At 36.0% G+C, this 69906-nt stretch overlaps 4 protein-coding genes and 1 long non-coding RNA gene across 6 annotated transcripts; all 5 read right to left on the reverse strand.

Annotated features, from left to right (window-relative positions):
* Nucleotides 1-5090: 5090 nt before the first annotated feature.
* Nucleotides 5091-8140, reverse strand: LOC126366382 (uncharacterized). Its single transcript, XR_007566351.1, has 3 exons — nt 8106-8140; nt 7487-7558; nt 5091-5188 (listed from the first exon to the last, which is right to left on the reverse strand). It is a non-coding gene; the product is annotated as an uncharacterized LOC126366382 (long non-coding RNA).
* Nucleotides 8141-19805: 11665 nt separating this feature from the next.
* Nucleotides 19806-30609, reverse strand: LOC126366354 (lipopolysaccharide-induced tumor necrosis factor-alpha factor homolog). The gene is made up of 3 exons (XM_050009476.1): nt 30475-30609; nt 27218-27363; nt 19806-22214 (listed from the first exon to the last, which is right to left on the reverse strand). Exons 2-3 carry the CDS (start codon nt 27355-27357, stop codon nt 22112-22114), a joined length of 243 nt encoding a protein of 80 aa, XP_049865433.1. The 5' UTR covers nt 27358-27363; nt 30475-30609; the 3' UTR covers nt 19806-22111.
* A 4605-nt stretch (nt 30610-35214) lies between these two features.
* LOC126366360 (lipopolysaccharide-induced tumor necrosis factor-alpha factor homolog) lies at nt 35215-39460 on the reverse strand. The gene is made up of 4 exons (XM_050009484.1): nt 39367-39460; nt 38886-39053; nt 38276-38278; nt 35215-35749 (listed from the first exon to the last, which is right to left on the reverse strand). The coding sequence occupies exons 2-4, from the start codon at nt 39044-39046 to the stop codon at nt 35647-35649; spliced, it is 267 nt and encodes an 88-aa protein (XP_049865441.1). The 5' UTR covers nt 39047-39053; nt 39367-39460; the 3' UTR covers nt 35215-35646.
* A 2557-nt stretch (nt 39461-42017) lies between these two features.
* On the reverse strand, nt 42018-51278 carry LOC126366340 (lipopolysaccharide-induced tumor necrosis factor-alpha factor homolog). 2 transcript variants are annotated; one of them, XM_050009460.1, is made up of 4 exons: nt 50975-51246; nt 46424-46647; nt 45211-45431; nt 42018-42969 (listed from the first exon to the last, which is right to left on the reverse strand). In XM_050009460.1, exons 1-4 carry the CDS (start codon nt 50979-50981, stop codon nt 42870-42872), a joined length of 552 nt encoding a protein of 183 aa, XP_049865417.1. In that variant the 5' UTR covers nt 50982-51246; the 3' UTR covers nt 42018-42869. The 2 variants fall into 2 exon arrangements, with proteins under 2 accessions (XP_049865417.1, XP_049865418.1); XM_050009461.1 differs by lacking the exon at nt 42018-42969 and adding an exon at nt 44964-45154 and having other exon boundaries at nt 50975-51278.
* A 2831-nt stretch (nt 51279-54109) lies between these two features.
* Nucleotides 54110-60516, reverse strand: LOC126366350 (lipopolysaccharide-induced tumor necrosis factor-alpha factor homolog). The gene is made up of 3 exons (XM_050009472.1): nt 60359-60516; nt 55613-55868; nt 54110-55030 (listed from the first exon to the last, which is right to left on the reverse strand). The coding sequence occupies exons 1-3, from the start codon at nt 60363-60365 to the stop codon at nt 54928-54930; spliced, it is 366 nt and encodes a 121-aa protein (XP_049865429.1). The 5' UTR covers nt 60366-60516; the 3' UTR covers nt 54110-54927.
* Nucleotides 60517-69906: the final 9390 nt, after the last annotated feature.

Consider the following 69906-nt stretch of genomic DNA (forward strand, 5'->3'; position numbering starts at 1 on the left):
GCAAGTAGGTACAAAGTAAGGATGTTGTGATTATTGTTTGTAATGTCCGGAGTATATACCATACTCTAGTCACACCCCGGACACTTTATACAAAACACACATTTACACATTGACATTATCGTACGCGCGTATCTGTGTGTGTGACGTCTGACTCCCATACGATTGAAGACTAAAGTAAAACCGAGGGGGGTGAGGTAAACCTAGCTCACCCGCTGGTGGGGAGCGGAGAGTTGCCGTTCTATACGTAGTATTCCTTATTCTATGGTAGAGATTTAAGCATATTTGTTTGTATCCAGTAACTGAACGTCTACTGGCTAAACTAACGTCACTCTATGATATTTTGACGTTCAATTAAATAATATAAACCACACAATAATTTTACCATATAATTATTTATAATCACTATTCCTTTTTTACATTTTGTCTTTATTTAAAATTACATTTGTTTTTTTGTAAATTGTTCGTTTTTCTTTCTTAGAAAGTTAATTATTGATGACTGCATGTCTGTTGCAAATAATGAATATTGCTAACGCCATTTCAATCTTATATATTAATTAATACGAAAAAAACCTTAATAAGCAAAAAGTTTCCAGTTTCGTCCGCTTGGTTTATTTTATAATGTGAAATTGGCGCTAGTGTAGCCTGCTTCTTAGTATTAGTTGTAGATAAATATGACAATGACGATTCATAGCCAGATCCAACGATATCGAGGATTCAATATTTAAATCTGAAAAATACAATCAAATAATTTATCTACTATTGTATTATCTAAGTATACACTTTTTATCTTTCCACCCCTTTTTCATCCCCTTATTTACTCAGAAACTATATCCATACCAAATCTGATCTGCGTCAGCAGTTTAAGCGTTATAAGGTAACAGACAGACAAACAGAGTTACTTTCGCATTTTTAATATTAGAATTTATGAATACATAATAAAAATCAATTGTTGTTTAGAGTGCTAGGTACTTAAACATAAACATAAATAGCCTATATACGTCCCAATGCTGGGCACAGGCCTCCCCTCAATCAACCGGAGGGGGTATGGAGCATACTCCACCACGCTGCTCTACTGCGGATTGGTGGAGGTATTTTTACAGCTAATAGCCGGGACCCACGGATTCACGTGCCCTCCGAAGCACGGAATCAACTTATTTTTTCAGACACTCAGGTGAGAGATTCAAGCCTGTAAAGTCCTTACCAAACAAAAGACAGTCTCACAAAGTGATTTCAACAATGTCCCCATCGGGAATCGAACCCGGACCTCCAGATCGTAAGCCAAAAAAAGCAATCCACTAGACCACGAAGGCTGCTAGGTACTTACATTTTATTAACTCCGTGACAGCGCTAGCAACAAATCGTGGTTTCATTCATCCGGTTTCTTCAACCACACACCAGCCATACAAGCCAACAGAATTTCTACACATACATATATTTGCTTTAAAGAGAACTCTTCTAGCCCAGAAGAGAAATATTGTAAATGTTGCAAAATAATTTAAGCAATGCCTATCAGCCTTTTGCATTTGGGACAATAATGGTATATTGTCTTTAACGAATTCATTAAATATGGAATACATGAGCAGCAGCATGACCTTAAAAAAAGAAAATAATTTTAAAAAATCCGCATCTCACTTTCCTATATATCCATCCTTTTCTGTCACTCAGAACTGTCATTTGCTAGAGCGAGATAAAAAGAGTGTGGGCGCTTCGTCGATTCCGTCGCGAGCTCATTATCTTTCTAGTAAATTACGGTTCTGAGTGGCAGAAAAGGATAATATATTATAAGATAAAGATAAAAAATAACATAAAAGGATAAATCTAAGTGACAGAGCAGTATAGAACGTTGCATTCAACGACTTATTTTCGAATTTTATTTATGAATTAATTAACAATGAGTACGACGTTTAACTGCTTTTATTGCTAACGTCACAGGACAGTATCCAGAAAACTTTCATTTTGACGTTTCGTAAAAGTATCTCATTTGACTAGGTTGCATATTAAATATATACAAGTGCTTATAAATCATGAAACAAGGGGTTAAAACGGCCACATCGATGCAATTGATCCAGAAAAGCAACATTGCAATTTGACATCTGCGCATATAAAAAGTAAGTGCGCAATGCACACAAATGTCAAATAGCAATATTGCTTTTTTTAGATGAATTGCTTTGATGTGTTTAACCCCCCAGATGTATTTAAAACTCACCCAAATAAGCACATCGCACAGGCAACCGCCTTTTGGAACTCTGAGACTTTGGTGACGACGTGAGTCATAATAATCCTCTTACAATGAGGGCAAGTAGTTAAGTAAGTGGACCTTGGGAAAGTCGGCTGAGTTTCAGGTTCACCTGTAAAAAACATAATAGGCTTGTTTCCAACTAGTTATGTTAAAACACGAAATTCCTATCGGATTTGTATGAAAAAGCACACTGTGACGTCATAAAAAAACGAGATAAAATGTCAGACGTATTATTACCTACGTTTTTCTTGATTAAAATGCACAAAAAAAGTTAAATACAAAAAATAAAATGTTTTTCGTTAGTTTTAGATCTGTTTTCATTTAGTAATCAGAATTTCATAATTCATCTCTAACCTAGTAGACGACCCAATTACAAGTAATCAGAAGACCTATGATTGCCCGACACTTAACTTCTATCCGTATGGCTGCCTGGAAAAATTCGCTTTAAGTGATAAGGCCCTAATTGGCTTTAATTGAAAATCATGTTATAAGTTTTCTTCTCATCTATGATTTTGCAGTTAAACGCTGCTCAAAGGGTTACAGTGTAAAAATATAACCCATGCAATACGTTTGTTTACTCAAATAGTAAAGGGAACTGTCAAAATATAGAAACACTTGTTAGTAACTGTTATTTTATTTGATTGCAATAAAGTAAATTTGTATTTGTGTAGGTAGGGACATGTATAATATTATATTATACATTCTTTTAAGTTTACGTGGTTATTATCATAATTAAAACACATAATAACGGGTTCATATCGCGTTTAAAGCAGGGATATGGGAAAGAGGCAAAGAAAGAGGGTAGACAGATATGTCTGCCCGTAGAAAATTATGGATCTACCTACTCCACTCCAATCTCATCATTCATCCCGTGATCATGGCACTTGCAACAGTGTCGAAATATCGGGAGTCTCATATTCCTGCTTTAAACGCGGTAAGAACCCGTTATTACGTGTTTTAATTATAATATTATATTGTTACCATTTTTGAATAAATAAAGACAACCTGTTGCTGTTGTACGTCGGGATTTTTTTATAATGGCCATATCCAAACGCCATGATGATCAATGTTTGAGGCTCATCTTAGCCCGAACCTCGCAATTCAACCACAGGCCAGCCTTAAAACACACAAACCCTTTTAATTTTTCCAATGCAACGCAATTGTTGTTCATTTAAATACCCGCAATGTTTTCTGCAAAGATGGCCGACAATATAACATATTGTTATGTTCACGACTATGGGTGGTAATGGCCCCGATTCCTGCAGACACCGCCTAATTTTATTTTAAGTTATATCCGTCATTTTCATATCCGTCGAAAAGGAAAGGGACGGATGATTCACAGCTCTTAATTTTAGGAAGAATGAGTAAATGAATGTGTCGGGTTATTGACTGATGTAAAATTTTTAGACGGTTGGTTTAGATTTGTGCTTAAAATTGACGTGTGTTCCATAAATTTTATGCTTGTCGATTACCCGTCCCTTTCCTTTTCGGCGGATAAGAAAATGACAGATATAACTTAAAATAAAATTAAATGGTATTTACAGGAATTAGCACCATTATTAAACTAATCTCAGCTAAGACTGCCCTTAAGATCAAACTCAAGTTCCTATTTGTATATAAGGGTTGTATTAATAAACTAACCTCAGCTTCAAGACTGCTCTCAAGATCGTGTCAATGTGATAGTTCTCAAATAAAAACAGGGACTTGAGCATGGTCTTGAGGGCAGTCTCAGCTGAGATAAGTTTATTAATACCACCCTAAGAACTGTCATATTGACATGATCTTGAGGGCAGTCTCGAAGCTGAGATAAGTTTATTAATACCAGTCTTGGTTCTGTTAGGTAGTCAGAGGTACATCATCCCAAGATGCCCACACCTGGCCGAGCTTTCTCTTAGACCAACGTGATAGGTGGTGAGCCGTATCGCCGTCTATAATGGTCGAACCAACTATCAAAAAAGATGACGATGATTAGTGTGGGATGAGGCATGATGTAAATGATTATATTTCTTAAATCCTTGTTTATTAAAACATAACATAACATAAATAGCCTGTATACGTCCCACTGCTGGGCACAGGCCTCCTCTCAATCAACCGGACAACAACAACCGGAAACAGCCTCCGTGGTCTAGTGGTAAGAGCGTTAGGCTCACGATCTGGAGGTCCGAGTTCGATTCCCGATGGGGACATTGTCGAAATCACTTTGTGAGACTGTCCTTTGTTTGGTAAGGACTTTTCAGGCTTGAATCACCTGATTGTCCGAAAAAGTAAGTTGATTCCGTGCTTCGGAGGGCACGTTAAGCCGTTGGTCCGGGCTATTAGCCGTAAAAACACCTCCACCAACCCGCAGTGGAGCAGCGTGGTGGAGTATGCTCCATACCCTCTCCGGTTGATTGAGAGGCCTGTGCCCAGCAGTTTATTAAAAACGTTTTATTAATTCTGTACATTTTCTCTCTTAAAACAACCGACCGCCATTTGCCTGTCATTCCGCAATCCTCTCTTTTCTCTCGCTCACTCCTCGCTTTCTCTTTCACACACCTTTACGTTACGTTTCAGAGGCCTATACTTAGCAGTAGATTGATGTGGGCTGATTGATATTCAGGATGGTATCGTGCAAGTATGCTACCCGTTTGACGCGTGCGGTCAACTTAATTCTATCAGGTTATACGCCAACTTTCTTAGCGTCAAATTTTAAAAGGGATTTGAGATTTCTGCTTAAAATTGACGTATGTCCCATAAGTTTTTAGCGCGTCGATCACGCGTTCCTTCCAAACTACTAACTTCTACAAAAAAGCTAACTTACCGGACAAAATAAATTCAAATACCTGTTTTTTAATTAATGACAAGTCTGGTTATTCACATGAACCGATCAATGTGAAGCAATCTGGGCAATAATGATCAGCTCTTTGACAACTTTCTAAGCAGTAAGGGATCAATGTGCACGGTAAACACCTGAAACATATCAAAAAATCACAAATAGAAACTCATTATTTTTGTTCGAAAATAAAGGATATTTTCTTTCAATTTGGTCAAGGTCAAAGCAAAGCAAATCTGCAAAGGCAAGTGATTGAAAAAAAACCCATAATGTTATTTTTAACAACGTTGCAGTCTGATCATCAGACTGTCCGAAAGTAATATCCGAAAGTCCGAATTCCGAAAGTCAAAATCTCCGAAAGTAATCCGTACCTCGGAGGGCAGGTTCAGCAGTTACTACATGGGTCATGTCAGAGACCTTTAGCAGCTCAGTAGTAACCCTGACACCAGGGTTGATGAGGTCGATCATTGATCTCACAACCCACTCCAGAGATTCTTCTTTCAAGATCCTGTATAATAATATAAAAATGTGGGATATCATGCCCCTAGCATTATCCCGTTTCTCAAAGGGTCCGCTTACCTAACCTGAAGATTTGACAGGTCCGGTATTTTAAGGAAGCGACTGTCTGTCTGACCTTCTAACCCGTGAAGGAAAAACCAGCCCACAAGTTAGGACACATACCTTCGAAAATGAATTTCTCGGGAATGTGGGTTTCCTCACGATGTTATCCTGAGCACGTGATAATCATTTATGATCCAAACATGAATTCGGTTATCATTGGTTTAAGCCTGTGCTGGATTCGAACCTGCGACCTCAAAGTGAGAGGCAAGCGTAATATAAAAATGTGGGATAATCAACCTTATATAATCAACCTTACATAAGAAGGCATAATATTACTGCTATTATATGAGTTTTCGCTGTAGGTGTGTATATGACTCTGGTGTTAATAAATTTTGTGCATACAGGGCAAATCACTCTGACGCTTTTTGATCCAATGGCTACTCTTTCCATACTCATCTGAAACCAGAAAATTAATTATTTAAATGGAAGAAGAAGAACGGCCCTGGCCTGCCTATTACAAAATATTATTATTAATATCTGTTAACAATAATGTTGAGCTCGGTGACGCAGCGGTAAACGCGCTCGGTCTGCGATTGTTGAAGTTAAGCAACTTTCGCATTGGCCGATCATAGGAAGGGTGACCACAAAAAAAAAGTTTTCATCTCGAGCTCCTCCGTGCTTCGGAAGGCACGTTAAGCCGTTGGTCCCGGCTGCATTAGCAGTCGTTAAAAACCATCAATCCGCACTGGGCCCGCGTGATGGTTTAAGGCCCGATCTCCCTATCCATCCATAGGGAAGGCCCGTGCCCCAGCAGTGGGGACGTTAATGGGCTGATGATGATGAATAATAATGTTATGTAAGATGATCTTCTTTGTCTTTTCCCGTGAACATCGTGAGGAAACCCACATTCCCGAGAAATGCATTTTCAGAGATATGTGACTTAACCTGTATTGGGCTGGTTTTCCCTTCGCGGGTTGGAAGGTCAGACAAGCAGTCGCTTCTGTCAAAATCTGGGTATTACTAGGGAGATGATGACCTTCTTTTTCTTTTCCCGTGTTGTGAGGTGGATGACCGACGGCAATCCAGTGTCAGTGATATTACTGGGCCACCAAAAGCTGATACGGCTCATATACGGACAACGTACGGTCGCGAGTACTAATAGTATACACTTTGAAACCATGTCACATTAACTTTTTTGACAAATTAAACCGTAAGTCACATTAAATGTCAAATATGATAGTAAGTAAAAAAAAAGTAAAAATTAGTGCGACAGGGTTCTAAAGTAGGTACATGATATTGCTCATGACTGTACTTACATCACAAAATAGTAAATGGGACTTGCCCAGCTTGTGCCCGGTTAATGGCAATAGACTTGCCCTTTATTACAAGGGACTGCTGGCCTCCGTGGTCCAGTAGTTGAGCGTTAGGCACACTATCCGGAGGTCCGGGGTTCAAATTTCAGATCCCGGTGGGGGACACGTCACAAAAATCACTATGTGATCTCTAGTTTAACTAGAACATTGCAAGCTGAACACCTGATTGACCGAAAATAAGATGATCCGTGCTTCGGAAGGCACGTTAAGACGTTGGTTCCGGTTACTACTAACGTTACGTGAGTGAGTAATCGTAACATGAGCCATGTCAGAGGTCTTTGGCGACTCAATAATAACACTGACACCAGGGTTGATAAGGTTGGTAATTCACCTCACACTCACACGATAGAAAAAGAACATAGCTGTCAAGGAATACGATACATCTCTGCTCAAACCTTCAGGGGTACAGGCGTGTTGCTATGGCATGTTGTTATGCACCAACAGGTGAGGCTGTGATCCTTGTCTATATTAATAAAAATAAAAATAAAAACAGTTACTTACCTGCATAGTGCTTCATGCGAACGTGCACTGTGCCGTCGACATATTTAATAGCAGCCATTTTGATGTCATGTGCTGCAAATATAATAAAATCATACATTAAGAACTAAATTAGTCCGAAGCGTCTCCGATTTTTCGTCTTAAAGCACTCTATATTCGTCCCTGAAAAGTTCCCTGTCTGCAACTGGGTTTTGATCAATGTGCTAATTTTCATCCTGATCGGTCCAATGGTTTAGGCGGCAATTTAATTGATACATACATAAATAAACTCACGCCTATTTCCCGCCGGGGTAAGAAGAAACTATGGAATTCCATTTGCTTAGGTCCTGACACACTCTTACTTCATCCACATTCATCAAACGTTTCATACACGCACGCCGGTACAAGAACGGTATATTGTGGAAGAAATACATTTAACATTAGAAATAAGGTACAAGGTTATTTACTGGCATCTGAACAAGGCTGACCCTGTGTTTCAGACGATAGAATTACTAAGTAAAACACAAACAAAATTCTGACGAAATCAAAGAAAATCTCAGAAAAGCAAGAAAATAGTTATTAGTTTCTTTAAAACAAACAATTATAATAACGAAAATAACTGGAGTTTTAACAAAACACTTACATTTTACACCACAAACACTATTTATGTGAGGTTACGTGACACTTGACAATTTTGCAATGACATCTGCAACAATCACAAATCAGTTTGAAACCATAGAGCCACGACTTTTTTACTTTTTAAATTTATTTTGTCAATTTTGGCCTTACGGAATACGTTCCTCAAAATCAATATGTACATAGATTTTTATATATAGATCTTCGTTTAACCGTCTAATTTTATGGATAACAGACATATGCATCTTTGTTTTTGGGTATAAATGATGAGCCTTTTTACTCCAGGCACATTTACATCTTCCCTTCATTATTAATCTGATAAAAATAAAGAGAATCAATATAAGTAGCAACATAATTATATACATAATGTGATCCAAATATCAAGTAACAATTATTTTTATATAGGTATGCTTCTGCCATTACATTGTTTTTGGAATAATTGTGTAACCGAATAATGAATAATAAGTAATTATCACGTTTAAACTGAACAACGCCATCTACATTGTTTTTGATGTACGTAGCTTGGAAATTCCCTCATTGGTGAGAGCTGAGGGTATCACCCAATACGAAATTTAAGACAACAGGCCTGAGGGTGTTCTGTTCCCCTTCAATATCAATAAATATCAAAAGTACCTGAAACGTATCTTCTGATTACTTGTGGATCTACCCAACCCATTAGGTATTACGAGGCTGACTTTATGCATTAATAATAGTACGTCCCACTGTGAAATTGCAGGGTTTAGCATAACAGAGGTTATCTGAACTGGCTAAAACGATTTCCATAGCTATCGACCGCCTGTCTGTCCGTTATGCATCCGCCTTTGAACTGGCAATAATTTAATTGCAACGTCTCCAAAGCAAAGGTTGGCAGAGATGTAGTTCCAGGATTATGACTGAGGATTGATAAAGCATATTTACAAGAGGGTATTGATTGTAATACGTATGAGAAAATTCAGATTTTCGAAAGAAATTGCAGCGCATAAAATATGGTGGACAATAAAAATACTCAAATTATGTCGCCGGGTTTTCAAAAACTGTCTACAAAAAATATAATGCCATATCTTAAGTACTTACTTATAGTTTTAAAGGGGAAGTATCAAAAGTTAGAAAATAAAGAAACAATATGACAAATAATAATTTCAATAGGTTAGGTTAGGTCACAAACCTCCGAAATGCATTTCTCGGGAATGTCGGTTTCCTCCCGATCTTTTCCTTCGCCGCTGAGCACATGATAATCATTTATGATCCAAACATGAATTCGAAAACAAAGTCAAAAATCATTGGTTTATGCCTATGCTGGGTTTCGAACCTTCGAGCTGCGACCTGAACGTGAGAGCCAAGCGTTCTACCAACTGGGCTACCACGGCTTTTATTTTAAAATGAATAGGGTACCAGTGTTTTTATACCAGCTACTAAAACAGCTCCCACTGTAGTAGAGAATAAAGTCTACTGACGTGTCATAAAATGTTAAAACTATTAATTAGACAGGCAACGGCCATTCAACTTTGCACTCTAACAATGTTTTATGTGAATCGTGAAATTTACAAGTGAAATTCGTGCCTGGCATCGACGACACATATAATAGACACCGAAAGGTTGAACTACATTGGCTGCATCGCATCGCACTTTCTTATCCCTTTCTGTCATTAAGAACAGATATTCGCTAGAGAGAGGTGATGCGATCGCACGCAGCGGATTTTTTCTTTGACGTGACATATTGTAGATTTGCCGCAGATGGCATTAACTACTTGGCCGGACAAATGGGAGCGCTGAAGGCTCTCTCCCGGTACAACGTTTAAGACAACAGGCCTGACGGTGCCCAGTTGGGCGCGAATCTCGGCTCGGGGCGTCGTCTGTGATGAAAAATATTTGAAAGAATTAATCGACCCTAGTGGGTCGATAGCGATAAGCGCTGATTGAGGGAAATCGTCGACCTCGCCGGCGGGGTCGGTATCAGAGTCCTGAAGTGTACCAAGCACTCAGCGGAATCGGTTGCACTCCCGCTCTTTATCTGTAATATTATGTAGTTGTAGTATGGAATATATCTGTAAGTAGTTCAACCCTAATATTTAAGTTTTTTGACGAATGAATAACCCGGGCGAATAAAATAGGCATCTTGCTGGTATGCAATCCGTTTGACGTGCTGTCTACTTAACCCTGTCGGGTTATTGGCCGATGTAAAATTTTTAGACGGTTGTTTTAGATTACTGTTTAAAATTGACGTGTGTTCCATAAAATATGCCTGTCGATTACCTGTCCCTTTCTTTTTCAGCGGATGCGAAAATGACAGGTATAACTTAAAATAAAATTAGACGGCGTCTGCAGGAATTAGCACCATTGTTTACTGTTCGACTTCTGTCTTACTACGAAACTCCGGGCCTCCACATCCACTCGCCGTGCCGCAGGTCTGTCATTAGGAATTTATAGGTAGTAGAGTCTAGAAGATGTATCGTCGATGGTGCTTGGTGACGAAGTTTCGGGCTAGCCCGCCTTCGATGGACAAACTTTATCACTAACCGACTTAGATCTCCACGAGAGCCTGTGCAAATGTTATTCTAGAAGTTTCAATGACATTTTAGTTCGTATCGAAACTAGACTCGCTGGTGCTTTAATAAAAGCTAGTTCATGCCCGTTATTGTTGTGTCGCCCCACGTTCGTTATTTTATGGCCGATTCCTGGTAGTGGTTGATTGGAAGAAATTGCTTCAGAGCAATAAGTCAACCATTGCACTGTTGTACTGTTGTTATGTATTTGTTTTACAAATGTTCGTTTGTACACACACACACACATACACACACGCGCACACACTCAAGAGTTCCTACCTATAATTCTATATGATTGTCTTTTGAGTTTATTGTTTTTTACGTAAAGCTGCTATACAGGCTGTTACGAATATTGAGGGAGATGTTTCAGACCATGATTCTGGGTTAATATCAAGTGGAATTTTCCGTCGCAAAATTCAAGTTTTTTTTAGTTTTTATAAATTATTTTTAGATCCATACTTTTGCGACGGAAAATTCCACTTGATATCAACTCAGAATCATGGTCTGAAACATCCCTCAAAGTTTTCGTTACGATGTCACTAACAACCTGTATATTTCTATTTAATGTCATCTAGCCCTCATTGACAATTACTTCTGAAATAACTGAAAACCAGCGCTGGATGGCGCCATAGCATGGCTCCATCACAGCACAAGCTGAGCCATTTCCTTTTCCCCGTATTCGTAATATTCATAATTACCTAGTTTTTATAGGAAAATGTAAATTGTTTCTGACAATAAATTTATTTCATTCTTATTCTTATTTATTTGTGTCCTCTACTGATGTCCTGAGCATGAAGCTACGGAATAAAATCCATTATAATATATTTCTATTAGGTACTCTTTCTTTGTCTATATCGTGTGGGTTTTGAAGTGGATGCCCAACCTATGCTTCTGACATGTGATTACCTTACTAAGTAGTTAACGTGTCTTCTCGAACATTCTATCGTCTCAGTTCTTCACAATCTGGTGATTCAGCTGGCAGCGTCCTAACCGAACCAGAAATTGAATCCAGGACTTCCGCATTGCGAGCCAAATGCTTTAAGGTGATGTGTTTCAGTCAGCTAGGTAACGCTGCGTCAATAGATGGCGTTACTTCTGCAGTTTTCGTATTTTTTTCCATTTATTCGTTTAGTGTTGAGTTCTGACCCAGTGAAATGTTAGGTGGCGAAATCTTACACACATTATCTTTAAGTTAAGCTACAATTTTGAAGTATTTACTGAAGATATCATATTGAAACATTGCATCAAAAGTTGGTGTCATTTCAATTTGTGTACAAACACGAAGCTGTCACACACACATGCGAACTAGGTTAGCTATTAAAAGAGATGCATAATTTGAAGTCTACTTCTAACTTCTAAATGGCGCATTTGGTAAAGCAGTCGCCGCCATTCTTAAGGTTCACGGTTCAAACCCAACTGCATGTTTTAATTGTTTTTACTTTTTGTATTTTTTTTTTACAATTGAATTTGGCGAACCCGTCTATTTATTACGGAATTTTCAAAAAGTATCACTTTTACCAATAATATTATAATTAAGTATACAATAATTTACTTTGCACTAAAGTACCTTCCGTAATTTCCGTATTTTTTATTTTGTAAAATTCTAATAGGCATTAATCGCATCAGTGAACATGCGGCTAACTAAAAAACTACTGAACGGATTTTCATACGGTTTTCACCAATGAGTAGAGTGATTCATGGGCGTGCTTTAGGGTTTATAATTTATACAAGTATTTTTTTTGTATAAAATGGTTCAAACATAATTATCGTTACAAATATAGCCGACTTGGAGCTTTCGGCGAAAACGCTGCCTGAGCCCATTGAGATATAACAAAACAACGTATGGTTGAATTGTTCCTTTTTTGTAGGTATACCGAAAAGTCCACAATATGTCATAATAATTATATTGTGTATAAAGAATTGTGTATATGTATTGTATGATTTTACAAATAACGATCACAGTACAGTAATAATAAGGTAGATTTTTCCTAAATTGCGTAGGTTCAAACTTTGTCGCATCGCGTTTGAAAGATGTAATAGCGCTTCAGGACGTCCCGCAAGCACGGCGCTGATGTCGCAGTATCCGCATATAATTATTATGACTTGTCATTTAGTTCCAATAAAATCCGCGGGACTTCATACGTATGTCAGTGACAGCTGGTGATAGCATGCGGGACACTTAGCACCTAATCGAATTCTATGTTGTTTTCGCGCCCAGTCCAGACGACTCACAGCGCATTTCTGGACATATATTTACGCGTGGTGTTTATTGTTAGGTTAGTTAGTTCAGGTTAGGACGTCTTTTTATAACGAGGACGTTAAAAAAAGACGAGGCTGGGACGTATTGAAGTAGTATTTCCATATATACGCGGCCTGAAATGGGCTGTTTCGGGGACCTGAACTGGTTGCTGTCGAACTTATTATCACGTTTTCTTGATTAAAATTCATAAATAAGTCAAATAGAAAAAAGAAAAAATATTTTCGTTAGTTTTAGATCTGTCATTATGTCTGTGATGTTTGTTTATTATACATAAGAATTTCAAAGTTTATCTTTTTTTTTCCCAAAGGGCAAGGCAAAGGGAACTATGAACATACAGCCATGTCTTGTGTTTTTTTTTCTTGATGATGATTAATGAAATGATGAAACCTAAGCCCCCACCCTCGGAGCAGACTCCTACTCCGAACCCCAAACGAAGTAAGCGGCTTGTTGGCGCAAAGTGAAAATAGATAGGTACACTTTGTTTATTGAATATTCCGATTTAATAATACTATCGGGAATGTTTTCCGACTAATGTGATCATTAACCACAAAACACCACTTCGTATTGATTATTTAGATTATTCAATGAAGAAAGCAACCTTCCCGTTCCCGGTCCCACCAAAAAGTCCGCGGCAAAGAGAATATAAATAAATCTGTATGTTGGATGGAAAAACAATTAATTATAAATGACTACTATTTAGGCCGGCAAATGCAACAACTTCTTTTTTGATTTGGTTTTCCCTGAAGGGTAAGGCAAAGGGAACTATGCCCATACAGCCATTTCATTTTATGTATTGATTTTTTATTATAATATGTGTCCTCTTTTAAAACACGGTATTTACCCATTATTTAAAAATGTTTAAATAAGATACGTTATTACAAAAATATTTTTCCAATATTCCTTTTCTCAGATTGTAGTATTTTTAGTTTTTTATTTATATTTATTCTCTTCATACAAAATCTCTTTATAAATTGTCACTGACATTCTATTACACTTGTCAAGTAGTCAAAGCCTTTAGAAAAAAAAAAAACTATCACGCACACAAACTAACATTGACACCTCTACACGCTCAGCAAATACACTGTAATCTGCACCACTACAAATGTAGAATTGATCAAAATTGAGGGTCTGAAATATGGTACTTCACGTATTCGGACCCTAAATTTTTGTTAGTTTGCGAAAATAATACACCAAAATATTACTATTTATCGGTTTTATAACAATATTCCTCTATCCGTTTTCCTGTAGCACTGCATCAACTTTTGTATGGAAAACGAATCACCTTAACTACTCGTTCACGCAAGCCACTTTGAAATTGTGTTAGGGTAGCATTACCCAGTTGAGCCAAAGAAACTTATTATGCGCATCCAGAATATTAATCTCACTGGTTTCCATAGGAACATTCTGTGTGGAGGAGATTAATTAAGCCATTGAAAGGCATAGCATGCTTCAAAGACGAAATACAGACAAGTTCCGCTGAATTGATTCAACATTTCAAATCAGATTTATTTACTGCAACACAGGTAGGACGGGACCGACGATTTGATTTTATGTGGTGAAGTATGCTTCGTATACCAAAGGATACCATTGCGTGATAAGATGCCAGCGCCTAGTACAGGTACACAGGCGACAGCCCTCAGCGCTACCTATTTGTACGGCCAAGTAGTTAATACCATTTACGTCAAAAAGAAAAGATCTTTACAGTAACAGTAAAAATAATACTGTCTCATTCTTTCCTCATCATCATCATCCCTTTCTTTTGTTCTGATCAGTGTGTGTGGGTGTGTGTGTGTGTTCGTGCGTGCGTGCGTGCGTCTGCTATCATGATCATCATCTGCAAATCGTTATTCGGTTTCCACAGGGTCCGCTTACCTAACCTGAAGATTTGACAGGTCCGGTTTTTTTTATAGAAGCGAAAGCCTGTCTGGTTAGGACACAGTCCTCCCAAACGCATTTTTCAGAAATGAGGGTTTCCTCACGATATTTTCCTTCACCATTAAGCACGTGATAATCATTTATGGTCCAAACATGAATTCGAAAACAAATTCAAAAATCATTAGTTTCGGCCCGTGCGGAGATTCGAACCTGCGAACTCACAGTGAGAGTCAAGCGTTCTTCCATCTCGGCTACCATGGGTCGGAAGCAATCTGCTATATTATTTAAAACTCTGAGTGATAGCAATTATTATTATTATTACGTATGGCAGACAAATATCCTGCTTGGATCAAATATCCAGCTTAAGCTCCCTTAACCAAGTCTCTGCTGCATCCGTCACACATTGCAGCTCGGCTATACCACCTGGGAACCGGTGCAGAGGGCACTCGTTCACTATGTGAGATATGGTTTGGTCCGGGTGACCACATTTACAGTATGGTGACTCCTTTAAGCCCCATTTACATAGGTGATGGTTTGACTTTCCATAGTCGGTCCTTTATCTTCCCGACATAATCTTTCAAGGAATTTCCCCCACCAGAATTGGTTTATCACACTGATATTTCCCCTTGTCTTAATAAGTAAAAAATTACTATATAATTATTTCAATGTTTTAAATCTTTATCTGTCTATTCTAGTAAATAAAGTTAGTAAACATATAACTTCACGTATTGCCATTATCTCAAGGCAATAAAACAAACTGATAACTGCAATAAACATCAACTGTACTGATAAAATAAATTAATAGGGAAGTGATATTGAATCATAGTTAAAAATTACCTACCTACTACATTATAAAATTATCTGTGCATCCGAGGTGCATCTCAGATATTTAATGTACTATCAAAGAGAAAAATACAGTCAGTGAGCGCAGCGAATTATTTGTAAACAGTGGTGAAAATATGAACCATTAACTGTCATAATTATAAAATTTATGTTTTTGTAGGTGTTTTTGGTCGATTACAGAAACGACATGTAACTATGAGATCTTAAGTGCAACCTGTTAATTTATTACTTTGCTAGAAACTGACTGGACTTTTGGATTTTATCGTTCGATCAGCTTAATCACAACACAGGTTTTTGTACTTTGACAGATGTAACATTTGAAGCTTTTGCATCATCATCAAAATATTATCATTAATTGTACTGAAATAGTCGTTCTGTCTAACATTAATTAAGAAATCGCAGCCCCGACCAAGTATCTATGTAATCGTTACATGAGCCATGTTCGGGGTTTGGGAAGGGCATGATCAATTTTGTACGGAACCCTCGGTGCATGAAGCGTACTCACACTTGAGCGGCTTTGACCACCCATTTATTAATTTAAAAATTAATAGGTACTTACCTTGAGGTACTAATTATAATAACCAACTAAATTAATGTCCCTGTGCTGATTGGCAATGGGACAGATCATAGGTCAATGACACTAACATAATTAGGTACTATTATTTATCCACAGAACGGATAAGGGTCGATATGTTGTATTCTATGTCAACTTTTTGTTGACTTCCCTTTTGAATAATTATTAAGTAAGTATAATAAAATTAATCTACACTCATTTATAAATGTGAAAGTAACTCCGTCCGTCTGCTACCGCTAAGCTGATTTCAATGAAAGGTATGAAGATAGTTTGAGGCTTAAGGAAGAAATCAACGTTTGCGCCACCAAAAAAAGCATTTGTATAGACGCTAGCTCACCTGCGCTTGCGGCAAGTCCGTACTATGATGTACGTAGATATTACCTACGTAGGTAGCATAGCGTAACTATAATAACTAATATATCACTAAATATAAACTAATAATACTTAAATAAAATATTTATTTAAAATCATCAAAATATTTTTTGTAGTGAAATATCCATTTATTAAAAAAGTAAAAGTAAAAATAAAAATTCTTTATTTGCGTTGTAACACTATAGTAAAAGTACAATAATAAGATACAGCATGTTTACGGTAGTACTATAGGCATACAATTGGACGGCCGACCACGGCCCACATTCGCACTAGGATCTACCCTGTATTGCGGAAAAAGTAAGTAAAGTAAGTTTAAGTATAATTTTTTTCAAATCATTTACTAATTTGGCATTGACTGCGCATATTAGTCGAAACCTTCCCGTATAATTCGTTTGGCGCCCAGATCCTGCATGTGTCTTTATGGGTGCACTCTATTATACCAACATGTTACGTTACTATAGTAACGTTACTGTAGTAATTTCATTGGGCACCATAGTCATAGTTATATGGTGTCCATTGAAATGTGGCCCTTAGATATACATTAGATACGTTGTAAGTTTCTCTATACCTATCTCAGTTAAACAATATATCAGTTATGTAGCTGTGCTCGACGTTATTTACATAAGCCGTGTTTCGTGGTTCTATGTCATAAAGACAGGTGAAGACAGGGCCGAATTTAGGACAAGGTTAGTGATAATTTTTAATCCCGACGTTACGCGAAAAAGGGTGTTATAGTTTTATCCGCTTAGCTGTGTGTCTATCTGTTTGTCTTTTTTTATGTGGTAGGTTATCAGATCATCATCTATAATATAATGGACCATCATTTTAGAGTGAACTTGATGTATATAACATGGAAGAGACGCAGCAACTTTTCCTATCCTATACAGGTTGAGTAGCTGCAGAAGATTTTACATTCATTATAATTAAAAAGCACATAGCTTTTCAACACATAGCTGGCGAGGAGTGGGTGGATATACCACACACTTTTGCCTAATCCTACGAGGATACAAGCTTGATGCTTGTTATGTTATAAATTTTGAAAATTATAACGTAGACGCATTTATTCTAGGAGACAATATTATCAACACCAAAAGCTGCATACGTAGCTCAGTCATTATATTTCCCGGTTTCTCATGGTCCACATGAATAATCTGAAGATTTGACAAGTCCGATTTTTTTACGACAGCAACCTCGTACTTCCAAAAGAAAACTTTGGCCCAACATGCATTTTAAACGCAGAATCTTCTCTTTAAGAGTAAGAACGCAGAATATAATAAATTCTTCACAGCCCTAGATGCGGCCTTGGCGTCAGTATTTTTATGTGCGGAACCGCTCTTCAGAGTTTACGACGCGCCCCTAACGCGCCTGTGTTTCGCCATGACGTCATAAATGTTTTATATTTTATTCAAGGAAACCGTTTGAAGAATTTGATTTTATTGTCATACGATTTCTGGTGGAATATTTTTTGCGTTGTGATTGTGGTTTTGGTAAGAAAAATACAAATCAATAAGTAAATAATAATGGCAGTCCGGGGCTCGGGTACAATTACCCCTTTCTTGTTTATTCGAAATAAAGATTTATTATTGTAGTGTACGGTCACGAGTACTAATAATACACTTTGAAACCATGTCACATTAATGTTTTTGACAAATTAAACCGTAAGTCTCATTAAATGTCAAATGTGATAGTGCGACAGAGTTCTAAAGTGGGTAAGTACATGATATTGCTCACGACTGTACACTTCATGTATACTCCCATGATTTGGCGCCAACAGACCATGATTCTGTACAGGCAGACCATCCTGCATTGATCGACTTTTTGTCTTGCTCTGTATTCAGACGACGCGACGTATGCGCCCGAGACAAGGATAGCAAAATCAATACACTACAATTATAAATATAATAATTATTATAACTAATATATCATTAAATATTAACTAATAATAAATAAAATATTCTTCTTCTATCTTGTGAGTCAAATTCAAATTCAAATTCAAAAATATCTTTATTCAGTAGGTAACATAGTTACACTTTGAATCGTCAATTTTTACATAACGAACGTCTCATCCGCCTAAAACTACTGCAGCTTCTCACAACCTGTATAGCCGGGGAAAAGAAGCTGCAAGAAAAACCTCGGCACAGGGCCCTAGACGTTCTTTTAAAATAAAATAAAAATAAACATAAAATATTGATATACAATTGAGTAATTTAGCTGCCTAATATCAGTTCTCAGACAGTTAATCCCATGCATTCATATCTTCTAAATAATCACTAACTTTATAATAACCTTTTTTGTAAAGTTTTTGTTTAACTACTTTCTTAAAGCAGTTGAAAGGCAAATTCTGAATGTCAATGGGAATCTTATTGTAAAATGAGTTGTGAGATGGAGTGGAAAAAAAATATTAATCAAATCATCAAAAGAAATTTTGTAGCCAGTGAAATATCCATCTATTAAGTATTATTACTTCTAACCATTTACTTTGGTAGAGCTTCATGTAACGTCAGCTTAATGACGATAAATACATCGAAGAATTGACAGGAGGAGGACCCGGTGGTGTGATAGTTAACACGATCGTTCTGACTTCACAAGAGCTGCGGGTTCAAGTCTAGTACGAGTCAATTTTTTTCGATTTAATTCTTTGAAAGTTATAGTAGGTGTTGGCGCTCAATGAAACGGCCGTGCCGTTTGCGGCGAGCGCGCGGTGGCTGTCAATAGAGTTTGACAGATACTCCTTCTAATCATCTTGTGACGGCGATGCATATTTTTTTGTTCATAACTTTTTATCCAACTTCTTTTGTTATTTAAACATCTTCATTAGTAAAATGACATCTTTAAACTGAATTGAGGCATCTTCATGGAAATGTACCCGAAAAACCCTCTGGAGCAGATCGGCTACAACAGTAGGTTTGTATGAAACTCGTAATGACACAGTGATAGTGTATAGATAAGCAGTAGGTAAACAATAGCAACATCCTTTATCGCTGTAATTTTTTTTCTCAGTAGATTCTGTCAGTGGTATCGCTAACAACCGATAATATTCAAGCCGACAATAACCATCGAAAATAGGTCATATTATTACGTCTATACAATTATCATTTCCAAAATGATAAACTATCAATAATTTTGCCCTTCGCCCAACACTTAAATACTGGACCATAGATTTCGTTTCTGCTACAATCCTAGTAGTAAAAAAAGTAAATAAAATTGGTAGGTAACAAAACTAAAAAGGCAAACAAGAAATATTTTACTTACAAAACTATATTTTAAACTTTCATTAATATACATATATAAAATATTCGGAAAACTGTGACAAGACGTTTTATTAGTTGTAAAGAGGAAGGTATACGCACACTTGGTACTTAAACACACATCATAGGCAAAATAGTGAAACATAAATTAACTTTATGGTGCTACCACACCACCGCTTTAAATGTTTAAAAACATGTTTTTTATTAGTTACAATAGTTGTCATTATGATATTATGTAATGTAACATTTAATAAATTGTAATCTTTTGTTAACAACATCCCGCGACAGCAGGTTGTACGGGGTAGGTACATCATAGATCCCATCTATTAGCCGTAGCACGGCACTCGCATATAAGGCGATAAATGAGCCAGACAAAATATAATGAAACATTGCAGGAGCCATGCTAAGACTACAGATGGTTATAAAATAGTATACGGTTGAATTATTTTTGAAAACGTAAACAAATTGTAATCTACTGATAATTATATAGAGTTAAATAACGTTTAAGAAAATTTTTATAAATGTTATAACTCCAGTGTGACAGCACTATATCTTTTAATTTCATTGTTGGAAAACATTTTTATATACTTACTTAGGTAGAGAATAGCACAAAAAATACAAATACTTATAAGTTATATATAGGTATATAGTGACATCGTAACGAATACGGGGATGGTTCATACCATGGTTCTGAGATCAAGTGGCATTTCCTGTCGGAGAATTATGAAAATTTTCGTGTTTTTTAAAATAATTTTCAGTTCCAAACTTTTGTAATGGAATTTTCCACTTGATATCAACTGAGAATCATGGGTTGAATTATCCCTCAAAGTTTTCGTTACGTTGTCACTAACACCCTTTATTATAGAAAGTCAGAAAATATTATAGGATTATTATTTAAATAAAAGAATTATGATAAATGTTTGCTCATTTCCCCACGGCAATAAATGTTTACGTGTATTATAATATAAAACTTAAATAACTTTTACAGATAATAAAAACTGGAAGAGTAGGAAAAATAAATAAGTGAAAAAAAGATCTAAGGAAGAAGATAATGGCTTTATATTTGCATTTCTTGCTATATATAGTATAATAATTATAAAAGGTAGTATCGTCTTAAAACCGATTGTGCGTATAGGTATGTACCACTCAAATAATTTTCGTGCAACATTTTAAACATTTATAAATATTTATTACTAACATCTTTCACAATGAGAAAAATACCAAAAAATTATCAAAAATCTTGTAAAACTCACATTTTTATATAAAGTGAAACGCATAGAGTACTTACATTTAAAACACTTATTTACATTGTCTATTTTTCTTTTGTTGGAATAACAATGTACTTAAGTATAAAAGGCATTTATTTGTGAGTGTTGATAAAAAGGCACGAGAATAGTAAGTAGTAAATATACACGTTGGAATTAATACATAGATAATAAAACTTATAATTTACATTAACAATCATGAATAAACATCAACTTAAATATAGCTGATTAATTTGACAGAAGACAGGAAGAAATTATACGGCCTATGAGAAAAATGCATTGTTCTAACACCTGTCAATTTAATACAACTATATTTAAGTACTATTATAAGTAAACATAGTCTTTATTTAACATAATATTTCCACATGGGGTAGCCACACGTGGTATTTAAACTGATATTTAAAACGAACATGTTCAAATGCTTATTACATTAACAGCACATCAAATTACAAAACAAACAACAGTTTTTATTTTCTAAAAATTGACTGTTATTACAACTTCCGAGAAAGGCGTTTCTCAAAACGACGTATTTAGTGCTTCCATGCGTTCGGCGCATTTGGGCAATATGCGAAATTGTTTCACACAGATTGGCAAGTCAGCCTTCAAAGTATCAAATTACAAGCCATCAACACAAACATACATTATATTGTCTTTAGAAGTTTTTTTGGATCATAGTAGGATCTTCAAGAATCTTATTCAAGATCAGTATACACAGAAGTAGTCCCAGAAGCGTTGCGGTCTTGGGAGGGAAGGTTTATATGAAACTGGGCTTATCGAATTCGGTACACTTTAGTATCATATCACATTAACTATTTTGTCAAATTAAACTATAAGTCTCACTAAATATCAAATTAGTAAGTGCGACAGGGTCCTAAAGTGGGCATATCACAGTTACTTGTACACGCGTAACGTTCTCATGGGGCTGCTTCTGCATAGAGTGAAGTTTATGTGTTTCATTTGATGTGCTATCAATATGTAATCATTTCTTGCGGGACAACTTTCGCCAGACTTAAGTTATCTAACTAAAAAAAAACTAGCTTTGGTATGTGCCTATGTAGGAGTTGCAGTTAGGGCAATAGTGATCTGCATTCCGGCATGAGTCCATGCAGTACGGCACGCATACACATGGCCAGCAACTGAAAAAAAAAATATATGAAGTGGAGTTTCCTGTCGGTGAATTCATGACAATTTTAGTACTTTTTTAATTATTTTCAGTATTTGTTTGCGATGAAAAAATCCACTTGATATCAACTCAGAATTATGGTCTGTATCATCCCCCTCAGTATTCATTACAATAACACTAAACATCCTGTATATTAAATACCTGTCTTGGTGTAAAATTTTAGAATGCAATTAGTCACATTCATACCTAGCCCAGTAAAGTATCACTGAGCAACAAGTCATCATTATTCTTTCTGCTTTCTGTTTTAAAATACCTACCTACCGTATTGCTTCATAATTATATTATATTTACTTGGTAACTACGTATTACTTGGTATTTACTTGGTTTCTTGTTAAGTTACGTTATGTTTTCCTTAACCAGAGTATGTAGTGGTATTTATGCACATCTTTCAGATTTGTAAGTTTAAGAAATCATGATGAATTGTTATATTTTGACAAAAGTGTCTGTGTCCTCTGATTACTTGCGCTCTGCTCACCCCATTAGGCATCATGGTCATGGATAACTGTAACTGGCTCTTATTCCTTACTTTTTCACTATCGTAAACGAAGAAGGCCAGTAATTTTTAGGGTTATGAAACTGAAATAATATATAATATGAAGCGGCCACATAACCTTATACGCGGATGATACTTGTCTATTTTATTTTGGATCGTCAATACATGATATAATATCAAAAGCGCAGAGGGACCTCGATGTACTTCATAACTGGTTGCAATGCAATCTCTTGACTATAAACATAGCAAAGACGTCTCATATAATTTTCAAAGCAAAAAACAAAATTGTCCCTCCTTATACACCACTTAAAATAAACGAAATTCCAATTCAATTAAAGACAAATGAAAAATATTTGGGACTTAGAATAGATAATCAGTTATCTTGGAAAATACACATTAATCATCTAAAGACAAAATTGACTTCGTTGATGAGTTCTTTACGCGGTATTGTGCGCTGCATCCCAAAATCAATTCGTATGACCATCTTTAATTCACTCGTAAAATCACACTTAATTTACCTGATAGAAATTTGGGGCAGCGCAAGTAAAACCATATTAAATGAGTTACAAAGAGCACAAAATAAAATAATCAAATTGCTTTTTCACTTTCCTTACCTAACCTCTAGTAACCTAGTATACGAAAAAACGGGCCTCATGAACATACACAAGCTTTACGTCTACAATACTTGCATACTAATCCGCAAAATCATCAACAAATCCATTCATACATCCATATCATTTACACAACAAAGACACGCACACAGATATAGAACCCGTCGAGCCAGCTACCTCGTACTGCCCAAGACACGTACAAACATCGGTAAAACTATGCTTACCTACCAGGGAGTGCAACTTTACAATAACCTACCTGCTAATATTAAAAGTATTGAGTCTTTTGGGTCATTTAAGGCGAAATTAGCTAGTTATATTCTGGAAAAGTGAGTTTAATGTGTTTTTGTTTTTATTGATATTTACTGTGGTAACAGATGTTTCTAAAAATTGTACTTACCTATCAAACGCAAATGCATACCTACATACTCATAGTGTAAGCGAACTAAAAAATCTAATTTACCTACCGCTTGTTTCTTAAGTAAAAGACATTGTAACTGTCGTTATTAAGAAATAAATATCTTTAAACTGAAATAAAAAATCTTTTCGTCGGACCTATTATACGTAATGAATACTAGGTATTTGACAGTTATGTAATAGGTACCTTTAAGGTTACTGACCTCGTGTCATTGACCTTTCACCCATAATAGCTTTCTTACTTGCGGTCGGAAACTCGGGACTATAATATTACTTACCTATACGTATATAGGTAAGGTCTCTAACACTTTCAAGGTCTTAACCTTGAACTTTCAAGGTCTTAACCTTGAAAGTGTTAAAGGAAACCCTCAACGCGCGAGACCGACTTGCACTTGACTGGTTATATTTATAAAAATCCGCATAGTATTCAGAAACAAGTGGTTAATTTACTCTACATTTTCTACGCATTCTTCCACGTCGCTTTCGTATAATTGGATGAGATCCAATTTCTAGGCCTAAAGTCCTATTTGCAACGTACCTACGATTCAAGGTCAACTCAGAAGCAAGTTCAAATTCTAACTCAAAAATATCTTTATTCAGTAGGTAACATAGATACACTTTGAATCGTAAGTTTTTGACAAACGTCCCATCAGTCTACAACCACTGTACCTGTAAAGCCGAGGAAAAGTAGCTGCAAGAAATACATCGACACAGAGACTTAGACGTTTACAAAAAATGTAATACAATATAGGTAAGTAATTTGGATGCGTAATATAGGAAACCAGACGGTTTTTTTTTATTTCAAATCATTCATAATATCTTCTAAATAGTCACTAAACTCTATAATAATATTTTTTTTCTGTTTAATCACAATATCAATGCCGTTGCGTAATAGGTTAGTTGCGTAGGTCAAAGATAAATTATTAAATACTAATGACATTAAAAACAAAACTATTTAGTTTTTATAAAACACAATTTTGTTTATTTGTGATTAACTTATTTACGAATTTAAAATACCTGTTAGCGGGGTTACCGGTTATACTTATTATTAAAAAAATTCAACATGGGTTCAAAATATCAAGTATGTTTTAAGAACCGGTTAAAACTAACTCGAAACTAACCCAATCAATATTAATTACTACCTAGGTACCTATATACTTTTATTCGGTAAGTATTATAACAACAATATTGCACAATTTCATCAATGTAGGATCGTGGGAGGACCATTGAAAGTGAAAGACGATTAAAAATCGTGGCAAAATGTAATATTTAAATGTTACTTTTTATTTACGATAATTATGTTGAATATCAACATATAGAATTTGCCCCATGAAATGTTTTAAATGACATGAAATTAATTATGCATGTATTAAATCAATATTTAATTATATTTTTCATTCATTACTCTTTTATAACATAACAGCTGCCCATGGCGTTATAAATAATACATATATAACATTTTATAAATGCAATGTGGTAGCACCATAAACTGGCCTGCCCGACTGGCCTTCTGCATTCAATTGCACTGCTGCATGGAATATCTACCGTCTTACTTATATGTATACGTACGTGAAAACGAAAGTGGATTTCCACTTACTCACTCAAGCGTACTGAGCTCGTATGCAACTTCGCTTTTACTCTAGGTATACGGAGTGAAGTTAAGAACTATAACAAATTTATTAATGTAAAATATTAAGGAGCCATCAAATCGAAATTCTTCCGCATCGTACGTGCCTTCAGAATTTATAGTTTTATTATAAAATTTGTAGCTATAATATGGAGTTACAATCGCTATCACATAACAGAAAAGGTCGATTTTTGTTTAGTCAATTCGAAAATATCCGATTTCGACCAGCGATATTCTTCTGAAGACATCATCAGAATTTATATGATTAAGAAAACAAACACGAGTATCCGTTCTGTAATAGTGATTAATATTCCATATAAAAGTGAAAATTACAACAATTTTGGTCTGGTTTCAGCTTTAACAATACTTACTAAAGAATCTGGCTGTGCTTAGTGAAGTTCACACGCACATACGCATACTCAAAGCCACATCTAACTTGGAAGGCAGAGACCAATAGCAGCCCCTTGTCACTCCGGATAAGAATATTCCACCTAATTCATTAGTCCCAATAATAAATACCTAAAAACGTCTAAAGCCCTGTGGCGAGGTTTTTCTTGTAGTTACTTTTCCTCGGCTATACTAGGTTGAAAAGCTGCAGTAAGTAATTTTAAGCGGATGAGACCTTTGATAAAAAAATATAAAAATTGACGATTCAAATATGTTATCAACAGAATAACGTATTTTTTGAGTTCAAGTTGAGTTTATGATAATCCATATGGTGACAGGTCATCAAACCATCGGCCAGAGATAGTTTTATCATTTTAGAAAGTAATTATATTACATTTAAAACATCTATAAATTAATTTATATAGTATAATTCCTATTACAAATAATTCTTCATAAGCAAACGACGTAATCGTTAAATTCTAGGAGACGATGTATTATGCCTGATAACAAATTAAAGGAAATAATTGTGATAAGACATGAATGGGTACTTCAAGTCATATAAATTAAGCGGGAATTACATAGAAATTTACTGAACACTTCAGTCGACATGATACGATACTTTGAAGATTTCCTAAAATATATAAGTATATCTCGTTTAAATTATTGTTTGGATTATACGTACTTAGATAATATTTCCAGAATTCTATGATTATGAGAGCTGGCGAGCAGTGGCTATAAATACAGGCGTGATGCGGTTCAGAATGAGATAAAATACATTAGGTACATAATTATACCCTAGTGCGAAAGAGATAACAGAAAAATGCACTCTCTGGCAACTATCGGCCTAAATATTTAATGAGATGTATAATTTGATGATTTTATTGAAAACTACCCAGCAACTATTAGATTTTTTTTTGTCAGTCATGACTGATGGAATTGACTGACGCTGGTATGAGCGTGTAATAGACCTTCAAACCTATAACACACCACTGAAACTCCATACAAAAATCTAATTCTTACCGTGAGACATCTAACACGTAAGTGCGAGCGATATAAACAGCTTAATAGACCATGTTAGACTAAAGCGCTTATTACATTACCCTGTCCACCGGGCTAGATGCGTCAAGGTCACATCGACGCCATCACACTAGGTGAGAATCGTGGTTACCATGGTTACTTCCCATCAACTCGCTCGAGATCGTCGTTACCATGGTTACGCTCACCGATTTGCTATTAGACTACACGATCTGATCGGCAAACCCGTGACCTTGAAGCATCTAGCCCGATGGACAGGGCAATGTAATAATCGCTTAAATCGATACCGGCGTCTGATACGAATTGGTGGGGGGCGGAGAGGTTACCGTTCTATACGTAGTATTATTTTTTATTCTATGCCTACTGGACAAAACACGGTAGATACTTACAGGAACAGGCAGAGGACTAGAGCGATAATGTGGGTTTTTGTGGTAGCTTTGCGGTCTACCCTGGTCTGAACCGTGGCCCTGCAGGAGGGGCACACCAGGGTCGAGGGCTGCGGGCCTACAGCGACCACAGTCACGTTCATTTTGATCTGAAACAAAAGAATATAAGTTGACAAAAAAAGAAAAAAATACTAGTTTAATTCATCCAATCTGCAGTCACTACCGTGGTGGAGTACGTTTCATACCCACTCCTGTTCAATGAATGGAGGTATTTGCCCAGCAATGACGTATATAAGAATAGAAGTATGACAGGATCCAAGTAAATGGAATCCCAAAGTCTCTGCTTATCCCGTTGGGAAATAGGCATGAATTTACATATGTATTGGTGCTGACACTAACTAATTTTATTTTAAATTATACCTGTCATTTGCTGATCTGCCGAAAAGGAAAGGGACGGCATACGAAATGTCATTTTATACGCCCGTGCCATTTTATCATCCATCCCTTTCCTTTTCGGCGGATAAGAAAATGACAGTTATAACTTAAAATAAAATTAGGTGTCTGCAGGAATCAGGGCCATTGTGTGTGTAAGTATGTATAATTATGTTATGTTAGTATAATCAATTAAATTAAAATACTTTATTGCAGTATTTGCAGTGAATAAAAACAAAGGCTTATAATCAATGTTAGGCGTTGCAAATAGGCCTATCCTATCGCTTTGTTGTGCTACTATACTCCCCTTATATAATCCAGTTATGACTTGTAGTTATTGATGTAGGTGCAAAAAAAAAAACATTTTATTTTACATAAAATTTAATATATTTTATTGAAATCTACCAATAAAACAAAGTTACGGAAGACTTCTAATTTCAAAATTTAACCCCTGAAGGTTAACTAAAAGACAACATTACAGAGTGAAAAAAAACTTATCTATTTTCAAATTGATTGGATATAAATACTAAAGGTGCTGTCACACTAGAACAGCAGCTTCTTGTGAGAAACTGCAGTAATTTTAGGCAGATGAGACGTTCGTTATGTAAAAAATGACAGTTCAAAGTGCAACTATGTTACTGAATAGATATACTTTTGAATTTGACACCATAATAAGTACCTAGTCTGTGACCATGGCAGTGCGACCGAGGTAGCGACATAATAATAATGTGGAAAAATGACATATGGCCCTTATACTTGATGTGATAAATCGCATTATAGTTTACTTTATAACCCAATTTTGTAATTATTTTTTGGTGTGTTACGTTTTTTATTTATTGCTTTTATACTTGGACTACATACTTACCCTAAAGCGCATTAGGTCACACTGTAAAGTTGTATGTTCCGTATACATATACAATAATAAACCTTTTAGGTACTTAATTTGAGAGAGGTAAACCACTCCCCTATATTTTCCTAAAAAGTAGAATGGAGAAGAATGCTACACCAACAAGAGCATGTTTCTTAAATAAATGATGATGAGGTACTTAATTACATAAGTAGATATCTTATAATGTATAAACTACTACATTCTTCTCGAAGTTGTTATGTACCTACCTACCTCAATACAACCAAGTAATTATCAAATAATTCGCACCGTGTTTGGGTTTCGATTTAGATAAGTGAATTTATATTGTTGTACTTAATACAGAGTTGTACAAATATTTATTTAATGATAATAGTCGAATTTATTGCGTACGAGTACCTACTAACTAAAGTAGTTTTTGTGTAGGTCCTCACCTGGATTCGAACCCGGGTCCTCCGGCTCGTGAGCCCGTTCTACTATTGACCCAGAGGCCGTTAATAAATAATGTTTGTAATGTTTGTTTATTGTACCACAGATACTTATTACATACACCATTATCTTAGATCTTTCGTCAGGGTTGAACACAGAAATATACGTAATCATTCAACAAGTGGCGTCTGTAAGCAAGGTATTAATATACCTACCTACTTTCTCATGAAAATTGGGGTCGGCAAACACGATATTGATTTAGTAATAACCATAATTATAACTAGCGACATGTTCTACTTATGATATACTTTACAACCACTTCGTTCAAACAAAACGGCTGTACATACCAACTCACGTTGCATGACATCATACTGAGCGAATGAAATTATAAACTTCCATATGTATAATTTCATCGCGTAATTTCGTCAGAGAGGGAAAAAGGAGCGAAAATAAGATATTTTTTTGGAAGCAAAGATTGTGTTTTAGGATTATGTGCCGTAACTTATGTAAAAAGAGCTTAATTACTTAACCTTCAGGCAAATAAGGCTAGAGAGTACAAGAAAGAACCATTTGAAAACGAAAAGCAGCCAGTGTCCTTACTATCAAAGAGAAGAAGAGAGAAGAGAAAGAGATTTTTTTATTCTTCCGCAGTTATTCTAATACTACCTCTGGGTTGGCTGGAAGAGATCTCTCTTAGAGATAAGACGACCCTTGTTAACGTCAATTTCTTGTTTGTGATGTAACTAGTTGTTAAGTGCAATAAAGTATATTATTATAAAGAGTTTTTACAATGGAAACATTCCCGGCAATAGCACACCTCTGGTCAGGATCGTTGTATAATATGGAATTCCGTGGTGTCTGCCTAATCCAACGGGAAATAGGCGTGATCTTATATATATATATATATATATATATATATATATATATATATATATATATAAGGTGTAGTTTCGATTTATGTATATTCAATTCACGGAAAAATATACCTACTTAGTCCTTGATATACTAAATATATATTAACAAAGATACTATTTTAAATAAAACACTAACAATAATAACACTGTCACCAGGGTTGACGAGGTTGGTAATTCACCTGACAACCCACACGATTGAAGAAGAATAAGGCACTTAATTATAAAATTATTTTAAATCATGCGCAACATTATGAAATTCCTGACAGTGATCTTGAAAACAAATAGTAGAACATTCAACCAACATTATGTTTTTGGAATCTTCAAGGCCACAAGAAATGTAGGTAGGTACCAACGTTTACTATAACAAAAGCGTGCTTCGCCTTGAAACACACCTTCACTTAACCATCAGGTCAGTAATCAAACGCTAATTCTATTTGATGTGAATAATAATCCCGCGTGTCTAGAACTGGCACTAGCATAATACTTTTCTGTTTAATTACTAAGTATTTATAACATCTAAATACTTACTGCTTATTCTAATGGAACTATTTCCATATTCAAATTTTAAAATAATAATTATTAAAAAAACTGGCTATAAAATATTTGAAAAAAGAACGCACCTGATTTTTTAAATTTAAAATATCACTGAATTAAAAGTTAAACACTACTGTTTGACGCGTGCTCACAAACACAGTATTAGTGGTCGACTAGTGATGTAGTGCTTCGTTCGTTACGTTCATGGCCACACAGTGATTACCAAATGACTCATTGTGTACCTGTACCGCATCGACTGCCATTTATTTTTTTATAGTAAACAGGTAATCGAATTTAGTGTTTTTACTCGGAAGTAGATATTACCTATTTATCTATAGAAATATCTGAAAAGATAGCACTTTTTAAGGACATTCCCTCGCTAAGATTATTATTATCGCGTTTTAAGAAACTCATAAACCTTTGCTGGATTAGGAGTAAAGGTGCAAGGAGACTTCAACTTTATGGTTGTGTGGAAACCGGTCGTCATAAGGTGCAAGGAGAAAGAAGGAAAGAATTGAATACGTTCAACTGCTCATCATCCCAAGCAGGGACGTTTAACTATACTAAGGATTTGAGTCCACTCTAGTATGTTGGGCCTTATTCTATATCGCACTCGGGGAGTCGCTCCATTACATCGTACTGAAAAAAATAATGACTCAACTCAAAATTGGTAACTGTTGACTTTCTGCTTACTACCACTATTACGTCAAAAAAGGCCGATATTTATATAAGGAGAAAGAAACAAATACAGCTCGTTAAAAAAAATAAAAAAAAATTTAATGAGCTGTAATTTTTCGATTCTATTTTTTTTTATTATGGCTTGGAGGTTGTGTTTCAACTAAACTCGCAGTGGTACGCTCAGATGGCCATTTTGACGCTTGTTCCACTCAACAAGAAGTTTCGTATTAATTTATAAGTAGGTAGGTATTGAGGAGCTCGGTGGCGCAGCGGTAAGTCAGCGCTCGGTCTGTGATTATTGAAGTTAAGCAACTTTCGCAAAGGCCGGTCATAGGATGGGTGACCACAAAAAAAAAGCTTTTATCTCGAGCTCCTCCGTGCTTCGGAAGGCACGTTATGCCGTTGGTCCCGGCTGCATTAGCAGTCGTTAATAACCACCAATCCGCACTGGGCCGCGTGATGGTTTAAGGCCCGATCTTATCCATCCATAGGAAAGGCCTGTGCCCCAGCAGTGGGGACGTTAATGGGCTGGTGATGATGAGGTAGGCATATTGAATACTCGTATTAACGCAGCCAGCCTATTACGGTTTACAGGCGTGAATTTATGTATGTGTGTATAAAGGAAAAGTCGCGGCTATTGAACTTATTAGGTAAGGCAAGAAATACCAGACGCTATAAAAATAATTAGGTCACCACATTAACACGCTTTACGTGTGTTGATACAATACAGTATGACTAAAAAATACAAAATAAATGTTTAACATATACAGGCTCACGCTCGCAATCCTTTTAGGACTCAGCAGAGACACGAGACAACAACTACCTACCTACTTATTGGTATTTGTACCCAGTTGCGGACATTTTTTTTTTTTACTTTTAAATACAATACAATACAATACAAATACACTTTATTGCACCAAAATAAAAAGAAATAATTACAAAAAGTCTCTTAACTAAGTACATGTCAAATGGCGGCCTTATCGCTTAAAGCGATTTCTTCCAGACAACCATAAGGTGAGGAAAAAGGTAAAAAAAAATTAAAGATTGCGGGTACAAACTATACATACAACTTAACAACAAATACATGCAAATAAATATATAACATACTTACAAATATAATATATACTTAACCTATATATATAACCTAGCATATATACCTACTTATATAAATAGTACACACAAAATACCTAATAATAAGCAAATCACACATCCCAGACATTTCATACAAACAACCTCGTTTAACACAGACACTACACATTGACATTATCGTACACGCGCATCTGTGTGTGTGACGTCTAACACCATACGATTTAAGTTTAAACTATGTTTGACGGGAAGAATTTTTTGAATTAAAATTTTCTCTTTATGGTAAAAACTGTCCATCAACGTGTTAATAAATTTAAAATACAAAATTTAAATTGTCTTAAACTTGTTTTGTTTACGTACTAACAAAGATACTAGGGGTGTGTGTAACTAACAACTGACAGACAATTTTAGCCAAAAATTTTAATAAAAAGTTTTTATTTATATATTATTTTATTTTTTATATTATATTATATTTTATATTTGCAATAATAACCAAACAGAGATTCACAATACGCACACATACATAAAATAACGCCTGCAATCCCTTATGTAAACAAGAGACAGACGCACAAACACTAAGAATACAAATCGCAGCCATCTTTGGTACGAAATCCCACAGATTGCGATGAACCGTATACTAACATACGATCAGCCCATTTTCCATAACATGATCTATCATGATAAGAAAGTATACAATCCCTCTGCCAGTATCTACGACAACCCCGGGAAGATAGGCAGCTAAACGCGTGGATTGAAAATCAGTGTTGCCCTCTGGGTAAATTTTCACTGAACCCTGGCCTTTTTTAGTGAACTGCGGCACCTATATAACTTTATGTTTTCCAAGTAAATATTAATGTGTGTATATTTTAATGTTGTAAATATAATATGTGTGTCGTAGGTTTTACCTAAATAAACTTTTTTATTATTTTCTACATTCTTCATTCGCTCCCAGTCCAGCATACAAGCATTGATTTATCTTGTTTTTAATATTAGAACGAGATAAAACTAAATAATTGAATCCAATGGCGCTAGATGCCATTGTGACGTCAGGTTATCTATAAAAAGTTCTTCCGCGCCTGCGCGAGGTGATCTTCGAGGTCAAACCGTCGATGTTGCTCCATTAATGTCACATTATACATAGTAATAAGTATGGGGATAATTATCCTCTAGGTATATACAACACAATACAACAATACAAACACTTTATTGCACCAAAATAAAAAGAAATAATTACAAAAACCCCCCTCCGGTTGATTGAGGGGAGGCCTCTGTCCAGCAGTGGGACGTATATAGGCTGTTTATGTAATTACAAAAGTCTCTTAACTAAGTACATGGCAAATGGCGGCCTTATCGCTTAAAGCGATTTTTTCCAGACAACCATAAGGGGTATATCTGTTTAAGTCAAGTAACATTTATACAGCAATGGTTTAAGTTTAATTTTCATTCAAATCTCAGCTTAGGTAAGGGTACTTAGTACCTCTGATTAACCATTGGCATATAATCGTGAATTTATATATGTTATATTCATCCAAATTGGTCTTGTGGTTTAGGCCTTGACAGAGTACTTCGGTTTAATACATGGGGATGATTTAGGTCATGATCCTGAATTAATATAAAGAAAAAAAAAAAATTCATAATTTTTTGCGTATTTTTTAAATTATTTTCAGTTTTATACTTTTGCGATTGATAATTTGACTTGATATTAACTCAGAATAATGAGCTGAATCATCCCCCTCAGTGTTCGTTACGATGTCACTTACACCCCGTACTTGCAGGTGTAAGTGACACCGTAAGAAATACTGAGGGGGACGATTCGAAGCATGATTCTGTGTTGATATCGAATGGAGTTTCCTGTCAAATGGAATTCATGAAAATTTTAGTGTTATTTTTTATTATTTTCATTTCCTTACTATTGCGACGTAAAATTCCACTTGATATCAATTCAGAATCATGGCCTGAATTATCCCAAGTTTTCTTTACGATGTCACTAACACCCCTGTATTCTTAATCTTAATATGGACGACATGAGTCTATCGTTTTAAATATAAATTACGAGTATAATCCCGGTTTATTGTAATATAATATGTTATGAATAAATAAATAATATTTTAGAACCCTGTTTTCATACGATACTAATAATTAGTTATTATAAACTAGAACATGACTAAATATTCTACAATAATTTTATCTTGAAGACACTATTTTATCGCCTTTGTTTGATAAGTTATCATTTAATTAAATTGTTATCGTGATGATAACTATCATTGTTGCATGACATACCTATGAAACAAAATAAACCTTATGTTTCCGTAGATACACATTTTATCTCCCTTGCGTTATCCCGTTTTTCACAGGATTCGAGTCTTGCAAGATTAGGGAAGTATCTTGCGATGTCAGAATTTACAGCCTTTTATGCAGTATTGTACATTTGAATGACATTCATTACCTACTTGGTTGGACAAAGGATGAACGCTGAGGGCAATGCACTTTATGGACAGAAAAACGATTATAATAAAGATACATACGCATGAGTTGATTATCTGCTGACTGGCTGTGTATTTGCTATGTAGTTTTAAAAAGGCGTTCAGAAATTCGGCATTCTGAGTACACAGCAATTTAGGCATTTAAATAAATAGTCGTTTTTAAATTTGGAATTTTTGGCGAGAGAATTGGTCCGTGTACTAGGTTCAAGATAAATTATGAAATCCTGATTACTAAATAAATACATATTTAAAACTAACAAAAAACATTTTATTTTTTCTATTTAACTTATTTATGAATTTTAATCAAGAAAAGCATAATAATTGAGTCCGACGTTTTATCACGTTTTACTATGACGTCACAGTGAGCTATTTCTAAAAAAAATCATATGTTTTCATTAAAAATCATAAATAAGTTAGTTTCGTCAGTTTTAGGTCTATCTTTATTTGGTTATCAGAATTTCATAACTTATCTTTGACCTCGGAAACTACTCAATTTCATTTCACTAAACTTTTGTTGATAGACTGGTACGTAGGTACATAAATAAGACGGAAGACTTATTCTAAAAATTAAAAAAAAAACACAAATGTAATCTTTATTAAATTGTTCATATTTCATATAACTAGGTATGTAGGTAAGGTACCCAAGTAAAAATAAAGTGCGTACTTTTTATTTTTGACAGATTTTCTTTTTTATAGGGACACTTTATGAATGTATATTCCTGGAGAAAATAGGAAAGATTGATAATATTTTTTATTAAATATTATCTAGGGAAAACAGGCGTGGAGCTCATTTAGCTATGGAATCGATTGCCCAATCGATTATCCCTCTATTATTATTTTGCTATCGATATTATTATACTATTATTGACAGTCTTTCCATAGTGACAAAAGTGACTAAATTTTACCACGTTGCGCATTTTAGCTACTGGTATACATTTCAATATCAATTGTTTGATGACTGTTGGCGACGTGACTTTAGCGCATCCGTGAGTCAAAAAACTAGTTAAAGAACTAGTTCTCGTATGTCCCGATGTAAGCTTGGCAGTTAGGGCAGTAGTGGTCTGCATTCTGACACGAGTCCGTGCAGTATGGAACCCATACACACGGAAAGCAACTGAAAATAGAAAAAAGGAATCGTGACACAATCATTTGCTATGGCAAATCCATCTTATTTTATTTATTTATTTAGTAAATCTTAATACTAAATACAGAATTTGTCAATTCCCTGCAAAACTGTTTAAACAGTTTGTCTACAGGAAAGGGTCTCTACTAATAATATGAACTTTTAGTAATTTGTAAGTAGGAGCACAATGAATGTGTCACATTATTAAAAAAAAATACAATTAATAACATAAATTAGCTACGACACGAGTCTAAAAGGTATTGTTTAAGTATTTTTTTTATATTCAGCGCTGCGACTCGTCCTGCGTTTCCGCAGCAAATGCTGAGCTAGGGCCTATTTTGGGACGGCGGTACTTAACTAGATTACTCTTTCTGACTTCTAAGTGTCTTGTTATTGTTATGTTTCAAACTGTATGTTTTACTGATTGTTTGTAACCTACTTGTACTGTTGTCCCAAATAAACGTATTATCTATCTATCTATCTATCTATATTTACTTTTATGTGGTTCGAGACGGATGTTCTCAGGCAAACTATGATTTTAACTACAGAGAGGCAAGTCGAGATTAAAATGATAATCCTGCCATCAGAACCAACCACGTTAGAAGAAGAAACAAAATTTGGCTGCAATGATGTGATGAGCCCATAGCCTAAATTTCCCATCCAAAATGTATGGGACATTTAGGCTATGGGCTCATCACCCGCCACATATATTTTTATCATAAGAGGACAACTGGCCAAACCAAACCTTGTCTCAGGGTTACAATTGAAAGTAAAAGCAAACCAAAATTCTTCGACATCATACGCGCTGTCATAGTTATGACATCACAATTATTAGGCTCGAAAATATTCAAGTTTTTAGTGACTAAGATTGAGAAAGGAATGAAAAATTGGTAGACACGTAGAAAGGATGAAGGATAATAGGATTACAAAAGCAGTATATAATGCAAAAGTTGGTGGTAGGGCTGGCAAAAGAAGGACGTAAATTGACCAAATTGGAGAGGTCGAGTGAGATCTACTCTGAACCAGCGTCCGTATATGAAACTATTGATGAATGTAGAAGAAGCAAGAGGAGTATGTCAGGATCGAAGCAAATAGAATTCCATAGTCTCTGCTTACCCCGGTAGGAAATAGGCGTAAGATTATGAGTAAATATTATGACGGCTAAATTATTTTACGTCAATGGATGACACGGCATCAGAAAAATAATTCGGCGCAAATCACTGGATGGCATTCGAATTTATCTAATTAACAAAACAAAAATCAATTTTATCTATTCTGTAATAGTTATCAGTGTTCCAAATAAAACTGCGGAAGAATCCTGATTCCGTTTCAGCCAAAGCCACCAAAGGATTTCTATTAAAACCATATTACATAGGTAGGTTCAGCAAGATCTACTCTGAATCGGCGTGCGTGTATGAAACGATTGATGAACGTGGAGCAAGAAATATGTCAGGATCGAAACAAATTTAATTCCATAGTCTTTGCTTACCCCGGTGGGAAACAGGCATGAGTTTATGTATGTATGTATGTTACATAGGTACTAGGAAGGAAGGAAAAAGTTCTTACCAACAGTAAAACACCAGTTGATAAAGTAAGGAAAACAATGCGGTACAATGAGTAATTAGTGGCCGAAGCAACCTTAATAAAATAAATACTTATTTATTTTTAAATAAAGCAGCCTTGCGTTTGACCACAATCTCACCGGGTGGTAAGTGACGATGTCTAGGGTGGATCACTCTTAGCAAATGCCTATTTATTCTAGCCTCGAAGACTCCTAGATTATAACGAGTTGGAAAAACAGACGACGGCAGACAGTTCCAGTCCTTTGGTGTTCGCATCAAACAGGAAGAGGCAAAACGTTTAATGCGGATTGGTGGTATATCTGTTGCGGCTAATACCCGAAGAGCGGCTACACCTAGTTTTAGCCGGTTAGAACTAGGTGTAGCGACTTACTCTTGGTTAAACTTAGTACTAGCCTTCATCATGCCGGCTACACTTCGGGTATTAGCCGTAACATATCCACAACATAAGGATGAAATAGCTGCCGCCGACTAGTTGTTTGTAGATGAAATGGAGTGGGTGGAATTAACTAATGAAGTTCCCGCTCCAATTCCTAATAATAATAATAGTTATAATTTAATCTTAAGTGCAGTCACTAAAACAGTTGCCTCGATCATTACAAATAGACGGCGATAGGGCTCACCACCTAAAACGTGGTCTAACAGAAAGCTCGATGAGGTACTGGTACTTAGTTCACCTTGCGATGGATGTACCTCTGACTACCGTAATTGAGAGACTATGGAATTCCATTTTCTTCCATCCTGACATACTTCTCTTGCTTCCTCCACATTCATCAATCGTTTCATACACGCACGCCGGGTCAGAGATCTTACTGAACCTTTTCTTAGGACATCTCCAATTTGGTCAATGTACGTCCTTATGAGCTTATGTTATGTGTGATGTAATACTAAGTATAAAAGGGACACTCCCTCCGCAACTTGAGCTTGATTACCTCACCCCCTGTCTGCGGACTACTTTAGTCTACATAAAGAGTGCGGAACGCATGGTCACTGTCTTTCTCGCTCACACGTACACTGCATCTTTTAAGAGCATGGACGATTTTTATATGGAGTGTTCAGCAGGGCTAACATGCGCAAGGTTATAAAATTGTCGATCGATTCAATAAATTTTGCCGAATTCGATATGTTTGTTTTTTGTCCCCTTACATGTGTGTCACGTGATTTTGTTCGTATTTTGACAGAACGACATGACTTATTTGGGTTCACATATTAGCACCAAACGACAAAATGGCATAATTATATCTTCAAAATCGATAAAATGACCGTGACAACATTTTATCACGTCGCGCATGTTAGCCCTACAGGTGTGATATAGATATAATTAAAACACATAATAACGGGTTCTTACCGCGTTTAAAGCAGGGATATAAGACTCCCGATATTTCGACACTGTTGCAAGTGCCATGATCACGGGATGACTCTTGCAACAGTGTCGAAATATCGGGAGTCTCATATCCCTACTTTAAACGCGGTAAGAACCCGTTATTATGTGTTTTGATTATCATAATAACCTCGTAAACTTAAAACAGTGATATAGATATACTTACCAAAGGCAGAGGACTAAGGCTATCATGTGGGTCTTAGATGTTGCTTTGCTTTCGACTCTGGTCTGTATGGTGGCTCTGCAGGATGGGCACACCATGCCCACAGAATTTGGGCCCACATTGACAGTCGTGGTCACTGGGAGACCAGAGACAGGGGCATTCATTTTTATACTGTAATGTTATAACAATTTATGGATCAGTTATAAAGCTTTCTTTTTTATTAGAACTATTAAAAATTTTCTTATATGTACTTATATAAATTCAATTACGTATCGTATAATATTTTACAATCATTATAATTAATTTCTTTTATTAACGTTAGGTGAGACTTATGAAAACTTAACTCTTTTAAAAAAAGAAATACTGATTAAGTACTTACCTTCTTATTTCATTTTTATTTTTTAAGAATTTATTTATTCATTTTTTTAAATATAAATAAATTCTTAAAAAACAGTGTAACAGTGTCAATGTAGTAGGTACATACCTTTTATTAATTATAATACCAATAATAAAACACTAAATGTAAAAAGTGCACTCCTTGCCTAGTCACAGAGCAATGTAAGGATAATTGCAATATTTTTACCACGGGTAATAATATAATATGAATATTACCTCATAATTTCAAACTAGCTAATATCCGCGGCGTTGTCTGAGTGGACTTTAGGGGGTTTAAAAAGGCCACATCGAAGCGATTCATCTAAAGAAACAATATTGCAATTTGACATTTGTTTGCAATGCGCACTTACTTTTATATGCGCAAATGTCAAATTGCAAATCAAATCAAATCAAAATCTTTATTTGTGAATACAGGTATACAAAAGGTGTTACATAAAGTTATTACAATCTCTGTATTCAGCCTGTTAGTAGGCATACAAATAGTGGCTTATTATTTAAGTACTTACTATTAAATTCAACAATTTATACAATAGGATTTTAAGCAGAGATGTCAATTTAAAGCTAAAGATACAAGTATATTATATAAGACTATTATCCGTTAGGTATTCATGGATGTTATAATAGGCTTTATTTGTCAATAGTGCATGTAACACGTTCTTAAAATTTTCTAGATCTAAACATGTCATACGTTCAGGCAATTTATTGAAGATCTTAGGAGCTAGACCTAAGATACTTTTGTGCAGTAGAGCTGTGCTATGTGGTACTGTACACAGTCTATTTTTATAGCGCAGGTTTCTATTATGTACCTCTGTAGTCTTTTTGAAAAGGCTAGGATTTCTCTTTACAAAAATGCAGACTTCATAAATAAAGAGGCAAGGTACGGTTAATATTTTCAGTGTTGTAAAGTATTGTTTACAACTATCCGTTGACTTTAGACCGCAGATGGCCCTAACGCATCTTTTTTGTGCTTTAAATACTTTTTCTTTGTTTGTAGTTTCCCCAGAAAATGATTCCACATCACAAAGCCGATGTTACAAAGCCATGAAAACTGGCCATAACTGCATTTCTATTAACAATTTTTGATAATTTATACAATGCATATGAGAATTGTAATAGTTTGCAACATTGCTTTTTTAGATGAATTGCTTGGATGTGGCCATTTTAACCCCCCTATTACCTAAAATTCACGTTGATGCAACGTCGCGTCGTAGTGTAACTTACGATTCTGATACAACGCAGGATTTCACGACGCCGCATCGTACATTTCCAGATCACGACGCTGTGACCTGAACTTATGGACAGACTATTATCGACAAGCAAACGTCCTGTTATTTATGAGAAATAATTTGTTCTCATAATCATGAGCTAAATCATACCCTTAGTATTCGTTACGATGTCACTTACACCCCGTACGGTCACGAGTACTAATATGTATACTTTGAAACCATGTTACATTAACTTTTTTGACAAATTAAACCGTAAGCGCCATTAAATGTCAAATATAATAGTGCGACAGGGTTCTAAAGTGGGTACATGATATTTCTCACAACTGTACATGGACGTACGGGTACGTATGGGTGTTAGTGACACTACATCGAAAACTTTTGGGAAATGACTCAGACCATGATTCCGTATTGATCAAGTTGAATTTACTGTCAACCCCTCAGTATTTGTTACGGTGTTATTAAGACACATATAAGTAATGTATAAGATATACGTAAATAAACATTACAATAAAACATACATGTATTATATTATAGATTTCATTGTAAGTGCAACTTATGTATACAACCTGTTATCCTCTTAGCTAGCGTTCGGGAAACAACAACATGTGGTTTCATAATTACAATAATACTATACTATACTACCTACCTACCTACCTACCTATACTTATTTTTGTATTGTTCATCGTTGTTGAGACGTTAAAACTTGATCTCCAATATAATTATGTATATAGGTGATGATCCCGATCCCTGCAGATACGGCCTAATTTTATTTTAAGTTATACCTGTCATTATCTTATCCGCCAAAAAGGATAGACACGGATGATTGACAACTGTTAATTTTAAAATTAATAAGTGAATGAATGAATAAACCGGGCTTATAAAAAAGGCATCTTGCTGATATGAAACCCGTTTGACATGTGCTGTGAAATTATGTCGGGTTCTTGGCCAATATATAAATTTTGGGAAGGTATTTTAAATTTCTGTGAATTGACGTGTGTTCCATAAATGTTTTGCCTATCGATTACTCGTCATTTTCCTTTTCGGCAGATAAGAAAATGACAGGTATAACTTAGAAAAATAAATAGATGGCATATAGCCTTGAAGATTCCCACATTATAACTCCCATATTATTTTCCAAAATTTACCTAAAAAAAACCATTTAAGTATATTTATACTCATCTATAAACGAGTATATACTTAATTGGTGCTAATTCCAGGAACACCTAAATTTATTTTAGGTTATACCTGTAATTATATTATCTTCCAAAATATTAATTAAAGTGTAAGTGACAATTTAAAAACTTATGGAATACACGTCATATGTTGTATTTACTTCTTTAAGTACATATAGACAACACTGGTTTAACATGATTTTAACATACAAACATAAACTAATGGCTATTTCCCTCGGGAGTAAGCAGAGACTATGGATTTCCATTTGCTTCGATCCTGACACACTACTCTAACCTCCTCCGCATTCAGGAACAGGGTTTTAAATAAAACAATAAACAGGTAGGTGTATTATATTGAACCAAATTTTATTATAAATAATAAGTAATAATTAGTAATGTCATGAAACCGGAAAAGAGCCAATATTTCCTTGGCTTGATGGCAGTTGTGAAGAAAAATCTCACAATATTGCTTTTTGAGATCTCGTACAACCGAAACTACACAAGACCGACGGTAAATTACTACAAATAAATGAAAATTAACTAAGAAAAAGAGAAATTAGTAATATCTACACCTAAATCAACTCTGTTCAATTCTTCAAATTTGTATTAAGTATATAATTTTAAATAGCTTGAAGACGAGACAACAGCGATGTAAGTATAATTTAAATTATTGCGTATTAGTTGTAAATAGGCTCGCATCCAATAACATGTTTAAACATCGGTAGCGACGAATGGATGTACTATATACCTTTCTCAACCTCTGCCTACCTTTTCAGGGACACAGGTGTGTGTGTGTTTGCCATGTTGTGTGTGTGTCCATAGGGACAGGATAGCATAGTATACAAGCATATATTCGATTGATATGTCAATATCACGCGAGCTTTCGACGATTTCAGGCATTAACTTTATAATATAAAGGGTGGCCCAATGATTTCTGGAGTAAGGTGGAAAATCCTGAAAAAGGTAGAAAATTGGCCATATTGTATTTCCTAAACTGTAAATAATCGCTATTTTCAGCGGTTATATATGGGAGTGATTTTCTGGTAACTAATGAATCCTTCTAATTTTTCATTTCGAACGTCAAACTCTGGGTCACCGAGTATAAATAACCTGTATTAGTTTAGGTTTTCAAAGTCCTAGTTAGATGGCCCCTTAATTGATTGAATGATGGATTGATTATTATGATACTCATTTTAAATATAGGACCCGATGAAAGCATTGCAGTTTGGACAGTAGTGGTCAGCATTCTTGCAGGTATCTATGCAGTATGGGAGAAAGACGCAAGGCCAGCACCTAAAAAAAAAAAAAAGTGTTTAATAATGATGCTTTCATACTGGACTACAATACACAATACCATACACTACTATTGACCTTCGAGAACGATATATATATTATATATATATATATATATATTGCTGCTATATATACAGCGCGGTTGCTGTGCTGAGGGTACTGGATGATAAACAGATTAACATGTTAATTGAGTTTACATTACCCCAGCCCTACGAATAAATAATTATTTATTCGTAGCCCCAGCCCAATATAACAACATAACATCTATATATATATATATATATATATATATATATATATATATATATACGTGAGTAATTACTCAATTGAGAGGGATTGATTAAGAAATAAATTTGGTTAAAGTATTTTCAATTTAGGATGATTGACAATGTAGGAAGGTCATATTTCTATTTTAATTCTATCCTACAATATGTAACCTACCACTTCGAAACATGTTATAGCCGAGGAGAAGAAATGACGGAACAAATTAGTCTGCAAGACGATTTTATTGCTTTTACAATTCAAAACACAAGCAAAACCACATGATGAGCCGAATGTTTACTACACTGTAAAACTAAGAACACTTAGTTTTCAGTCAGATTTTCCACTAGGATACCAATAAAATATAAATGACACATAGAAGCAATTCATCTAAAAAAACAATGATACTTATTGACATTTGTTTGCATTGCGCATTTACTTTTATATATGCGCAAATATCAAATATTACTGCAAGTATTGCTTTTTGAGACAAATTGCTTCGATGTGGCCTTTTTAACCCCCCTGGTTGAGTAACCAATTTGTTGCTGGCAACCGAACTATGAATAATTTCCCGCTGGTGGTGCAACCATGGTGTCCTAGTGAGATAGGGTTCTAAGGGACCATGTTTTATCCAACACCTTAGATCCTCTAATGGCGATGAGAGGGTAGCGTTTTACCATTATGATTTACCATATCTTTCGCAGGACTTCACAGATAGGTAAATGCCCGTAAATGTCCTTTCCGAAATGACGTCAAACTTATTGTTATCAATGACAGGCATCATTATTTTAAAACTATATTTTATATCTAGAAGATAAGTCACAATGACAATACTGTCGAAATAAAAGATGATTCATTCCCACCGGTACTTTACCGATAAGAAACTAATACTAATATTAAAATCCTCATCTTCATCAGACATTAGTCATCAGCAATGATCATCTGTCACCTACCACCATCACCTATCATCAAATTCAAATATATCTTTATTCAGTAGGTAACATAGTTACACTTTGAATCGTCATTTTTACATAACGAACGTCTTATCCGCCTAAAACTACTGTAGCTTCTAACATCCTGCGTATCCGGGGAAAAGAAGCTGCAAGAAAAACCTTGGCACAGCGCCCTAGACGTTCTTTTTTTTCATCATCATCAGCCCATTAACGTCCCCACTGCTGGGGCACGGGCCTTCTCTATGGATGGATAGGGAGATCGGGCCTTAAACCATCACGCGGGCCCAGTGCGGATTGATGGTTATTAACGACTGCTAATGCAGCCGGGACCAACGGCTTAACGTGGCTTCCGAAGCACGGAGGAGCTCGAGATGAAAGCTTTTTTTTGTGGTCACCCATCCTATGACCGGCCTTTGCGAAAGTTGCTTAACTTCAACAATCGCAGACCGAGCGCGTTAACCGCTGCGCCACCGAGCTCACCACATAAAGTAAAGTTAGGTACAATTTAGTAATTTGGCTGCCGAACATCAGTTCCCAGACAGCGCATCCCATGCATTCATATCTTCCAGATAATCACTAATCTAATCTCATCTGTCACCTACGATCGATCTTATCGACTTATCGTATTTGGTGCAGGATTTTGTGCAGATGGCATTAACTACTTGACCGAAAGACTTCGAATAAAAAGTAGTTGCAACTTCTCATCTGATAACTTATTATTCTGCCCAACAACATAAGAGTTCAAATTTGTCATTTCTAACATCAAACTTTGGGTCATCCAGTATAAATACCCTGTATTGGTTTAGGTTTTCATTGTCCTAGTTACATGCCCCCCTAATCTATTGATTGATTAATTATTATTATTCTAATTTTAAATGTAGGACCCGATGAAAGCATTGCAGTTTGGACAGTAGTGATAGTTGCAGTTGCAGGTATCTATGCAGTATGGGAGACAGACGCAAGGCCAGCACCTAAGAACATAAGAGATTATACGCCTATTTTGTTCATGACAAAGATTTAAACTTACCCAAATAAACACAATATACCAGCGGACAAATGTGTTCGGATAGAAGGCGTGTATGACACCCTTGTGACAATTCTTTGCTGGCAAGATCGGCACTGAATGGCAGTGGGGTTGGGTCCTATAGCTGGTACCACCACCGCTGAGACAACGGTAGTGCCAGCTATTGGTACCATTGTCACTGTACCACTACCAGGAGTATGATTCACCACCGTCACACCATTGGTCTGTAAATTAAAAAGTTTACAACAATCATGCATCGATTCGAGCCGACGAAGGATCTAATTCTAAAGGTCTTTACGATTAACTGAGTACATACTATTTACATCCATATTGTTACGAACATATGCCCGGGAAGATAAGCAGCTGAAGACGCTATATATTCGCTTTTATAGAAGCTGCTTCTTTCGTGTGGGTTGTGAGGCCGATAACCTACCTCATCAACCCTGGTGCCAGTGTTGCGTCACTGACATGACTTATATAACGACTAGGTACATATCTACTTAAGTAAATAGTAGCCGGATCCAACTGCTTAACGTGTCCTCCAAAACACGGATCATCTTACTTCCGGACAATAGGGTGATCAGTCTACAATGTCGTAACCAAAATCACAAAGTGCTTTTTGTGATAGTCCCCACCGAGATTCGAACCCGAGACCTCCAGATTGTAAGCCCAACGCTCGTCCACTGGTTCACAGAGGCCGTGCTTAAGCTTAGATGTTTACCAACTGCATCAACACGACGAAGAAGAAGAGTTTATAATGCTGGTTCCGAGCGAAAAAAATGCGGGCATGTCATAAAACCCGACGGAACATCGTAATTGGCGATGGGCTGTTCACCTACTACCATGCGCTTCATCATGATTATCTTCGGATTTCGTAAAGTCACCGTGGTCCTGTGGTACACCGGCTTGCTTATCAAACGGGGAGCGCCGGCAGTTTTCACTAACACAGTTGGCTCGACCATTATAGACGGCGATACGGCTCACCACCTATCACGTTGGTGTAACAGAAAGCTCAGTGAGGTGTGGGTACTTAGCTGTGAGCTTATAATGTTTCGTAAAGTAACTCCTCGGTTGTTGTGGTTCTTATGTTTTTTTTTTGACGTGACTTATCGTAGATTTGCCACAGATAGCAGAACAAATGGGGAGTGCTGAAGGTTCTCACCCGGTGTGGTTCTTATGAAATATGTAAGTACGTACGAAGAAGACGGGTACTAACCGAATAACCCGTTAAAGTCGAAGGGTGCACTACTGTCATTCCCGGAGGTATACCAGGTTGTGGTTGGTGGTAGACTGGTTGTGGGGCCTGTTGGTAGACGGGTTGTGGGGCCTGTTGGTAGGCGGGTTGTGAGGCCTGTCGATAGGGTTCTTGAGATTGTTGGTAAGATGGTGGCGGTGGTTGTGGCTGATAGACATCCGAGAAGGTTGAGTGTTCACCTTTTTCTGGAAATAAAGTGGAAATGTCGAGTCAATTAATATTTGTAGTCAATTATTACGTTTTATGTACAATATCTCATTCCTAATAAACTTATTTAACATTTAGTGTGCACAAAGAAAGAAGAATGAAACCTCGTTGTGGAACAGTTTTCCACAGTCTGTTTCTCAAGCATTATGACTGTAGGAGTTTCTAGACTACAGTTAATATTAACAGTATTTTCTAGGCCCAGAGACACGTCCCACCTATGACCACATCGTCACCCGTCACCCGCGATCATCACCCATTGTTAAATTAATTAACATTAAATATATATTAAATAATGTATATAATTCAATTTATAAATAATAAGATTTAATTTCATTCATTTCATAAAATACTCTGCATAATTATAAATAAAAAATAACAAAACGTTTTTATGTTAATGGTAACACCATAATCTAAGTTTTTGTATGTTGCCTGTATTTTTTTCTTCTTCTCCTCAACTCACTGCATAATGGTTGTAATTTGTTAAACTTAATTTTAAAATACAGTCCATTTATAATTTACACCAGCTTTTTATTTCTACATGCTGGTTTGTGGTCCTTCGAGCCGGATATGAACCAGCGACCTATATATATTCACTTACATGTGACATTCAAAAAATGTTTCGTAGTGTCTTTATCAATCCACACCAAAGATGTCTTCAAAATATTCTGTGGCGTGACAATGTAAACAAGCCTATCAGTTGTTTACAGCTCCAAACCGTGACTTATGGTCTGAAGGCTTCTACCTTCTTGGCTACCCGCTGCCTGATTGAATTGACTCAACGATTCGGTGATCAATATCCACTCGCCACTCAAGCTATATTGCAAAGCACTTATGTCGATGATGTCATCTGTGGATCTGATGATACTTCAGAGCTTCTTCAACTCAAAAATGAGCTTATCGCACTTCTGAAAAAGGGTGGCTTCACACTGCACAAGTGGTGCAGCAACTTTTCTCCAGTGATCGACGATCTCCCCAATGACCATAAGTACTTTGAAAAGTTGGACATCAATACCAACAATATAGTTAAAACACTTGGGTTAAAATGTGATATTTTAAATGACACCTTGACATTTTCTTGTCCAATGATTAACAATGATGATATTCAAACCAAAAGGAAAGTTCTGAGTTTCATTGGCAAGATGTTTGACCCACTCGGCCTGATAGGGCCCATAATTGTTGTGGCCAAACTTTATATGCAAACCCTATGGTCATTGAAAATAGACTGGGATGCAATTTTGCCCCAAGAACAACTCAAAATTTGGAATAGTTTTCTGAACAACTTAACTTCAATGGGTACGATTAGTGTACCAAGATGTGTAAATTCACGTACAGTGGTCATTGTGGAGCTTGTCGGATACGCAGACGCTTCTATGAAAGCATTCGGATGTTGCCTCTACCTAAGGATAGTTAACTCTGATGGCACAGTCTCTGTTAACTTGTTGTGCTCTAAGTCCCGCATCGCCCCATTGAATAAGTCTATCACCATTCCAAAGTTGGAGTTAAACAGTGCTCTTCTTCTCGCGCAGGTTGCGCACAGAGTTCAAAATATTTTAAAAGGTAGATTCCCTACTCTTTCTGTCTACTTATACAGTGATTCTCAAATAACACTTGCTTGGATCAAGTCTTCTAACTTAAAATCTAACCCCTATGTGGTTAATAGAGTCAATCAAATAAAACAATTGACTAATGACACTATGTGGTCTTATGTCAGCACCACTCAAAACCCTGCTGATCTGCTCTCCAGGGGATGTGATCCACACAAGCTGGAATCAAATGCACAATGGTGGCATGGCCCCAAGAACTTATCAGATAAAGATTTTCAACACTCTATAAGTGAAATACAATTTCCCATTCCATCCTCTCATGAGGTCGAATTGGTGGCCAATGTCTGTGATGTCAATGAACCCACTTGTAACTCTAGCAAAGATGACACATTTCCATACAATTTTCTTGATAAATATTCTGACTTTCATAAATTACAAAGAGTTGTTGCCTACATTTACAGATTCTATAATAATTGCAAGAAAAATACTAACAAAAACAGTGATTCATTGACACCACAGGAGATACATAATGCTACATTAGTGATTATTCGCACTACTCAAAAAAGATATTTCTCTAAGGAAATAGAATGTCTTAAAAATAATTCCAACTTAAAGTCTGGCATATTGAATCTTCATCCTTTTTTAGACCAAAATGGCATACTACGTGTTGGAGGTCGGCTCCAGAATTCTAAAAAACTCCCATTTGATAAGAAGCACCCTCCAATTTTGCCCAAATCTTGTCATGTCACAAATATTATTATACGTAATGAACACTTACGCCTTCTACACGCTGGTGCCAAATTGGTGCTCAGTTCCTTATCTCAGCGATTTTGGTTAGTGAGTGGCATACGCGAAGTCAAAAAGATAGTAAACAGCTGTGTTAAGTGCTTTCACCTAAAAGCTGCAGCAGCTAGACAGCTCATGGGGTCTCTTCCACAGGAAAGAATTACTGCCGCTAGGCCATTCAATATTGTCGGTGTAGATTTTTGCGGTCCGTTTAATGTGAAGGTTTCTCGATTGCGAAAGCCATTAGTGACCAAGGGTTATGTTGCGCTCTTTGTCTGCTTCACAACAAAGGCCATCCATATGGAACTTGTGAGTGACCTAACTTCAGACGCATTCTTAGCATGCCTCAAACGATTTATTGCCAGACGTGGAATGCCAGAACAAATATTTTGTGATAATGCTAAAACTTTTAAAGGCGCAGCCAATGAGTTGAATGCACTACATGATCTATTTAAATCTAAAAAGCACGTAGATGCTGTTGACTATTATTGTATTCCTAACTCTATCAAGTTTAGATTCATACCAAGCTATTCACCAGAATTTGGGGGCTTGTGGGAGGCAGGGGTAAAAAGCTTTAAATATCATTTTAAAAGAATTGTTGGTAACATTCTCTTAACATTTGAAGCACTATACACTGTTATTACAGAAATTGAAGCAGTGTTAAACTCGCGGCCTCTGCTTCCTATAAGCTCTGATATTTCTAACTATGAATATTTAACGCCTGGGCACTTCCTTATAGGCAGTGCTCTGACAAGCTATCCTGAACCTGATATCTCTGATAAGTCTATCAATAGATTGAAATTTTGGAAAGTTTTAACTAAAATCAAGCAAGACTTTTGGAAGGTCTGGTCAGGGGACTACCTAACACTACTACAAAGTAGACCAAAATGGCAACAAGGCCACCCCAATTTAAAAGAAGGAGATCTTGTCATTGTGCGCAGTGATAACACTGCACCAATGACATGGCCCATGGCCAGAATTGTGAAGATAATTCCCGGGCCAGATGGTAGAGTCAGGGTAGCTGAAATAAAAATGCCTAACAACAAGATATACTTGAGATCTTATAGAAAATTAAGTCTCTTGCCAATAAATGAGCAAGTAGGTACTCTTTAGCAGTTGGTTAGTGCACTATGTGCTAACCAACTGAACCCAAGACCTCCATACAGTCGTAGGGCTGAAGAGTGCCTGCTTGTTCCAATTATATTGATTACTTAATTGCTCAATAATAATATTGTGTTTAATATTTTATAACTTCAAATTCTTAAAAAGGTTTAGCCTTTCATGACTTAAATATCAAAATGTTTAAAAACAAAGTTTAACTTTTTGTAATTCATCATAAATCTCTCTTAAAAATGATTTACTTATATTCTGATATAAATATCTTTAAACTTCTATGACTTAAATATAACTGTTCATACTTACTTCCTCATGGGCCCGGCCCAACTATGTTAAATTAATTAACATTAAATATATATTAAATAATGTATATAATTCAATTTATAAATAATAAGATTTAATTTCATTCATTTCATAAAATACTCTGCATAATTATAAATAAAAAATAACAAAACGTTTTTATGTTAATGGTAACACCATAATCTAAGTTTTTGTATGTTGCCTGTATTTTTTTCTTCTTCTCCTCAACTCACTGCATAATGGTTGTAATTTGTTAAACTTAATTTTAAAATACAGTCCATTTATAATTTACACCAGCTTTTTATTTCTACACCCATGATTGTCACCCGTGATTGTCACCCGTGATAGTCACCCGTGATTGTCACCGGTGATTGTCACCGGTTATCATCACCCGTGATCATCACGATGAGTAAATAAAGAAATGAATTAAGCCTTGAAATCTCAACTCTTAACAATTTATCATTACGTAAACAAGGTTATTTTATAATGCTTCTGATTTAAAAGAAAGAACATGCTTTATCAAAACACTAAGAATAAAATGATAAAATAAATTAATTACCTGCCATTTTGTTTCAAGAAAATCTTCCAAATCGCCGATGGGTAATAATGTGCATCACCTTATTCACAAATTTTATCGTTAGTTACGTAGCTTTACACCTGTATCAATATAAATTAGTACTTCACGACGAATATTTCCAGCTGGTTTGTTACGAATGCAGACTCAAATATTATGATGTCAAACACCTACTCTCTACACTGTATTCGCGGATTGTGATAACGCGTTAAAAACATCGTTATCAGACAGATAAAAGATAACATTGGTTATTGATCAGGGCATTTTTTTTTTTGGATTTCAGCTGCCGTTTTGTTAAACGGCTGTCGCTGTTTCTGAATTAATCAATGGTATTTATTATTAGATTAGATATTATTATAATTACCTATTATTATTATAGTATCTAGAAAAACATCATTGATTATTTTTGATGGGCACACACAGAGTGTTAGTGACATGGAACCGAATACTGAGGGGTATGATTCAGCTCATGATTCTGAGTTATAATATCAAATGGAATTTTTCAGTTAATATTCGGAATAATGAGCTGAATCTACCCCGTCAGCATTCGTTACGATGTCACTTACACACTGTACAAGTACCTACAGAGGAGGATGATTCAGACTATGATTCTGAGTTTATATCAAGTAGAATTTATTATGTAAAAATACATGAAAATTTTAGTGTCCTATTTATTTATTTTTAGTTCTAAACTTTTGCGACGGAAAACTCCACTTGATATCAACTCCGAATCATGGTTTGAATCATCCCTTAAGATTTTGGTTAGGATGTTATAATATATCTCATATGTTACACTAGCTTTTGCCCGCGACTCCGTCCGCGTGGCGTGTTATAAAAGAAAGATCTTTGTGTGTGTGGGAGAAAGGTTAAAAAATGCTTAATTTTATTATTTTTAAATGAGGTTACAGTATAAGTAGCTCAGTTAAATAATGAATTGTTATTAATTTCTAGATTATTAGTTTATGATTTGGTTTGATATTTTAGGAAAATACGATTAGTTTCGAAAATTTAAACAAAATTTAAAAATTACAACAGAAATACGCCGTGAAACGTCCGCCTGGAAAATTCAACAGAAAACTACCTACGAAAGATTTGAACCATCCAAGAATAGTGAAAAGTTCGCCCGCAAAATTCAATATTTGACACGACCATCAACGACGTCTGCCCTCACGCATCTGCCGCGTTCCGGTTGCTCACTCGGGTATCTGCCCCCCCCTCCGCGCCTCGCCACCGCTGTCGCCGCCCGACAAACGCCGCCGCGGCCGCGACGTTTCTTGGTTGCCACTACCGCGAGCTATAAATTTCAAGCCTGTAACTCGCTTCCCGTTCCCAGAGAAATTTTAACTTTGCATTCACTAAGGTATATAATATATGCATGTCAAATTTCAAGCAGCTAACTTATGCAGTTTAGATTTTTTCATACAATTTTTTTTACCCGCCAATTCCCATTTTTCAAAATACAGCCATAACTAAAATTTATATTTACTAAGGTATGCATGCATGCTTTTATTCGTAGCATGCATGCTAGATTGAAAACATCTATCTTACGCGGTTTAGATTTTATCATACAAATGTTTTTTCCCGCTAACTCCCGTTCCCGTGGGAATTTTGCAATATCCAGTTGCAACTAAGCTTTAAGTTAACTATGGTACCTGCATGCCAAATTTCAAGCGTCTAACTTAAGCGGTTTAGAATTTTTATACAAAAGGGTTTACCCGCCAATTCCTGTTCCCGTGGGAATTTCGAGAATTCCTTTCTTAGTGGACCTCTACGGTACCTAAGCTACGTCCCTTCCTAATTTTAAGTGCCTACGTTTAGCCGTTTAGGCTGTGCGTTGATATGTCAGTCATTCAGTCAGTCAGTTTCTCCTTTTATATATTTAGATATTTCCGTCATACATGATTTCTATGTAACTTTAACCATTAAGGCTGCTCACGCGACGGAAGCTTAAAAAATGGAGTAACTTCTCCCGTTTTCCCAAAATTTCCCTTCACTACTCTGCTCCTATTGATTGTAGCGTGATGAAAAGTATACTATAACCTGCCCAGGAGTATGAAGAATAATTGTACCAAGTTTCATTAAAATCCGTCCAGTAGTTTTTGTTTCTATAAGGAACATACAGACAGACAGACAGACAGACAGACAGACAGACAGACAGACAGACAAAAATTTTACTGATTGCATTTTTGGCATCAGTATCGATCACTAATCACCCCCTGATGGTTATTTTGAAAATATGTTTAATGTACAGAATTGACCTCTCTACAGATTTATTATAAGTATAGATATGTTATCATATGTTACATTCGATGTTAATAGGGTGGGTGGGTGTTGTTAGGGTGTTCACTAACACCCTGTATACAAATACGTATCTATATTACAATAACATTAACACAAGACAAAGAGCATACACAAAATATACCTCATATTTTTGCAATCAAAATTTCGACACAATAATGTATGTTGCCACATTCATAATGAAATTGTACATTAGAGATAAGTAATTCTAACAATTTTTTTTCATGAAAAGATCCATGTACGTAACCTATCTCCTGTGTAGTAATGAGCACGTACGCCTGATCATCAATCTTCTGTTTATGTATGAAATAAATATGATATACAAAAGTAATCAACAAATAAGTCGACATGTTAAAAGTGTACTTATAAAAGCACTTGGAAAATAGGGCGTGATAGGTGAGCGTGTCAAATAAACATTCATAAATGAACCTTTACTGAGAATCGATAATACCTATTATTCAGTGATCTGATTTCAGTTGAATACTGTCTGTATCATGACCATCATAAAATTTCTTATAAAAAGTTGTAATTTATAGTAAACGGAGTGACTACAATAAAGTTGTTCCCAAGTAGTAATTTACTAAAAGTCAAAACACGTAATTACTATGAAATTTGTATGAAAAAAACCTGTGACGTCATAGAAAAACGTGACAAAATCTCGCACTTATTATTGCATTTTTTTATTATAATAATCATAAATAAATTACATAGAAAATAGAAAAAGCTTTTGTCACCTTTAGATTATGTCTTTATTTAGTAGTCAGAATTTAATAATTTATCTTTTCACCAAGAAAACTACCCAAAAAAAATAAAATTACAATATATAAAAATAACATTTATTCATTGTGTCTATTTAATTATCTATAAAACCAATATAATCTTTTAAACTCCCTTATCATACAACTTATGCGTATATGCGTCACTTAAATAAAATATACATATACATAGATACCTATAAAATAACAAAGAACTATCATTAAATTAATAATGCAAAGTAGTACTTAATATAAAGTAGTAGTATTTTATAATTGTAGTGGACTATCGCGTAGTAAAAGCACCGTTCGTCGACGAACCGTCAGTCATCAATAACGCCTACGTCTTCAAAGAAAACTGTCTATTTTGCCTTTCTACGTACGTAGATCCGAAGGTTCTAGGTTCGATTCCCGATGGGAATACGTATATTAAAACATAACTTTGTGATACTGTCCCTTGTTTGGTCAGGATATTGCAGGCTAAAATTACTTAATTTTCCAAATAATAAGATGATTCTCTCATTAAGTATGGTCACGAGAACTAATATGGTATACACTTTGAAACCTTGTCACATTAACTTTTTTGCCAAATTAAACCGTAAGTCTCATTAAATGTCAAAATATGATAGTGCGACGGGGTTCTAAAGTGGGTACACGATATTGCTCATGACTGTACATACTCGCCACATGCACCATGTCAAGGTCATATGGCGGCTCAATTGTAACCCTGATACCAGGGTTGCTGAGGTTAATCAACGATCTCCCAATCCACATGATAGATGAAAAAAGTAGGTACTTTGAGTAATGCACAGATGTTTCCTTCAAATATGCCGCATAGACTGCGCATTTCAAGTCTGATGATAGAAGAAACAGTGACTGAGTATAAGCTTAATGCTGATAGGACCCTACAAAACTTCCGCAGTTTGGACAATAATGGTCAACGTTGTTGCAAGACTCGACACAGTATGGGACGCACACGCAGGGCCAGCATCTGCGGGAAAAAAAATATAGATCGTGAATGAGAGTCTTTCCAGACCACGTTGCTCAAAAGAAAAATAGATGGCGCTGTGCAACGTTGTCTTCGCTTAGCCTTCTAATTTCATGGACGAGACATGTGCATCTTTTATCTTTGTTTTTGGATAAAACTGATGACCCTTGTTATTACACTTAGGTACAACACAACTTCCACCCATTATTATTCTGATCAAAACAAAAAGAAACAATATAGATAGCAACATAAGTAATTCTATACAGAGTGTTAGTGACATCGTTACAAAAACTATGAATGTAGATTAAAAAAAAATGATTTTGAAAATTCCGCTAGACGTTAACTCAGAATCTTGGTGTCGTATTAATAAACTAATCTCAGCTTCGAGACTGCCCTCAAGCTAATGTCAATGTGACAGTTCTCATATAAAACAGGCATCTTGAGGGCAGTCTCAGCTGAGATTCGTTTATTAATTTTTTTTCGTTCGTCAAGGGTGGTAACCCTTGGTCTGAATCATCCCCTTCAGTATTCGTTACGATGTCTCTAACATCCTGCCTGTATAATTATTGTAACATTTTAATTTACCCAAACAAACACAGAAGGAAAGCCATCAAATGAGTTCTCATAGAAGGTTTGAATTCGATCCTGGTGATGACTTGAGCGTTGCACGACCTGCAGGTATAATGAGTGGGACTGGATCCCACTTGTGGGCCAGCGATGATCACAGCTGGGACGACAGTGGCTTGTACCACTTGTGGCCCCGGCGTTGGTGGTGGTTGTGAATCGTATGGTGGCGGCGGTGGGTGGTATACCACTTTTTCACCAGAAAGCTGCGCTGTATCTGGGGAAGAGAAATATTTTTTTTAATTACATTAACATATACAGCCTATATACGTCCCACTGCTGTGCACAGGCAGCCCCTCAATCAACCGGAGGGGGTATGGAGCATACTCCACCACGCTGCTCCACTGCGGGTTGGTGGAACGGTTTTATGGCTAATACCCGGGACCAACAGCTTAACGTCCCTTCCGAAGCACGAAATCATCTTACTTTTTCAAACAATCTGGTGATTCAAGCCTGCAATGTCTTTACCAAACAAAAGACAGTCCCACAAAGTGATTTTTTTAGTTTTGTTTCTTTCATTATCGTACTTAATAGGTAACCATCGCAGATTCGAAGGTCAGACAGGCAGTTACTTCTGTAAAAAACCAGACCTGTCAAATCTCCAGGTTAGGTAAGTGGATTTTCTGAAAAATAAACGGAAAAACTCTGAAATGATGATTTTAATAGATGACAAGCTTGACAAGAGATTCGCTTCAGATGGCATACACAACTTGGCCGGTATTTTATGTATCACTATACCCACTCAATAGTAATGCTGACACTAGTGCCCACAACCCTTGGGTTGATCTTGTTCTTCTATCGTGTGGGTTGTGAGGTGGATTACCAAGCCCATCAACCCTGGTGTCAGGGTTATTATTGAGCTGCCATAGGCCCCTGATATGACTCATGTAACAACTACGTACTTACATCAGTAAGTAATATCCGGGACCAACGGCTTAACGTGCCTTCCGAGGCACGGAACATCTTACTTTTGGACAATAAGGTGATCAGCCTGTAATGTCCTAACCAAACAAGGGATCACAAACTGATTTTTGTGATTTGTCCCCACCGTGATTCGTACCCGGGACCTCCGGATTCAAAAAAAAAAATTCAAAAATATTTATTTTTCAAAATTGGCTTACAAAGTTAGCGCTTTTTGAACGTCAGACATAATTAAATTACATATTATGTAACTAGCTGTAAAACTACTACCACATCGGAATCTGTAACGCTGAGGGAAAGACGTGGCCAGAAAACCTCCCAGCACAGGGCCCTAGTCCTACTGTTTCATGTTTTCCTTTCTTTTCTTTTAATCCAGTTTGTATTACATAATTTATAGACTTAAATACAATGGTATTCCAATTACAGTCGGTGGAAGGAAAGTGAAACATAAAGAGTTTATGTGACTTTATCACAGAAACAGTGTTTTATGAGCTCCCTGTCAGAAGCAGGCCTGTCCACATACGCAGCACCCGATCACGAGTTGACGCGAAAGCCAGCCATCGCTCCCTTCGCACATTTTTGAGGGAAAGGTGCGACCCGACTTCCGGACGCCACCGCGTACACGAACATTTCGAGGCGAGCATGCACCACTTATAAAAAGAAGCTCAAAAATCCTCCGCCTGGATATAAAAAGAAAAAGTACTCTACTGTTCAAATATCATCAAGTGTTTCACAATCCTTTTTAATCCACTTACAAAGTTATTTCAAATTCAGTATTTTAGGGCCAAGTTTTTATTGCAATCATTCTTGTCTTTTTTGTGTTGAGCTGAAGTAATCCATTTAATATTATTATTATATTTAAGATAGTCTCCTACTTTATAATAAGCTTTACTGATTAAAGTAGTTTTTATAACATTCTTAAACATATTTCCCGAAAGGCCTAGTACATCTTCTGGTATCTTATTATAGTATCGCACACACAGCGCTACAAATGATGTGCTAATTTTGGATAGTCTGGAACTAGGAACTGCTAATTTGTTCTTATTCCTTAGGTTGTATTTGTGCTTATCACAGTTTCTTAAATATAAGTGTAAATTTTTCCTAACATACATAATGTTCATATATATGTATTGACAAGGTACAGTCATAATGGAAATCTCTTTAAAAAATTCTCTGAGAGAATCGCGGCATCTCAGTTTGTAGATAGATCTGATTGCCCTTTTTTGTAGAATGAAAACGGTTTCAATATCAGCTGCTCTACCCCAAAGCAAAATACCATACGACATAATACTATGGAAGTAGCTAAAATATACCAATCTTGCAGTCGTCACGTCAGTCAGTTCTCTAATCCTTTTGACTGCAAATGCAGCTGAGCTAAGTCTACCTGATAATGATTTAATATGTGTGTCCCATTTGAGTCTATCATCAATATTTAATCCCAGAAAAACTGTATTTTTAACAAAGTCTAGTTTCTGGTTATTTAGAAGTATATCACAATCAGCAGAATTTACGTTAGGTAAACTGAATTTAATACATTTTTTTTTCTTTCCATTCAAAACTAGGTTATTTATTGTAAACCAGTGGTGGATCTGGCAAAGGGCGTGATTTATATGGTCATTGTTGGGCTTTCGTCTGTCTGTTTTAAAAATAAGGGAAGTATCGTCCGCAAAAAGTACGATATTTGACAAGTTCTGACCCTCCACCATATGGGCCAAGTCATTAACATAAACTAAAAACAAAATTGGCCCGAGAATGGAGCCCTGCGGAACACCTATCTTGACTTCAGAGCCGAAAGATTCTGTATTATTTATTTGAACCTTTTGTGATCTACCAGACAAATAAGATCGCATAAATTCCAATTCTTTACTTTTAATACCGTAGTGTTCTAATTTGAGAAGCAAAGTTTCATGATCCACACAGTCAAAAGCTTTTGAGAGGTCGCAAAAAACTCCTATAGCATCTTGGCGTTGCTCCCAGGCTGCGAAGATATGTCTCATGAGAGCAACTCCCGCGTCACTTGTCGAACGACCCTTTGTGAAACCAAACTGTTGCTCGTGTAGCACCTTAGTTTGGTTAAAATGTAAGAGCAATTGATGCAGTACAATTTTTTCGAAAATTTTACTAAAAACGGGTAATATAGCAACAGGTCTATAATTTCCAGGATCTTTTTTGTCACCGGATTTATATAACGGTACAATTTTACTTTGCTTCATCAAATCAGGAAACATACCCTTGTCAATACACATATTGAAAGTAACAGCTAGATATGGAGCTAGTGTATCAATGACGGCTGTAAAGGCTTTCACACTCATCCCAAACAAGTCCTCTGTTTTTTTTACTTTGATTTCTCTAAAGGTTTTTACAATAGTGTGCGGAGTTATATACTTAAATTTAAATTCTAATTCACAGAGAGGCACATTTTTCTTAAGTATCTGAGCTGAAAGTAGCGAAGAAGAGTTAAGAGATTTTGTAGTTTCAATTGGAATATTACTAAAGTAATCTAAAAATTCTTGCGCAACTTCTGCATCAGACTTAGTAAGACCACGAGGTGTGTTAAGCACAAATTCATTATCTCGGGGTTTTGCTTTACAAGTTTCAATATTAATCACTGACCATGTAGTTTTAGTTTTATTATCTGCGCTTTTAATTTTGTTCGTCAAAAAATTCGATTTAGCTTTAGCGCAAACAGCTTTGAAAAGTTCAGAATATTTTCTAATGTAATTCTTGAATTCATCATCCTGCTTTATAGTTCTCTCTCCATACAAATCAAAAAGCAAATCTCGACTCTTTCTGATGCCTTTAGTAGCCCAGTCACTGAACTTAAACCCGGGGCGTATAACTTTAGAAATCTTAGTAAATAATTGGTTATATTCCTGACTGACAATAGAAAATAATCGGATAAATAACTTGTTTGGGTCATCGTGTTCACAATTAAATAGATCTAATTTTAAAGTCAGAGCTTCAATGAATCTGTCTACTCTACGAATTGTGATAGGTCGGCTTACTACTGTAAAACTCTGTAACTGTTCTGTGACAGTATAGATTACACTTTGCCCAAAGTGATCTGACTTGAGCGATTTCACTATCGACTTCTGCAGATATGGGCAATTACAAAATACGTTATCAATACAGGTGGCCGATGTATCTGTTATTCTAGTCGGCTCAAAAAATACGTGATCCAAATTAAATGATTTAAAAAGGCCCACAAACTCAACACTGTGACTATCACTTTTTAAAATGTCTATATTGAAATCCCCACATACAATTACACATTTCTTACACTTGCAAATAATTCGTAGAACATCCTCCAAGACTTCGCGTAAAGTTTTAAAAGAACTGGTGGGGAGGCTGTATGCGCATACTACTATATACTTATCCAGCTCAACACAGGATAACTCAATGTGTCTTTCAACCGACAGTCGAGCTATGTCTTTACGTTCCTTATATTTATAATGTTTCCTTAACAAAATCAATGAACCTCCACAGCTAGCCGTCTCTCGATTGAAAGCACTCACAATATGGTAGTTCTCGTAGTTACATAACATCTGGTATTCCTTTTGAAAGTGTTCTGTTAGGCAGACTACGTCAAATTTGGTTTTTTCTAAAAACAATTCAACCATTGCTAATTTGCTGGAGAAACCTTGAATATTTTGATGAAAAAGATTACAAGTCCTTTCGAGGATCGTGAGCACAACGCTCAACCACTGAACCACGGAGGACCATGGGTCGATGAGGTCGGTCATTGATCTAACAACCCACACGAGAGAACAGGTAGAATTTACTTACCAGACATTGTAAAAACGTCACTTCACGCACTAAACTATTGCAAAACACTCAAGGCACTAACAGAATTTAGTGTTCTAACACAGTTATTTGTACAATCACAATTCTTAGAATGTCAGTCAGTGGTGAGTTTTTGGTGAATAAGCGCTGGTATCCGTGAGTCTTATCACTTATCTATCAGTGATAAAAAAAAATTGATAGAGCTATTGCTTTTGCGATGACATTGCTCAATTTTTCTACGAAATCTATAACACTTTGTGAACGTAGACTGGAAATTCAAAGCAGGGTCCACATGTCTGCGTCCCACCTCGTTTTACACAATTTACAGAGACATTTTACACAGACGCGCACCAGTGTGTGTGACGTCTGACGCCTACACGATTGAAGACTAAAGCAAAACCAAGGGGAGGGGGTGAGGTAAACCTAACTCAGCTGCTGGTGGGTAGCGGAGAGTAAATGTAATAATTGTGTTTCGACCTATCCATGCGTCGATTTCTATTGAAATGGGACCAGCGCGCAGCGCAGCCCGTAGCACCATATTCTTTAACGCCGAATAGGCATAGTATAATAGGAGGGGGTATGGATGAAGCACACGCCACCACACTGCTCCAAAGCAGTGGTGATGGTAAACATACAGATAATATTTATGTATAAGACAATATTTTTCTATTAATAAATTATAAACAACAGTTCGATACGTTTATCAACTGATAAAATTTAATATCTACACCATTTGTCACGGTCGAGTATAGGCCAAAGTTATACACATAAATCTTGTCACAAGACAACAGAAAAAGATATTTGTTTATTAATTCTACACTAGCGAATCAACCAGTTTCGCCTGAATACAATTTATAATTCCTAAGCAATGGTTTATTTCTCAGCTACAAATAGTTACAATTTGTACCCCACAGGGTACCAACAACAAAGTATCTGTATACGTACTTTGTTCAAAAGACACTTTAATAGATAAACTATCATCACCTAATCCCGTCCATCTTGTTTTAATCGGGGGTCCGTTTACCTGACTTATAGTTGACCTTACTCGACCATTCTTGAGATATCGAACCTTCAACTTTGGCCAAGTTGCAAATGATTATGACAATCGATTGCAACTTGGCCAAATTATGACAAGTGATGTCGCTACGTATATGTATACATGAGATTGTCAATTTGACATGTCACTTTATGTCACCACTTAATCAGTGTCACTGCCGACTGTCATATCAGAATATTTTGCAACTTGGCTAAGGCCTCAGGTCCGATGTCATAAGAATAGTCAGTGTCGTCACCGGGAATCGAACCTTCCAAGGTAGTCGCTATAAACAGATCAAAGTATGATTTGAATTGTTCACGGCAAGAATCACGTGGCAGCAAGCAGTAGGGATCGACGGGCAGATAAGTTAATCTTGATGGAAAACCTATTTGACTAATGGACAGACAGAACCACACCCACATCAATCATTTATGAGGGTGAAGTTACCGCTAAGTTTTGCTTTCTGTTACCCTCGATATATTACAACGTGTAAGTAACTAATACAAAAATCTCTTTTTTACTGTTTGCCACCTTATCAGCGTAGGTGTGAGCAAGGCAGACTGTCCGACCGCGCTCTCTCTTACTCCTTAGCGGATTCGTACGAGCATTAATATGTATACACTTTGCTACCATGTCACATAAACTTTTTAGACAAATTGAACTGTAAGTCTTACTAAATGTTAAATATGTTAGTGCGACAGAGTTCTAAAGTGGGTACATTATATTGCTCATGACTGTAAATGTATAATGTATAGGATATAGAATAAAAAGCGGGTACTAAAGTAGTTGAATATTTTCTACTATATTTGAGACGTGGCACAAAAGTAATATTCCTGATCGTAAAACCCTGAACTATTCAGAGCATCTGTGCCCCAAGAAAAAATTCTGCAGTAAAATTGGGAATGCGCGTTTAGATGACAGCCAATAGGTGTGCTGGATTGAGTGCGAATAAAAAACAGGCGTCCAGTAGTCATATACAAGTAGGTATGGGAGTTAGTGACATCGTAACGAAAACTTTGAGGGATGGTTCGGACCATGATTCTAAGTTGCTATTAAGTGGAATTTTCCGTCGAAAAAGTATAGAACTGAAAAGTATTTAAAAAAACACAAAAAATTTCATGAATTTTTCGACAGTAAATTTCACATGATATCAACTCAGAATCATGGTTTGAATCATCCCCACTTCAATATTTGTTTCAGTGTCACTAACACCCATACGTACTTGTGTGGCTACTGGTATGTACCTACTTTCACGGGTGTAAGTGACATCGTAACGAATGCTGAGAGGGAATTCAGCTCATTATTCTAAGCTAATATCAAGTAGAATTTCCCATCGCAAAAGTATAGAACTGAAAATAATTTAAAAAAAAAAACTAAAAAAGAATCATCAATTTTGCGACGGAAAATTCCACTTGATATTAACTCAGAATCGTGAATCTGAATCATCCCTCTTAGTATTCGTTACGATGTCACTAACACCTTGTGTATTCATACATAACAAAAGTTACAGCATAATTTTACTGTATATAACGCACTTATCTGAAAAACTAAATATTCACATAAAATGTTACAATAATTCATAATTCTAGTTTAAATCATTTAAGCTGGTAAGTAGAATTCAAGTAAGGTTATTTAGAAAAATACTTATTATATTATAACTAGAACATAAATCCACGTAAATTCCATTTTCTGAAATGAATTAGCAGGATAAATTAATTTAAAATAGTGGTTGAGTTAATAATATTTAAATATCTGTTAATTTTCCCAAGAGTAATTATCAAAAACAAGCTCATAGACTTATGTCACGTCAATTTCGGTTGCTTTACATAATTATTCAAATTCAAATTATTAATCTCAAAATCAATAATAATCTCAATAATTTTTCTTTTTACTTTGGTGCAATAAAGTGTATTTGTATTGTATAGTATATAATGTTTTCATTATTATTTTTTCCTTTTCTTTTTAAACGTTTATTTTATATTATTAAACGTACCGATTTTTACTTTTTCTCGTTTATCTTATTTACTTGTCCTTCAACAGGCAATCAACTCGCAGGATGTAAACGCGCCTACGTGCGTAAGACGTTTTCCTGCAAGTATGTTCAAAGGTTCAAACGATCACCTTTGCGAGGTGGAATCTTAGACCCGCTCTTGATGTATGTTTTCATGTATTGTCATTATGGAATGCAATAACGGAAAAAAGTCTTTTATTTTACCCCGTTTTCAAGGATAATAATATTATTATATTCTTTGATATTTTTTTTTGCACACAGGACATAGGTAACAAAACATAGCTTAAGAACATAAAGAGAGAAAAAAGGCACAAATTATTGAATCTGTATAAATGATAAATAGTTTACATTGCATTTTCTAGCACATTTTTCCAAACAAGGCAAAACTAAAATGGGCAAAGGCGGCCATATCGCTTAAAGCGACCCATCGTAGGACTTCGTATGATAAGTTGTTGCAAGATGTCTTCTAATTACTTGTTTTGAACAGGGTTTTTGTGCGTGAGTTCATGTGTGTCATTCATGAGCAATATCATTTACCCACACTTTAGGACCCTGTCGCTTTATCATTATTTGACATTTAGTGAGAGTAACAGTGCAATTTGTCAAAAAAGTTAATATGACATGGTATTATTTTTTTAAAGTGTATATAAGTAATAAAAGATGGTGTATGACTTGTATGACTAGCAGAACGTACTTGTACGGGGTGTAAGTGACACCGTAATGAATACTGAGATGGATGATTCAGACCTTGATTCTGAGCTGATATCAAGTGGAATTTTTCTGCCGGAAAGTTCTTGAAAATATTAGTGTTTCTTTAAATTATTTTCAGTTCCATACTTAATTCCACTTGATGTTAACTCAGAATCATGATCCGAATCATCCCTCAAAGTTTTCGTTACGATATCACTAACACCCCGTATATGGCATGTCATGAAATATCAATATGCATGTACTTATGGTTTGTGTTTGAGTGTAGTTCTATAAGGATATCATCATATAGTAGGACTTTATCAATTAGAGACCCATGCATATACGTCATATCATCAAATTTCACCGAAGCAAGCCTTGGTCAAAGCGTATTTGTAGTACCAGTACCACAAGCACAGAGGATTGAACAAGCAATCGCCTAATTGAAATGTCCTCTCTGTGAAATTGCCGTGTTCAATTACTAATATAATGCAATTGATAGTCTTGATGCTAGGTTTGCCTTTCATAAAGGTCTGTCGGTGAAGGGTCTGTGTGTATGACACTTATTGTCTTTCGTCGAAGCGACCTGGGTGTAATGCTATACAACTCATTGTTTACATCATCATCATTAATGAAGATAAAAACTGTCTATTTCTCCCACTGGAGAGGTTAAAATGGCCACATCGAAGCAATTCATCTAAGAAAGCAATGTTGCTATTTGACATTTGCACATATAAAAGTAAGTGCGCAAAGCAAACAAATGTCGAATAGCAATATTGCTTTCTTAGATGAATTGCTTCTATATGGCCATTTTAACCCCCAGGTGTCTACTGTTGATTGTTCTTAAATTTTGACATTTCCCTATACTATTTGAGGAAACAAACATATTGTTGTGGTTATATATTTATACTATAACCCTTTTCGCGGCGCTTAATGCAAAATCATAGTGTTATTTCTATTCCCTACAGATCGGAAAGAAGAAAACTTACAAAAACCTTTATTTCAATCAAAACTGCCTTTTTCCAACTGGCTGTTTTTCTTTTTCGTGACTTATCTTTCAGACGGGATACACTCCACGTTGCTCCACAGTTTTTCACGACATTTAGCTGGGCAGTATAGAGAACTATCAAAATTTAGGAACACTCACCAATGTAGGCATACATTTGAACTTCAAATCAAATCAAATCAAATATACTTTATTGCACAGAACTAAAATTTCAACAATCAGACATAACACATGAATACAGCACAATTTGGGCGGCCTAACTTCTAGTTTTTATACTCATTTAAGAGCTACGCTCTTGTAGTTGTAGCATTCTCCATTCTTGTCTATCAAAACCAATTCCTTGATTTCCTTATTAAATATGACGTTCGCCTTCTCTTTAATTTCTTCCATGCAAGCTCTTCTTGGTCCTTCGTTGTTTACACAATAAGCTAAGTATTTGAAACTAACACTAACTCTTCTATTGTTAGAGTTAATGTATATTGAAAGAATGAAACGCCATAAAAAAGACAACAATCCACCAGTTGGAGACTTCTCCTGCAGAGTGTGCGGTAGAGTTGGCCACTCTAGGATTGGCTTGCACAGCCATGAAAGAAAGTGCATTTCTTCGAGGCAATGACGTCATAAATCGTCTAAAACAGACGTGCAAGGCCAGTGTTGATGTATATTGATGAACCACCTTATAATCCACACGATAGAAGAAGATTTGGAATTTAGAGACATTAATTAAACATTATAAATTAAACTTACACCAGTTATAGACAGCCACAAATAGGTAGGTAATTCTAAAATAAATTGCAACCACTTTCAAGTACCGTGATGGACATAACGAACCTTGTTTTTGACGTGATTTATTGTGGATTTGCCGCATATGGCATTAACTACTTGGCCGGACAAATGTGGAGCGCAAAGGGTTTCACTCGGTTCACAATTTAAGACAACAACCCAAAATATAATAATTATTCTTGTACTTAATTAAGTTAAAAATGGGTTCAGAAAATCACAAAACACATTCAAAAATAAAACCTTTGTAAGTACTTTTTTGATACTCTTTCGATATTTTGACGATGATTTAGTTATTTTTTACCAACATTGTTCTAAAAAATAAATCTTATTCAGTACTTGGAAAATACCTTTATCGAATACTAACCACTAATAATTCCGATAACGATGCTTGTGCGTGCATTTGACCATCAAGACAGTAACATAGAATAAGGAATAACAGTAGATAAGATAATGTGACAGCATCTACTGAAATGATTAATTATGTTTGCATGAATAAGCACTGCTCCATAAGCGCTGCTCCATACCTCTTCTGGTTGATTACCTAAAGGGACGCCTGTGCCCAGCAGTGGGGCGTATATAGGCTATTTATGTATCTATGCATATATTGATTAGCTCCCAACCTAACAAAGAACAGTCTCGCAATATGACTTTGTTAATATCCGGGCCACTAGCCATCTCCACTAACCAGCGCTGGAGCAGAGGTGGAGTATGCTTCTTACCCCATTTGGCAATTAAGAAGAAGCCTGTGTCCAGCAGTGGGACGTATCACCATTTACATAACGTTATCCCATTTTCACATCGTCCAGTTATTTTACAAAAACGACTGCTTGTCTGACCTTCCACCACATGTCCGTAGCATTATCCCGTTTTCCACAGGGTCCGCTTACCTAACCTGAAGATTTGACAGATCCGGTTTTTTACAGAAGCGACTGCTTGTCTGACCTTCCAACCCGCAAAGGGGAAAACCAGAGGGAAAACAAATTTAAAGCTCATGTGAAGCTTACTTTATGTAAAAAAGCTTATTATAAGATTAATGATTACCTAACACCTGCACTATTAAAGAACTGTACGAAGCCACTGACAATGCCGTAAGCGTGGCCAATTATTGGTCAGCAAAAATTTAGTTTCGATCGCCATCGACTCGCAAAGAAGAAGACCTAAATGATAAAAATGTCTGGTATTTAATGTGTGTTCCTCTAGTTTTTAAATAACTTGTAATGTATACCCTCATTGATTTAAAAGATGTGTTGCTGTGGCAGTTTCTTGTCATTTCTTCTCCTCAGCCATAACACCTTGCGAAATGACGTAAATTCTAAAATATTACATTGATCTTTACAAGTTTATCCATGAGAATTACGTTGAATAAATGATTCTGATTTCTTATTTCTGATTCCCAGCCACAATGTATAGGTCACATACTTTGGAAAGCAATTCTCGGGATTGTGTGTCCTCGCGATGTTTTCCTTCACCGCTGAGAACGTAATCATTATTTTTGTCAAATTTGAAAATCATTTGTTGACCCGTACTGGGATCGAAAATGCGGTCTCTCAGTGACGGTCAAGCATTCTTCCAACTGGGATACCACGGGTCTATTAATGTTGGTTAATGTGGTTATGGTATAAGGATCAGTTGCCACGAATTTTGTAAGATTTTAGGCGGCCCGTTTAGACATAGTTAACCATTATCCTACTCTAAAGGTGGGCGCTTAATTCCTCTGTCGCATATGTAAATGGTTACCGTTTTGGGTGGTTGCCCCCTCAAATTTGGAGGGGTCTGAGCAGTTAATGTTTTCATCCATTAACTCGACCGAGCACTTATGAAATTCGTGCCCGCGATCCGAACACGATTACACGGACTAGCTGACATGATTCTAATGTTAGGGCTGGCGGGAACTGCTGAAAACGTTATCAGTTTTACTTATAACTTCGGAGGGCTCATATTTCCAGACATAATAGTTAAACAATGAGTTTTAGAATTCAATAAACATCTAGACCATGTGACTTGCAGGTAAAGCTTTATAAAAGCAGAGTTTCACATACCTACTAACGTACCTAACTGTTATTACTTAAGTCCGAAGATCAGGCTTATTGAGGTAAACTTTATTTATTTATTTTTGTTGGCTGTATAAACTGTTTTTGTAGTTTAGTGATCTCAGCGAGTAAATCAGAAATTTGATTATTCTAAACGCTGTAAAATTAATTAAGGGGCACTTCACACATACATAGAGCCTCAAACTCGATGAAGACAAACTCTCATAAGTAACAATCACTTAAGATGTAGCAACCCTGCTCCTTTCCTCATTACCTGCCTGATGGCACCTCAGGCGTTTGTTGCGTCTTACACCACAACCAACATCTGTTGAGCTCTGATAACACATCATATTCCCCTTATCTCATCCAATTACTAAACGGAAACAGCCAGGGAGGGGCTCGTCGTAAACTGGTCAATCGGTTGGCAAGCTAAACCGTATTTGCTAATGGAATACAGATGTGAAGATGAACAACATATTGTGGTTCGCCGTAAATACACCTAATCCCCATATATATAAAGTTATAACGATTGTAACACCGGTGTTTACATAACACTATTATGGATGTGTATGAACTCATATACGGATGTTCGTGGAATAGTTATATACAATTTAGTGCATATCTGTGTAGATATGTTTTACAGAAACATACATCATACAATACATACAACATACATCATACAATAGAGGAGCTCGGTGGCGCAGCGGTAAATGCGCTCGGTCTGCGATTGTTGAAGTTAAGCGACTTTCGCAAAGGCCGGTCATAGGATGGGTGACCACAAAAAAAAAGTTTTCATCTCGAGTTCCTCCGTGCTTCGGAAGGCACGTTAAGCCATTGGTCCCGACTGCATTAGCAGTCGTTAATAACCACCAAACCGCACTGGGCCAGCGTGGTGGTTTAAGGCCCGATCTCCCTATCCATCCATAAGGAAGGCCCGTGCCCCAGCAGTGGGGACGTTAATGGGCTAGTGATGATGATGATAACATCATACAATCATAGGCATAACATAATATAAGCTCACGACTATAACCCGATTGTGGTCGGAGGTAGGTACGGTCACGAGCATTAATATGTATACACTTTGGTACCATGTCACATTAACTTTTTTGACAAATTGAACTGTAAGTCTCACTAAATGTCAAATATGTTAGTGCGGCAGAGTCCTAAAGTGGGTACAATATATTGCTCATGACTGTACATCCATCGCAAGATGAACTAAGTACCCACACCTCACTGAGCTTTCTGTTAGACCAACAAGGTAGGTGATGAGCCGTATCGCCCTCTATAATGGTCGAGCCAACTTTGCAAAAGATAAAATATAAAAGATAAAGATTTTTATTGTTAGTTGTGTTAGTTTTGAATAAATGTTGCAGTTATAGTTGCAAATTACCTCTCACATTTTTTTTCCTTTCCAAGCGTATACACTGACATCGATCTATGTACGTGTTCTTTGACGGAATTCACGGAGTTAGTTATTAAATTCTTTAGTTAGGTACTAAGGTTATATTTGCATTACATAGTCGAATTGGGATTGCCTTGATGTAATGTCTATGTAATTTGTGTTCATAAATAAATAAACATTTCACACAGGCAACGAAATAATATAAGAAAGAGAGAGATAATAAAAAAAACTAAAGCTATCAAAAATTATATAAGTAGAATAGATAAGTAGGTCCATAAAATAATGATTAGTTTTCATTCAAAAAATTTTTGACACCAAAAACATTGTTGTGCAAGCCATGTCTTAAGAGGAATCTTTAAAATGCTCGATCGTTATGAAAATAATTCCACATAACATATATACTATAAACATACCACAATCTTAAGTTTATTCAAGTAAGAAAATAGGTTTATAGTCTAAAAACCGCACGTCAAATGAAAGGAGATAGATATAAACGCTCTGCAGTGAGGTGATCCCTTGATAGAACCCTTTCCAGTGCGGCGGAGCGTGAACACAAACCGGGGTCGCGTGTTTGACTCCTCGTTTGGGCACAACAA

The sequence above is a fragment of the Pectinophora gossypiella genome, chromosome 4 (genome assembly GCF_024362695.1).
Source record: "Pectinophora gossypiella chromosome 4, ilPecGoss1.1, whole genome shotgun sequence".
In the NCBI taxonomy this organism is placed as follows: Eukaryota; Metazoa; Arthropoda; class Insecta; order Lepidoptera; family Gelechiidae; genus Pectinophora; species Pectinophora gossypiella.

Bases quoted from the DNA above. Each gene is read 5' to 3' on its own strand.
- LOC126366354 (XM_050009476.1), bottom strand. From the start codon at position 27,357: ATGAACGTGACTGTGGTCGCTGTAGGCCCGCAGCCCTCGACCCTGGTG. The intron at 22,215-27,217 runs GTAAGTATCTAC...TTTTTTTTTCAG, and splicing joins CTAGTCCTCTGCCTGTTCCT to TTGCTGGCCATGTGTATGCG.
- LOC126366360 (XM_050009484.1), bottom strand. From the start codon at position 39,046: ATGAATGCCCCTGTCTCTGGTCTCCCAGTGACCACGACTGTCAATGTG.
- LOC126366340 (XM_050009460.1), bottom strand. The intron at 45,432-46,423 runs GTTAGTACCCGT...TTTAATTTACAG, and splicing joins CGACTTTAACGGGTTATTCG to ACCAATGGTGTGACGGTGGT. The intron at 42,970-45,210 runs GTAAGTTTAAAT...TTTTTTTTTTAG, and splicing joins GGTATATTGTGTTTATTTGG to GTGCTGGCCTTGCGTCTTTC.
- LOC126366350 (XM_050009472.1), bottom strand. The intron at 55,031-55,612 runs GTAAATTAAAAT...TTTTTCCCGCAG, and splicing joins TTCCTTCTGTGTTTGTTTGG to ATGCTGGCCCTGCGTGTGCG.